Source organism: Rhipicephalus sanguineus, chromosome 4 (assembly GCF_013339695.2).
Source record: "Rhipicephalus sanguineus isolate Rsan-2018 chromosome 4, BIME_Rsan_1.4, whole genome shotgun sequence".
NCBI classification, from domain to species: Eukaryota; Metazoa; Arthropoda; class Arachnida; order Ixodida; family Ixodidae; genus Rhipicephalus; species Rhipicephalus sanguineus.
The window spans coordinates 106,691,110-106,762,569 of record NC_051179.1 but is presented as its reverse complement, the minus strand read 5'-3'; the positions used below and the strand labels follow the sequence as shown (position 1 = coordinate 106,762,569).

At 46.9% G+C, this 71,460-nt stretch overlaps 3 protein-coding genes across 3 annotated transcripts; 1 reads left to right on the top strand and 2 right to left on the bottom strand.

Moving 5' to 3' along the window:
- Positions 1-13,681: 13,681 nt before the first annotated feature.
- Positions 13,682-18,172, top strand: LOC119391482 (putative nuclease HARBI1). Its single transcript, XM_037659160.1, has 3 exons — positions 13,682-13,771; positions 15,401-15,542; positions 17,760-18,172. The coding sequence occupies exons 1-3, from the start codon at positions 13,682-13,684 to the stop codon at positions 18,170-18,172; spliced, it is 645 nt and encodes a 214-aa protein (XP_037515088.1).
- Positions 18,173-32,700: 14,528 nt separating this feature from the next.
- LOC125758089 (N-acetylated-alpha-linked acidic dipeptidase 2-like) lies at positions 32,701-46,931 on the bottom strand. The gene is made up of 7 exons (XM_049414854.1): positions 46,872-46,931; positions 41,668-41,732; positions 41,485-41,573; positions 38,680-38,770; positions 36,114-36,369; positions 34,605-34,686; positions 32,701-33,051 (listed from the first exon to the last, which is right to left on the bottom strand). The coding sequence occupies exons 3-7, from the start codon at positions 41,511-41,513 to the stop codon at positions 32,760-32,762; spliced, it is 750 nt and encodes a 249-aa protein (XP_049270811.1). The 5' UTR covers positions 41,514-41,573; positions 41,668-41,732; positions 46,872-46,931; the 3' UTR covers positions 32,701-32,759.
- A 1,868-nt stretch (positions 46,932-48,799) lies between these two features.
- LOC119390527 (aminopeptidase NAALADL1) lies at positions 48,800-69,567 on the bottom strand. Its single transcript, XM_049415297.1, has 11 exons — positions 69,479-69,567; positions 67,861-68,208; positions 64,045-64,204; positions 61,330-61,458; positions 60,534-60,628; positions 56,352-56,572; positions 55,104-55,194; positions 53,392-53,475; positions 53,235-53,320; positions 52,367-52,569; positions 48,800-48,898 (listed from the first exon to the last, which is right to left on the bottom strand). Exons 1-11 carry the CDS (start codon positions 69,508-69,510, stop codon positions 48,800-48,802), a joined length of 1,548 nt encoding a protein of 515 aa, XP_049271254.1. The 5' UTR covers positions 69,511-69,567.
- Positions 69,568-71,460: the final 1,893 nt, after the last annotated feature.

Sequence of the window (71,460 nt, the reverse complement as noted above, 5' to 3'; positions counted from 1 at the left end):
AAAAACCTGAAAAACCTTCGCGGAACTGGAAATTCCTGGGCTAACACACCACAGAGCCGCGCAAAACATGTGTGCCCCGATTTAGCCATCTTCGTCTAATACTCGGTTGCCCTCCTCGACGTGGCTCCCTGCGGCTTCCGTTCGCTGCACGCCCCATCAGGTGTCTGATCTTTCCCGTATTCATACTTCGTACGACAACCGAGCGAGATAACCGAGCGCGATCCAACTTGTGATATCGCTGAGCGAGTGGCAAGGGTGAGCGGAGGCAAGCTCTACGAACACGAGTCAAGCAGTTCCCGCGTTTTGTCCGATTTAAAATTCACAAAATAAGAAATAAAAAAGACAAATAAACAAATAAAGAGCTCTTGCAGTTCAGTCAAATTTCTTTATTTGAAAAAGTTCGTGAAAGACAATAAATGCGAACATCCACATCAACCTCACTTCGTTGAACCAGATCTTAGTATACCCGGCAACCGCTACGAGCGGGTATGTTCCTTGAAACCGAAACTGGCGCTCAGTTTCCGGGGCCTGGTTTATTTTTGCACCGGTGTTCTCGTTGCTCCAATCTCGCCGGATACTCTTTCTTTGTTGCTTCCTGCGATGCCGGCAGCTCTGGTTACAGCAGCACGTATGGCTATAAACAGCGGCCAGATAGAGTGCCCCACAGAAGCATTCGCTACTGGCGGACGCTGAAGGATCACATCGTGACACGCAGCGATCAGAAGAAAACTGTGTTTCGGTGCTAGACCGCAGCGTATCTAGAGCTGGAGACGAAGGTTGCACAGTTTAACTGGGAGCCGCGCTCATGTCGTGATTGCTACCGGGGACCTCAAAGTGCATCCAAATTAATGCTGTCAAGACGGTTGTGACGTTTTACGAAGATAATACTTGAGCCCATCTCTTGGCTTTCTGCCATGTGGAACTTACGTGTAAATACATGCGTAAATAAATGGCATTTTCGCTGTGCACCATTTGAAATTGCACCCCTAGCCACGTTTCCTTTCCACCTACTCTGCCCAAAGCCCAGAGGTGCTCTGAACACGTCTGTTTCACTTTAACCCATTTGGCGCCGCGGTGAATTAGCATTCCTACACCCCCACCTTTCCTTTCTGATATGATCCTGTTACACCCTTCCCAAACATAATTTTCAATATGTCGTGGCTCTTCCAACTCTCTAAGGTGTGTTTCTGTAACCGCATAAACGCCTATCTGTTCTTTGTTTAACTGCTTCTCAATCTCTAACGATTTTGCCTTTTTTTCTGCCACCCTGCATGTTTATATAATTAATTGCAACAAGCGCCTTCTCCCTTTTTATTTTACCTTTTTTCTGGTTTTTCGCAATACTACCTGTCAAAGCGTCCTCTTGATTGTTTTCCCTGTTACTAGCTACCCCGGACTCTGAAGGGGCCGTGTGCCCCCCAAAAAAGCTACTGCGCGTCCTGCCAGTCGCCAGCCCACCTCATGACCAAGCCTCTTATCGAAGTGAATTCTGTCTCCTTGGAAACCACCCCACCTGTACACCTCCCTGTTTCTAGTGCAGGTCAGTATTCCCTCCTAAGTTCTAACAGAACTTTTCAGCAGAAAGAGCGAGCGCCTCCTTTTGGACGTGCAGGGGAGCACAAAGGCTGATGCCCAATTGCCTCGGCGGTGCGTTTTTGGAGGGTCATGCATACCTAATACAACACCGCGTAATAGAATATTATAGCACATGGCAGCGCACGTTAAAGAACACCAGATGGTCAAAATTTCCGGAGCCTTCCGCAACGGCGTCTCTCATATATCGTGGTTTTGGGACGTAAAACTTCAGATATTATTATTATTATTATTATTATTATTATTATTATTATTATTATTATTATTATTATTATTATTATTAAGATATTCGCAGGGAGCCTTTTCTGAAAATAGTTGTCATCGCGGTGCTCATGCATGTGCGTGCGGTTTTGTGTGCTCACGTAGCCAGCTATGTTTACATGATAATCATTATAGGTCCTGCCTTTCTCGGCGCCTCTGAAACCAAAACTTCGTCTCGGTACTATAAAAACGTCTTCAAATAATTAATGGTCGTGCGCTCAAGCACACGAGGTTTTCCAGGCGTGACAAGTTGATCGTATAGCTACTTATTACGGAAAACAAAAACAAGGTTTAAAATATTTGCGTAAGTAAATCTTTGCTATCAGTACTACTTTAAGAAAACTAATCTCGAATGTATATCAGAAATATATATACAGAAGGAATTCAATACAGTTGAAACTCAATTTACCAAAATGATGACGTACGACGCTTATTTTGTAAAAGCGGGTAGTTCGTGAAATTGAGAAGGAAAATAATTTCTTTCGGTCCTTTGAAATCTAAAATTTTAGCGGAATTGTAACACCTAACTCAAATCGTTGGTAGAAAAATAGCCATGGTTCTCAGATGTTGCGTTTTATTTATCTAAGACGAAAACTGCGCATATTTGCAACGTAATATATATATATAACTATAATTGCGTACTTTATAATTGCGTACTTTATAATCACATCGTGGTTCTGGCGCGTAAAACCTGGGATATTATTATTATCATGTGGTTTTTCTCGCAAGAAGCACACACAAATTTTTAAACTTCCCTTCTCAATTTAAGGAACTCCTGGCTCTGGTTGAATGAGACACATTGTGACAATTCAGGTAGTGTAGCAGCAGGTACAGTATATTTTACATAATGTTGCTGTGAATTAAAGGAAACACAGAGAATTCGCCATGTCCTGCTGGTATCCTGAAGCATTTGCTTGCAATGTGGCTTAGCTTCCAAGAGCTTCTTTCTGGCTCCAGTGATGAAACTTTGGAGATACCAAGAACGCTAGAAGGGGCTGGGTATTTGGTGAAATCCACTTTTTTAGTATAAGCGTGGCCGGTCACCATGCATGTGCGGCCATCCAAAGCAAGGACAAAAGTTTCTGCTAGAATTACTGTTCCGTCCACGAGAACACAAGAGTCAGCGACGCGCGTCTTCAGGACACCGCCTTCAATTTGCGCAACTGAGTACTGCGTGCCTGCGCAGTCACGTGGGAGCGGTACGCCTTTGTGTGGGTGACTGATCAGTCTGATGTCAGTTTCATGGGTGATCTCGCCCGACTGGCTCATACTCTTGGCTGCAATCTTCTTATGCACCCGCCTGTGAAGTTGCTGGAGCTGGTGCTTTCCTAGCCGGATGAGCCTTCTGATTTGGCCCATGAAGTTTTCAGCACGAAAGGCTCTGAAGTTGTTCAAAGGCCCGAAGAGACGCACATCCTTCGCGAGGTGAACAAGGCCATGTACATTGTAGGTGACGTGTTCTTGTCCATAAAGATCGGTGAAGACAGTAATAAAAAATACTAGCAACTTGTGCGCATACTCATTCATGCTAACGCACAGCTGCTTGTGCGCCAAGATTGTTATGGCTGTATGTAAAACCAATAAGTTCCCATACCTCTTCGTGTCCAAATACTAGCAGTACCGGACCGGTGTACAACAGAAACTGGTGGTACTCGGTGGCTTTCCACGCGCCCAGGTCGTGAAGTGGTTGAGGTCTGCGAGCGAATTCCTCACATACGTACAGGCTGGCTACAGTCAACAGATCTGTTGACAAGCTCGAAATCTGGTCCAGTCGTAGTTTGAACTTGGATCGACAGTCTCCTTTCCAGAGTTGTATTAACTTCCAGAGTTCTATTAATATTCTCATAAGAAACTTGGGATACCAAATCTATGGGCAGGGTAGATAAAGCTGTGTCACTAACATGGTGCTCTGGGTATCTCCTTGCAGCGAAGTCCTCGTCGGTGCGCTCTTGCGCGTCTGTCTCAAGAAAAAAGTCAGTTTTGCCGCAAGGGCGAAGCAATGAATGCAATAGCAAGAAATCAAAATCTCACACGAAGAACCAGAAGCAGCTCGATACTTGCAGCGTGCCGCTGAAGCACAAAGAAGGACGCCCGAAAAGAACGCACAGGCATACACAGGGCAAGTGTGAACTAACAACTGTCACAGTTGTTACGACCATGTGCTTGAGCAACACGCTGCAAGTGTCGACAATGGAGAATCAGACGCTTGCTTGCTTGCTTTCTTGCTTGCTTGCTTGACCATTAATTCTTGGCTCTTACCCACTACGGGGGATTGGCCATGAAACCGGCGGTTAATATAAGTGGGGAAATTTAGAATTAAGGCGCTCTTAGATAGTTCTTCTTCTTTTAAACTGTGGCGCGTGGAGTGACCCTCTGCGTCTCCTACCACAGGGGGCGTCTGATGCAAGGTGCGCCCGGTGTTCTTTGTCTTTTTTTTTCCTTCCACGTCCCGAGTGGGTACAGAAAATGGCCACATTGTCGTGCGCGTCTCAAGGGCAGTATTCGAAATGAAAGAAATTTAGGAGGGCTGCGTCTGCAAGTGTCGACAATGGAGAATCAGACGCTCTTAGATATTTCTTTTTCTTTTAAACTGTGGCGCGTGAAGCTACTCCCTGCGTCTCCAGCCACACGGGGGCGTCTGATGCAAGGTGTTCCCGGTTGGTTGGTTGGTTGGTTGACAAAATTTCCACAGTATATCCACGGGGTGAATGATGATGAATGGGGCGAAGCTCTCGTACGGCAGGATCTTGGCGGCGGCGTCGCGCAGCTTCACGCCCAGTACATCATCAACGACGTGAGATCGGGCCGGTTTATACTAAAGGGTCGATGAGAGTCATGGCGACTTGCAGCTCACTTTAATTTTACATGTACGATGTGAATTTTTATTGTTTAATCACGCGCAGGAGAAATCTCACCAGGCACTACCTTGGAGGTAAACAATGGCTGCTAATGGGGAATGAGAGACAGAACAAGTCGGCTTTTAGCTAACACTTAAAACTTCTACTTCTACTAACGTCTCCTACTGGAACATGCCAATGGCTGCTAATGGGGAATGAGACAGAAGAAGTCTACTTTTAGTTAACGCGCACGCTGCGAATTTTTTATTGTTCAACAACGCACAGGAGAAATCTCCCACCGGCACCCAAGATCTGGTACTAGCGTTAAGACTGGTTACACACTACGATGGGACGACCGGGCGCTGCTATAAGGAGCTTCGCCCCTAAAACTTTATTTGGGTCCTGCAAGGCGCGCGTCAGCGCGCAGCGGGCGACTCCCACGTCGGGACTCTCAGGCCGAGCCTGCCGGCCGCTCCGCAGGCCTGCTGGACGGCCCAGAGTTGGTCAGCCAGGAGGGAGCGGCGGAGAGCCGCCTCCCACCTGGCCGAAGCAGTATCGGGGTTAGTGTGCGTTGCCTTGCACTCCCAGAGCATATGTGCCAGCACGTTCTTTCTTTTGTCCTTCCACATCACGAGTGGGTACAGAAAAGGGCCACTTTGTCGTGCGCGACTGAAGCGCAGTTTTCAAATTGAAAGAAAATTAGGAGCGTTGCGTGATAGAGAACACGCTCACGCTCCTCTGAGATTTGCTTACCACCAGCGGTACATGGTGCATGTAAATAGCTCGCCGTTGTTTCGCTGGCTTATACATGGCGTGTGGCTGAGTTGTTTAACGCAGCGCGATGGGGAGCGAGGGTTTGCTGGTTCGAATCCGCGGTCGGGTACTTCAGAATTAATTTTCTTTTGCTTTATTTTTCTTTGTGCCTTTTTTATATATACATACATACATATACATATCCGGGACATGACGGCGTCGACAGACGGTGTAGGGCCGTGCATGATTTATGTCGCAGAGCGTCATTGCCTTGGTGCCGGGAATGGCTGGCGCGGACGAGAAGTGGCGTTCTCCTGGGAGCCGTCTCGACCGCCCGGAACTCGTCTCCGGTAACTGAGGCCTTCCTTTGCCCCAATACTAATAAATCGCGCAGTCGGCTGCGCCCCCCCCCCCCCCCGCCCTTCTAAATAACAGCGCGCGTGAGAACCTGCCGCTGTTTACAGGAATGTGAGAGCCACGGTCTGGCAGACTCGCGTTGGAACACGGGCGGAGGGCGGGTGTAGGGGCAGTTGGGGAGCTGCGCAAGCAGCGAGGAGGGGCTCAGCGCCATCCATGCCGGGCCATACTGTTCTCTCCTTCCCCCATTTTTGTTTTTCGATTCTAAACACCGCACCACGGAGCGCGGAGAGGCAGTCTGGGCTGTAACCACGCTATGGTAGGATGGCGAGGCTCTTTACTGGCGCATTTCCTCGCAGTGCCCTGGGCTCTAACACCAAACGAAGTGTAGAAGAGTGAGGGCCTGCTCATTACACCCTCTGTCAAGTGGAAATTAGTTTTCCTATTTGTAACTGCAATAGCCCTGTACAATTCTAATACAGTTTGTTAGTAATTGTGCTACGCCTCCTGTCAAATGTTTCACCCCCGCCGAGCTACATCACCAGGATCCTTGTCCGTCCACTTCACGGGAGGAAGGGAACCTTTACTGGCGCAGTCCACACAGGATTCGGCATCTACCACTTGTGGGCGAAAATCACCAAGCCACCAAGTGACGGGTCACGAGATTCCCGCAAGAACTGGGACCAGAAGAGCCGCGGTAGAGCCCAACGGGAGCAGTTCATCGAGGGCGCCTGCGGCAAACGTCTCTCGTGAACACTACAACAACAGTTCGACGGGTCGCAGCAGGCATCGACGACGGCACTGGTGAGCGGGATTTCTTGCGCTTCGTTGAGGTGGCGGTGGCTCAAGTGCTAGAGTGGTGGAAGTATAAAATAGGAGCGTAATGGCGAGCGGTGGGGCAGAGGAAGGTGGCGTAGGCGACAATATTGAGCAAAGTGCCGGAGCGCCAGAACCGGCAGAAGTGGCAATACGACGCCTAGAGCTGCAGTTTGAATTGCAGAAGATGCAACTCCATCTGCAAGTTATGCAGCTCGAGTCGCAGGAACGCATTACCCTTAGGCGCGCCGAGTTGGAGATGGCGGATGGCAGGCGGACTTCTTCGAGCTTAGGCTCGGAAGAACGCGGGCGCTCAGGCCTAGACCATATCGCTCAATGCAGCAAGGTTCTCAAAGGCCTCAAGCTTCCGTGCGATGCGGACGTACCTCTATGGTTTGATGAGGTGGAAATAGTGTTCAGTGCGTACAATGTACCATTGGAAAGCCGCGTTCACTTAGTGATGCCAGCGCTTACGGAGCGGGTGAGGTACTTGCTTCGAGGACTCAGCGAGGACGAGTGCAGTGATTACGACGCGGTTAAGGCGGCCGTGCTCAATGAACTCAAGCTTACTCCTTCTGAGTATCTCGATCGGTTCGAGACGGCCGCAAAACGAAAAGATGAAACATGGGCGCTGTTTGCTTCACGTACGTGTCGGGACGTATTTTGACTATTACCTGCACTCAAGAGAGGCGAAAACAAAAGAGGAGGTCATACAGCTAGTTGTCGCCGACCGTATAAAAGCTAGCTTAAGTTCGGAAGGTTTAGAGTACGTACGCCTACGCTAGGGCGAGAGCTGGCTGAGGCCAGCTGAAATATCACGCGTTCTACAAAATATCGAGCAGGCGAAAGGCAAGGGCAGGGCGACAAGGCAACAAACGGCTGCTACGCAGCACGACAGGGTCCCGTCACGACAAGGGAGCGGTAGCGGCAAAAAGCAGAACTGTTACGTATGCCGAGGAGAAGATCACCAAGCGAGAGATTGCCCCCGAACAGTACAAAATGCCGCGCACGAGCCAGAGAAACGGGCACGCGCACAGAAGGTGCAAGTGGTAGAGCTGGAAACAGACGATAGCCTCGTAGAGGACAAGGAAAGCAAAGCCTTCGTAGCTCGCCTAAACTCGCCGTTGTCGTCTGGAGACGTACGAAGGTCTAAGCTGCAGGAGATCGAGCTAGAGTGTGCCGGCAAGCCCATAGTCGCTATCCTTGATACCGCAAGCGAGGTCACTATTGTTAGAGAGAGTCTCGTGCCGGACGCAGTTAGGAAACATCGGGCAAAATTAAGCTCGTTTCGGCTTTCGGCGATACCGTCGAGGCAAAGCTGGTGGCCCTCTCATTCAGCCTCAGGCGTACAGCATTCGTGAGTGCCCCCGAAGTCGTGCAGATCGTTTGCGCAATAACAGACAAGCTTACTGACGCTGACTATCTGATTTCTAAAGAAGACTGGGAGCTGCTTGCAGAGATGAGAAAATACGCGGAGCCGGCATGGGGCGCGGTGGGCGTAAACAAACACCTGGAAGGCGCTTCGGTAACCACACCAAAACCGAGTGAACCATACGTTAGAGGTTAAGCGCCAGGTGAGAGTTACGCGCGCGTGAACGAGACTCGCCCGGACGAAGAAACCGCAGGCGAAATGCCCACACCAGATGGGGAGGCAACAGAAGCCGACAACGGCGCAGGCACCGACGGGGTCCCGAGCCAGCGAACCAAACATCGAGCCACCCAGCTGGCGGACGCAGGTTTGAATAAAGCGTGGGCAGGCGCACTGTCACGTGTCCCCAATGTAATATGGGGCGACAGCCGCCAAAAGGCTTGAGCCACGGCCGCACCAGCGAACGCGAAGGTTCCCGCTCATCTGCAAAGGAGTGCACGAACTAACCGCCTGGCGAAGCCGGATGTTGCGTTGCCTCCACGCACGGTGTCAGAGGAACCTTCTATCGTGCCTCACGTTCCTGGTGTATCCCCCTGGTGCCGTTGTACTACGTGCTGTTTTCCTCATATCGCCAAACATGTGGTACCTGTGCAATTGACATTTGAATAATTCCACGAACTTGCACGCGAGTGACTTGCATCGTTACGGCGGTAGCACGCTACAACTAGCACCGTTCACATTGAGACTGTTGGCATGCTGTTTCGTATTCTGGACTCGATGTTACCTTTGTGCATGTTTTCTTTTTTATTGTACTTTACCTCTTTGTCTGTTTGTTTGGCCATGAGACTGTATACACTGGGCTTGGATGCCAACAAAAACGCCTTGCGATTCAGCTGTACGGAGGCAGGCTTTCCCTGTGCCATATCCCGGCCTCTTATGTTTAGACTAACTGAACGGACTCAAAGCTCAGTTATCCTCTTAGGGGGAACGTGTAGGGCCGGGCATGAGTTATGTCGCAGAGCGTCATTGCCTTGGTGCCGGGAATGGCTGGCGCGGACGAGAAGTGGCGTTCTCCTGGAAGCCGTCTCGACCGCCCGGAACTCGTCTCCGGTAACTGAGGCCTTCCTTTGCCCCAATAATAACATCGCACAGTCGGCTGCACCCCCCCCCCGCCGTTCTAAATAACAGCGCGCGTGAGAGCCTGCCGTTGTTTACAGGAATGCGAGAGCCACGATCTGGCAGACTCGCCTTGGAACACGAGCCACGGGCGGAGGGCGGGGGTAGGGGCAGTTGGGGAGCTGCGTAAGCAGCGAGGAGGGGCTCAGCGCCATCCATGCCGGGCCATACTGTTCTCTCCTTCCCCCATTTTTGTTTTTCGATTCTAAACACCGCACCACGGAGCGCGGAGAGGCAGTCTGGGCTGTAACCACGCTATGGTAGGATGGCGAGGCTCTTTACTGGCGCATTTCCTCGCAGTGCCCTGAGCTCTAACACCAAACGAAGTGTAGAAGAGTGAGGGCCTGCTCATCACACCCTCTGTCAAGTGGAAATTAGTTTTCCCATTTGTAACTGCAATAGCCCTGTACGATTCTAATACAGTTTGTTAGTAATTGTGCTACGCCTCCTGTCAAATATTTCACCCCCGCCGAGCTACATCACCAGGATCCTTGTCCGTAAACCTCACGGGAGGAAGGGAACCTTTACTGACGGCGACGGCAAAAATCACCCGAGAGTGTCCATATAATTGCTATCGCAATAAAACTACTTTGCTTATGCAGTAGTATCCTTTCTGCTGGCATTTACTGCAGCCGTGGTAACCACCATGGTATTTCCTAAAATAAATGCCCTTGCTGGCGCATCACAAATAAATCCCTTTAAAGAAACGGGAAAATTATGGCTGCCAGAAATGATGCCTGTGCGAATGACTGCGTTGAGTTCTTCTACAAAATGTGACAAGTAGATACATGCAGATTGTGGTTTGCCCTTTCCTTGGTAGCAGCCCACTCAGTGATTCCACTCCTGCGCCAACTGCGCCAAAGTGCGCCAAATTGTATTTACTGCGCCATCCTGATAATATCGACGAAAATTGCGCCAAACTGCGCCAAAGTCTGAGGTTTGGGGGCGTCTATCACCGGAAATCGCACGGCCGGCGCGTCAGAACATATGCAGCTTGATCTTGGGCTGCCAAAGTCGCAACCATGGACCAAGAATTATTCCGCTGAATAAATAGCGCTCGCGCGTGCGTCCCGCATAAGCCACGATGCCAAGCACGGTGCCGACGCAGCTTCTGTTCTGCAAGTCGGCTCGACAGCAAAACGTGCTCAGAGGCTCGTGACGTCTAGGCCTCTCGGTAGCGAGAAAGTGCGACGGCGATTCATTGGCGGACGTCGTCTGTTCTAGAAACGCTGCTGATAGCTCGTTTCAAGCGTCGCACGGCACGTAAGGAAAGCAATGTTCAGTAATAACTACATGTGTGGTGCTAAAATGTCTGTCACTTCTGTTTCCGGACATCGCGGAATGAAATCTGGGATCGCTAGCAGTATATATATGGAACAATATCGAATTTTCCTTGTTTGTTTATGGAAGAGCACGCGAACGGTGGAAACACGTTCACACTTTTCCTAGGATATACTTTATCCATGGATCTTCATTAGGAAGAGCTTTTTCGTAATTGCTTATACGAGCACGTCCGAGTTTAATCACTCTGCGGTGAATACCCCCTAAAAGGCCCTGCCCTTTCGAGCTCACGTGCTAGGGTTCCAATTCGAATTTATTGCTTGCTTCTTAAAAATGTCATCTCATTAATAAAAGCATATATCCTGGTCGGAGAAGCCGCAAATACGCAGCTATCAGTAGCGGGCCCGTCACTGACGGCCCACAGTGAAGCGGCTACCCCATGTTACACGTCCGCCCCTCGCTTTCGGGGGTCTATAGCTGACGGGTAAAAAACTCAGTTTCGCTTAAGGGCGAAACAATGAATGCGATACCAACAAATTGTATTGTTAAACGAACTAAGGCTAGCAGCTAACTCTCTTGGATTCGATCTCGCGTAACTCAACAAAACACTAGTTTAAGGGAATATGGCCGCTCCAGGAACCGAAGCGTTTTCTTGCTCTGAGTTCTCTAAACACGAAGTAAGCGTTGAGAGCACAGCAAGTTTACGAGCCCTCTCCTGGTGCCTCGAGATGGCGCGCACGCAAGCGACTGCGCCCGTTGAACGATGCGGTCCCCCCCCCCCCTCCCCGCGCGCTCCTCTGGCGTCCTTTCATGCTCCTTACGAAAGACGGGCGGGGCGTTTCCTCTCTGTTTGATGAGCAATCGACGGCAGGCCCGCACGCGGGAAGATGTTATCTCATGCGCTGTCCGTGCGACGGAGACAGACGGCCGGCTAGCTTAATCTCCGCTTCAGCCGCGTTCGTCGCCAGCGCTCGCGAGCTTTTACCCGCGGCTAGAATGCGCGCGGTGATGTTATTAATTTGGTCTTTATACAGAAAATTACGGCAATGGCGACGACAAAAATCCGCGGAGAGCGTCCATATAATTGTTATCACAATAAACATTTTAAAAAAGTTGAGCCATTTCACTAAGTGAAGTGGATGATAAGCGAAGCTGTTTCGCGCATGGCAAGGAGGTGACATGGTGGAGGACAGTTTGGTATGTAAGGCCAGGTTGTTAACGTTCAATACGCAATGTTAATGCGAAAGCATCAGATGCTTTATCAAACACGAAAGTTGACCGTCGGCGGCGTCAATCGATCGATGCAAAAAATAATCATGTGATGACGCCATCACGACGTCATAGAGCGTCAAAACTTGTGACGTCATAATGGCGTCATATATCGTGATGTCACGTGATGACGCCATCACGACATCGCCGCTTTACACTGCTTCCGTAATCGGTGCGCCGATCATGGAGCTAGCGCAAAACCAGGTGAGGTGCAGAAAGCTTGCAGAGAAGGAGGGGGAGGATCAACCCGTCGATCGAGCAGAAAAAGAACCTGGCTTTCGCCTTGGAGTTTTTTTAGGGAAATGCATTAGGGACAGTGTGGCTCTTTGGCATTGAGGCACTGCTGTACGTCACGGCGTTTGCCTACAATGTCTGCTGATAACCACATATATGTATTTAGAGTGTTATTTCTTGAAGTGCAATTTTATTGATCTGGTATTCTGCTTATTTGCTAGTGTCGAAAATAATCGCCGAAGAGGTTAATTCAGAGCACTCAACTGCATGAGCCCTTATTTTTTCATTAGTGAGTGAAGTATGGTGTTCTCCTGAGATGATTTTTTCCATGAGGTTTGCAATGAATCGAAATATTTCTAGCCTTCATAAGAGCCCCATAGTAATATTCCGGTGCTTGAATTTATTGCAATATGCTTCTGTAGTGCACTCCAGGATGTAAAATTTGCTGCTCCAGAGTGCTCCCAGATGCAAAATTATCTGCTCCAAAGTGCTCCAAGATGAAAATTTTGCTGCTCCAAAGTGCTCCAAAACGGAAATTTTGCTGCTCCAAAAATTGCTCCAAATCAGAAGTCCTCGGTAGCATCACTGAGCCCACTGCAAACACAACATTTGGGTCTATCAGGGGACATTCTGGACATTGTCGAATTCCGCCATGTTGCTGATTTGATTGGTCACGCGAGGTCGTTCGCGTTGTGACGCTGCAATAGCGTTACGACACAGGAATCTGCGATGACGTAACGTGATAAAAGATAGTTAATTTTTTCCGAACTAAGGCTCCGCCGTACTCTATCACGTAGAAATAAAGGTTTGGATGGAAGAATGAAACCGAAATATGGTACTAAGTTATGCGTACGGTCAATTTGCGGTTTATCGAAACTACTGCTCGCTTGACGAAGAGCCACCTTGTCTGCAACACGATTAGACATTGCACTGATGGTGCCCATTGCGTCACAGGACCTCACTCTTTGTAGCGTCAATATGAGGTTGCGTGACGTTGCATCCTGCCAAATTTGCTGCTTAAAATGTGAGAACGATGAAGTACCCAAAATTGGCCGCCATATTGTTGTAAATTGAGTTGCTCGTACAATGTGTCGCCTCCAATGCGTACGAGTGGATGTCATTCCGTAAATTACTTTGCTAGCATGTTTCGGTTAATATCACAAAGTAGTGTATGTAAAGTTTGCTTGTAAAAGTGAAAGCTTGTTACTGAATTTGACTTGTTCGAAGTTGTGGCAGTTGTGGTTCTCGCCGCAAGAGAAAGCTGGAAGAAAAAATGGCGCTGTCGTTCATCGTGCAGTGGCTGCAGCTGCAGACAGAAAGAGAATTGCGCGAACACCGGGTTGCTTTCTCGATGCCCAAGGAGATGTTCCGCCTGCGGTACCGCTTGACGAAGGGCATGGCGCGATGGCTGTGCGAAGAGCTTCGCCAGGATCTGGAGAGGCGGCGTACTGGCACGCGAACCGCCGCGACCGTCGAGCAGCAAGTGCTTTGCGCCCTTCGTTTCTTTGCTACGGGCAGCTACCAGGGCACGACCGCAAGCGACGAGGAATTGGCGACGAGCCAGTCAAGTGTAAGTCACACGATTCACGCTGTCGTCGAAGCGATTGTCGAGCGCCTCGTTGATGAGTGGATCGCCTTCCCCGCCAGCGCCCAGGAACTGGCCGCGGCGAAAGAAGGCTTTGTCAACATGGACGCAAGGTTCGCAGGCTGAATCGGGGCGGTCGACGGCACATTCATGTGTATTCGGGCGCCGTACGACAGGGACGACAACAACAAAGCTGCGTACTTTTGCCGCAAGGGTTATTACGCCTTCAACGCCATGGTGGTGAGGACAAATTGAATGTTATGCATTCTTGTGCATGCTGTTAATCGATTGCTGAAAAAAGGAATGTTAAAGACTAATTTTGGCAATTTCTCCATTTTTAAAGGCATCTTGCGCGGCTCGAACTGCAGCGATTGAAAACAACGCAGCAGTCGCGATAAACGAAGTTTCCGCCGCTATTTAGTTTCGTCAAGGGTGATGACACGATTAAAGGGAGGTACATCGAGCTTAATATCTGATCGTAGTAACTCTCTTGTATTGAAGAAAACAAAATGCAGGAATGAACATCACATATGTAGTGACTGCACCACAATTTCATAGACATTAATATGCAGAGATGCGGCGACAGCCATAATAAAACGTAAGGCGATCAAAACGGCGCTTGGCAATCACCATGAGACAAATACGGGTGTTGAATCACAGAGTTACAGTTGTACTGCATGTAGCTGGTTGTATTGCTGTTGCTGGCTTCCTTCCAACCCACACAAAAATTGGGGGATCCTTAAGCTTCGCCTTTAAGAGTTGAACACGATAGCGAAATCCGGCCCCTAGTGCGCACTTCAACCACTAAGTGCACACTTACTAATGTGTGTTCTTACACACACACGCACGCGCGCAGACACGCGCGCGCGACGTGGTCAGGCCAGGAAAGCGGAGGTCAGACACCAACAACGCCATGAAGATGCTTTGCTGAGAGCCAGGGAAGCTGAAATGAAGTGTCGTCGTCGTGATGTCGATCACAGGCGTCAACGACGCCAAAATGACGCAGAACATCGAGCTCGAGAAGCGGAGGCCAAGCGTCGGCGTCGCCAAGACAACCCTGACATGAGAGCGACTACTTGACAATGAATGTCCCGCCGGCACTCATCGATTAGCAAGGTCTCTGCTGTAGTCGCATGGCCTCCGAGTTGGCGGGCGCACGGCGCGTTTGCCATCTCAGAGGCTATAATGTTTGCTCTTTGTTTGATATGTTTTCCGCTAGATGGACATAGTTGTCCATTTTGGAGCTGTTTGTAATTTTGTGTGTGTGTGTGTGTGTGTGTCTTTAGCATGAACGTAGTTTGATGGCCTCGCCAATGCGCCTAGAAATCGCCGAATGGGCTAATTTTCGTCGTGACACCTGCCGAACAAAATAAAGAAGCATCCCTCATGGCTGTGCTTAGTTTGCAAGGCACACGGCAAGAAGTCCGAGAGCCGATGTGAGTGCAAAAGATGTGAAGTTTGTGTTCACATGCCTGTGTACTTCAAAGTTTTTCACACACGAAAATCGCACTGAAACAGTTGATGCAGTTAAGCATCGCCTTGCGCGATTGTGCGATTCTGCCATGCAACATTAAATGCGTTAAGGAGACTCCTTCCACTACATGGCATTTATGTAGTGTTTTTTTCCGAAGCAGTGGCAAGTAACATTGTGGCTTTGTGGTAGGACACCTGCTTGCCGCGCGAACGGCCCGGGTTTGATCCTCAATGGGACCGAAGATTTTTATTGTTTATTTTATTTGCTTCTTTCTCGATTTTTCGGTCACAGATGATTTTTCGCTCACAACCAACGAACCGTCACCGTCGCCCGACGCCGACACCGGAATTTCTGCGACACGAGCTCTCTAACGCTATCGCGTTAAAACTCTGCAGGTGTGTGACGCAACCCTTCGCATCACTGCCCTGGAGCCCACATACCCAGGCTTGGTGCATGACGCTTTTGTGTGGAGGGCATCCACCTTGAGCCGGGAGTTCAGCGCTGGCAGCCGTGGCCAGGGTGGCGAATTCCTGCTTGGTATCCAAGTTGAGTACTGCTTGTGTGGTGTGTTAGTGTAGCAAATACATCAGTCATGGTTATTTGATTAATTTTGTAGCTGCCTCTTGTATTTTATCTGAGAAGGGTGTTACGGAGAGGCACTGGTTAAAGAAAATGAAAAAAAAATTATTGTGACAAGACATAATTGCGAAAAGCCGAGTGAAACCTAGAGTGATGTCGCATATGGTTGTGCAGAAGCTTTTGCTGTCCTCATGCTCATCAACAGCGCTGGGAACATACTTTGATTCGTGAGAAGTTCAGGGAATGACAAAAATGGTTACGGTTTGTACCAAGGCATCGAAAGATTGATCTCTTCAAAGCAAGTTGAAGCAACTGTTCATGCAACGAAAAATGTACTAAAGTTTTTGCTCATACTTATAGGAAAGAACAGATTTCAACATGCCTAAGCGATGACCAAGGTGGTGCATGACAATTTAAAATAAGAACCAGCAATGCTAGCTATTTGGCTAGCATCGTTGTCATCAGCGCATTTTGTGTCCACTACGTGACGATGGCCTTTCGAAATAATATATCTGCACCAGCTGTTTTCCACTTTATGCCTGCATATTTCTTGATTTGTTTCCCAGTGTAATGCTCTGTTATCCTCGGCTACATTTCTAATATCTCAGTACCCATTTCGCCGCTCTCACAGATGAGCGGTTATCTGCCAAATGCATTAAAAACTCACCCAAGTTCACCTCTCCTTCCCACTCACTTAAGATCACCAACCTCTCTTTGTTGTCTGATTCATTCTGCTGTCTTCCTTTGTCATAATGTTGTCTGTCACTTTCCATTCCATCACGGGCTGCGTGGCTCCTAACTTCTCGGGTTCCTTTGTTGTTCTCCGTATGTCAGTACTAGAAGGGCACTCTGGTTGTAAATTATCTTTAGTGGCACCAAAGTTCCCCTAAATGAGGTGCACATTTGACAATACAAGTCACACTGCTCCTGTAATGCTGAGGCCCAAGCACACAATACTTTAACTCACTGTCGGTGTTTAATAGCAACGTGTTTCTGTGTGGGCATGGGAAAGACTGTTACTGCAACAGGAAGGCAGAAGAAAATTCTATGGAGACGTAGTATGATCCTTTATTGTAAATTGGTTAAAAAATCAATGTAAATGATATGCTACACTTTGAGGCTAGGTTAATCAAAGAGAATACATGAGATGGAGCTTACATTCATGGAAAACAGATTGTTCGCAGAAATGACAACTGGCATGAAAAAAAAAGAAATACAAATAAGCACACACAACCAGGCGCCACGTAGAAATAAATATGTACGGCTTGATTTGAGCTGTTACTAAAGAAAAGTGCTTTCATCCCACATTAATATTTTGAAAGAGGAAACAGCGCGGTGAACACGAGGACGAAGCAAGGAACGAGCAACACACCACACTAAGCTCTGGCTATCAACTGAAATTTATTCTGGTGAAAAAACGTACATAAATACATACGTAGGAACACCTCGCCACAAACAAAATACAGAGAAACCAAGAAAAAATACATAGAAACAAAATTGGTAATGGGATGATGATCATCACATGATGCTGCGTGTGCATGGCGTAAGCGGTACAATCATGCCAAGTTAGCCAAGAGATATGAAATGTCTTTGTCAGATGATAAAATCGATGGTGTGGTAACACAATTTTTTTTAACAGGGAAATATTATGCGCCTCGATGGTTTCCCTGGTCAATTGATTATGCTAAACCAACTAGCCGGCAAGATCACCCTCATTTATAGATCTAGCACAACAAAACCGAATAAAGTCAATCGTTCAGTGTACTGCCCGTTTGTGTCCCCCCGCATCAGCTCCATGTAAGCAAAGGCAAGCGCAACATCCTCACCGCCAGACACACCTTCTGCCGCTCGTCCCACCCGGTCTGCGAAGAAAGTTAAAGGTTGCACTTCAGCATCTTCGTTGTCATTCGTCCTTACAAAGGAGTCTAGTCGATGCCAAACCGTCCGAAAATAAACGCTTTTTTTTGTTTTCGCTCGAGCCTTTCGAAAACTGCAATTAGCTAACCTAACCAGGCAAGCAATTCTGTCAATATGTTCAGCTGCAGAAGAAAAGGGAAGCAGTTCATTTCACTCACACGGAACCCCCAAATGAGTTAATACATACAAGTAAGAAAATAATGTTAAATATTCATATTCCTGTTTATATTATGCTAATTGGAACGCTTTTTTGCGCAGGTGACAGTAAATACCCACTGCAGCCTTGGCTGCTCAACCCCATCCCCGGAGCACATCAAGCGGGATCCCCTGCGGCCCAATTCAATCGCGCCCACTCCTCTCTGCGGTGTGTCGTGGAACGGTGCTTTCGAGTACTCAAGGCCCGCTTTCGGTGCCTGCAAAGGTACAGGGCACTGTACTATGGCCCACTCTTCACGTCGAAGATCGTTGCGGCTTGCGTAGTGCTTTACAACCTTTGTGTCCGGCAGCACCTGCCAGAGCCAGACGACATCCCTGGAACTGAGGAACGTGAAGATCCAGACCTTTACAACGATGGTGACGACGATGTGGCAGCAGTTGGCATGTACCAGGCGGGTGCGCAAAGGCGGGATCACCTTCTGCGGTGTTTTACTGCTTCCCAGGACAGCACATGATGGGTGTTGCATCCCTGTGAGATGTGCACAGAAATGAGAAATAAGCAGTGTTTTTTTTTTTCTTCTCATGGCAAAGTAGCCACTTGCACTGTGTTCGATCATAAGGCTATCACATACACTTATGTTCTTACAGGATTTGTATTCTGATGAAACATTCGTTTTAGTTCATTGGTAATAATAATAGCTTAGGTTTAACACTCTAAAACCATGATATTAATATGAGGGATGCTGTAGTGGAGGGCTGCGGAAAAGTTTCTACCACCGGGGGTTCTTTAACGTGCACCCAAATCTGAATACGCGGGCATCAAACATATTCGCCTCTATAAAAAATGCAGCCGCCGCAGCACGGATGCAATCCCGCCTGCCTATTCATTGACTGACAGCATGCTTATTGTATCAGGCAGTTATGCAAAGGCGTGCACAGTTACCGCAGTGATTCATACTAACGCTAGTTCGAGACGACTGTAACTCTCTGGAAACAGTCCTTTTTATTATGCAGCAGTGTATGCAACCTTAAACAGCACTGCAGAGCATCGTTTTAGGCACTATTCACACCGGGAACAGAGTAGACGACATTTCACAGCATGTACTGACTGTACGTGCTGTTCTCAGGAATAGCTGCTACTGGACTTTGTCCCCTTTTGCTGTGTCTTTTTATGAGCAGCGCCAGCCATGTCCATTAGTGCATTATTTAAATTAACATAGAGAGAAAATGAAAACTGCTCAAAATTCATTTTCCTTAGGAGTCGTCTTGCGTCCGCCGCGGCTGCTGCCCACCTTCAAATGCATCCCGGAGGACCGTTGCGATGTCTGCTAGGGCGTCTGCCTGCCGGCGCTGTGCAGCTTCAATCTGAAAAGATTAACAGAATTTTGTGAAGTGCCTTGATGTAGAGTTACTTATGAACATAGGTCGGCAAAAAATGTGGAGCTCACTCAGACTCACTCACGAAACATATCTTACCCTTAGGGCTCACTCGGACTCAAACTCACCAAACTTTTCCTCATCCGGACTCACTCGGACTCAGACTCACTATAATTTTTCTCAACCGGACTCACTCGGACTCAGACTCACCAAAATATATTTCACCCGGACTCACTCAGACTCAGACTCACGGCTCGGTCTGAGTCTGAGTGAGTCGGAGTGAGTCGACTCATGAGTCCGCTAGCCTATAATTAGCCTTTTTCGACCATAATGTTAATGCTCTTTAACGCCAATATCTCGCATAATCGGTGCGCTACTTAGCGCATTTTGATCTCGTACCTTCAAAGACGAGTTATCTGAGTTTGCAGTTCATTAAGGACCTTTTTATTGAAAGAGATGACTCACACGTGATATTTTGATCAGTAACTTCCCGTGAAAAAGTTTGCGGGGGGGGAGGTCAAGGCACCTCCTCCCCTTCTCCCTCCTCAACTCATGCCTCTGATCAATAAATATTGAGCTGACGTATGAACGGTAGCGCGTTGAATTATGTGGGAGAATATGTGAATATAAACGTGAGCCGACATAAGGCTGATAGTGATGCTGAACTTTAGTAGATAAGACCATAGGTCGGCAGAAAATGTGGAGCTCACTCAAACTCACTCATGCAATATATTATGCCCTTAGGGCTCACTCGGACTCACACTCACCAGAATTTTCCTCAACCGGACTCACCCGGACTCAGACTCACCAAAATTTTTCCCAACCGAACTCACTCGGACTCAGACTCACAAAAACTTTACTCACCAGGACTCACTCAAACTCAGACTCACGTCTCGATATGAGTCTGAGTGAGTCTGAGTGAGTCGACTCATGAGTGAGTTCGCCGACCTATGCTTATGAATGCACCCCACCACTGGCTTGTGTAACCAACTAGCAGGCATCACAGTGCCCATGGTCTTCCCAAGTCGCATGAATGTGAAAGACAAAAGCCTTGCTCTTCTTTTCTGCACGTTGTTGCAAAAGGTGTTCGCTTAGTTAACTTATAATGAGTAAGCTCTAGTGCACCCCGTGATTTACCATTTTAAACTTAAGGAGCTTCTTTGATTCCATGGCCACCATAGCCCCGTCTTAAGTTTTTTCAATTGCCACCATTGCGATTTACGCTGCTTCAACTGGACGTGCACGCATATCTAGATCAACAAAATTTTCAGTGACATTCGGGCGGTTGCTGCGATGGTGTTACACTAAGGTTCGTTTTGAAACTGTGCTGTTCGACAGGCTAGGACCTGAAAATGCACATCTTTCAGCATCTTCCATGGACTGCTTGAATTTCCTAGTAGTACACGACCTTTTGCGCATTAAACGGCGAAATATCTAGTTAATTTATTACCGCAGAGAGATGCTGTTGGATTGCCTCCCATTGATGGGCGTTTTGCAGGAGCATATGCTCCTGAAGTGCCAGCAGGCGCCTCTGGTCTTCCGCCAGTTCCGCAGCAGCCACGTGCATTTGGCGAACTGGCGTTTGGCGGCCCGGGTGCAGTGGTGGTGGGTTCCTTATTTGCCTTGGTCGTATGGCTGCATACAATAAATGATGCCTTCAGAATGAGAAATCCGATGCCTGACACATTCAGTCCAACATATCAGAGTACTTACTGTTTGTTGTTACAGTTTGCATTAATTATGTTCTCTCTTGCAGGTATTAAGCAAGACCTGCTTTAATGGTGGGCGACCTGGACACTCTCAACAAGGACGTACCGCTCGGCAACTTCATAATTTCTTTTAGCTTTCGCATTCATTTGAATCAACGCCTGACAATATGCTGTTGGTTAATTACTGTTCATTTTAAATGCAGCTTTTTTGTTGACAAAACCTTGATTTTGTGACACTTTGGCATGCTGAGTAACAATGTAATTTTTTCCTGAACTGTTATGAATTCATGACAAAGCAGAAAAGGCACGAAACAGTGACATCACCCAAATTTCTTGTTGCACGGCTAGCCTGGGTCTTTGCTGTGAGTGATCAGTGCCCTTGAAGACTGATGTAGTGCATTGCTTAAAGGGCCCCTTAACCACCAACAGACGCTCGCGTGCTCCTCTCCGTGCCTTTTCTATATTGACAAGAGCTGTCATGACGTCACCTGTATGATTAGGTGACGTCGTGAGCAGGAGACGCTGTGACTGGGCATTGAAGAGCCTGTTTTCTGCGAGTAGATGCGCGCGCTTCGTGCGTTTCCACCTCGGACGCTGAGGAAGGGCATTCGGATAGGTGGACAGACGAGCCGAGGAACGCGGCCTAGCGAAGGAAAGAGCGAAACGAGAAAACGCGTGCAACTCCGCCAGCGTTCGCTATAGAATCGTGCACAACTGCAACGCCACAACTAAATTTCCACCTGTGGGTGGTTTAGGCATGTTCTTAAGCATGTTGTCTCATATATTATGCAAATGTCATCATTAGCACTATCACTGAAATTTATGTAAGAGAGTAATGTCACCACCCGATAGCAATAACGTGTTTCTTACCCGAGGTTTGCCTCAGTAGTTGTAATGTTTTTCTTAATAATGTAAATGTGCTGTATTCTATGTTAGGCTTTTTTGGCATAGCACTGTAACATTCTGCTGCAGGCTTTATTGTTTCATATCAGAGAATGTTTGTTCACTTAATGTTTATTGACTTGTACGTACAATGCAAACAAGTATGTAGAAGAACATGTGTTAACTAAGGGTTGTGATGTTTACAGACTTCAAAGAGCACCGTACATTAGCATAAACAGCAAATGAAAATTTTGGCTTACACTGCAAGGTTTCTTGAGTTGAAATTCAAGCACAAGTTTGGATTTGCGTAATTGTGAGTCGCATCTCTCCTGGCTAATTATTGCTAGTAAACAGAAGCCGTGCTGTAAACAGTAATGCGTAGCAGGGTGCGAAATTTGTCTGAACACCAACCAAACTCAAGGATAGCATGATTGATACAATTTGTTGTGATGCAAAGTTCACAAATCATGCAGTAAGGGGGAAAGTAAACTGTACTGAATGCTTGCTGCTGCTGTTCACTGCACGGTCACCTTATGTTGATAAATGTTCACATGCCCCAGTCTTCTGTATTTAATGTGCATGTGCTTTTCTTGAATCTTCTGTCAAAACATCCAACACTGCTTATTCCAATGGCGATAGATGAAGTGCATGTAATGTTTTCTTTCATCTATCATTGCCCCTGCGTCGACATACTGAAGAAACGCAAAATGCAGAGGAATTGAGCACTGCTTGAAACATGCATAACTTTCAAACAGTGGTTAGGTACACAGAGAAAAAAACGCAAGAGCAAATGCTGTGGCTGTTTTCTCTTGTCTAATTTCAGTGCAGTGTTTTTGTGCTGTTATACGCGCTAAGGTTTCCTGTGTGCTTGTGACAGTGTTGCTTATTGTCGAGCATCACAAACCTGGTTGTGGTGGCCCAAGACAATCGTGGTCGACCAGATAGCTTGGGGGTTCCTCCACACAGTCTTCAGGCTCTTCCTCTTCCTGTGGCTCGGCACTCCGAGGTAGCGGGGCGCTCTGACAGGAGACACTGCAAATGACAACAAACATATGTGCGTTGGATGCTTGGGTAAAATGTCCATGTAATGCAACTTTTGGCACATCATTAGTGAGCGGCGTGCACGAAGGGCATTGCCAAACTTCTAGCCTTTGCAGTGCTTAAGGAATGGTACCAATCTCACATGTCTCGCACGCAAGGCCTGTTCATGTAGTAATCACATTTACGCTCAAGTGCATAACCTTGGCCATGTTCGTAATGCATGTGAGCTTTTATATTGTACAAAAGGAAATAGTTCAGAAAAGGGTGACACGGGCCCTGCGCTGCGTCCATGTTACCTCTTTCTGTCCCGGTTGCGTTTGTGGGCTATAAAATTTTACGGGCAACAGTAACGTGTGACATCTCAGAATGTACTACGAGCCGATTCATCATATATAATGCTCTTCAGAGTGTTTTTAGAAATTGTCGTTTCTTTTGAACAACTGCATTATGTTAAGGTTCACCTCTGTGGTAATAAAAAAGTTGCCAAGCTGTCCCATAATTTTGAATAATGCCTCATTATCGATTGCTTCCAGCAACAACAACAAATGCCACTAATTCTGGGCCAGCCATTTTTTAAACACAGTCATCAAGAAAAATACATCTCTTTGCATGATGTTTCCGCATTTCTTATCCATATACTTTAGGCAATGTAGAAGTTCCTTCCATCATCACTATCTTCGGGGCTGCATCACTTCTGTGGATCTAGATTATCCTTGACCACATTTTTAATATTTATTTGATAATAATATCTGGGGTTTAACGTCTCAAAACCACGATATGATTATAGGAGACGCCGTAGTGGAGGGCTTTGAATATTACGACCACCGGGGGTTCTTAAACGGGCACCCAAATTTAAGTACACGGACCTCAAATATTTTCGCTTTCATCGAAAATGGAGCCGCCGCGGCCGGGATTAATATTTAATTGATCGGTCACTGCATGACCTCCTAAAACGTAACTCATATTGCATGTGCTTCTCCATATTTACATGAAGTGCAACTTTCATTTACTTCTTCATCTGTGACAGTAGTATCTGCGCATCCCCACCAAAACAGAGCACCATTTTAAGATCGCGGCAGTTCAATGAGACGTTTTTGGGCATTGGAGGTGTTGTGAATTGCAGACCTCATTGTTGGCCTACTTGGTGCGTTACTTAATCCTTTGTAGGTCGACCTATATTTCTGACACGATGATATAAAGCCCGGCTGTGGTATATTCATATATACTACAAAGAAATAGTTTGAACCAAATTTCATCAAAATGAAACCACTAGTTTACTGAAAAAAGAAACTGGCACATATATGTCCCACTGACTCGTGAGAGTGTTTTCAAAAAGTGGGAAAACGCCGTCCCGTCTCATGAAGGCACCATCTCGCGATTCCTTCAACGGGTATTTGGACTGAAACGGCCGAATCAAGTGGCACAGAGTATCACTTCTCAATATGTGAAGAGAAAGTTGTGCGGACCTCATTTCATCAGAACACCACCACTTGCAGTTGCGCCTCTTATGAGCCTTCAAAGCGCCGTAGTCTGTTCCTGTAAAGCTTACTTCACCGCATGCATCAACCATTTCTTTTTTTCAACATCTGGCTGTCCTTTCTTTTGCTGTCGAAATTGTTGAGTACAGATGTTGTTCCTGAACATGTGACTACTTTTCAAGAGGTATACGATATCAAGAAAAATATTTCCACGCATCACTATCTGCAATTGTGCTAAGGGATGAGCGGGATAATTTCGCAAGGAATTGTTCCGATGCATTTATCGGTCGAGATATCGCGCAAATTTCCAAAAACACGTGATGACTAGAAACTAAAGTCACCTCTGTGAAAATCCAGAAAAAGAGGAAATTATCCGGAATTTTGAGTGGTAAGTTCTATCAATCTGAAGAAGAGGAAATATCAAAAGCTATCATAAAAATTCGACAGAAATTCAACGCCATTGTAACATTACAGCCGCCCTTAGAAAGCATAGTAAAATAATTTTCCTTGAGATTACGAAGGCTTAGGTAACATATGAGTGACTTAACGTTGCGCTAATTGCAACGGATGATGTGGGAGAAAATGTTTCCTGCAGATGGAGAAGAGGGACATCCCACTGTCGTACAAAGGGTTAAGATTACCTCTCCATTATGACCAGCAGCAGGAGCGGTCTGGAACGCCGGGGGCCTTGGAAATGAAAGGCCGCCGCAACCCACCACCGAGTCCACGCCCACAATTGAAATTATGCGGGCGTCGTCATCGGATAAGTGTCCCCCTCCAGTCATAGGGCCCTCCGCCTGTTCGCCTGCAATAAGCATGTTAATAGCTAAAGCGTCAACACCATTCGTGTTAAGCGGATGCTTACCTGTGCTGCGCTGCCGCCTCCGCGCCTCGGGCTCGCGCTGCCGCCACTTTCGACTGCCACAGCCTCCGCCAGTCCTGCGAGGCCTGATGCTTGGACCCATGCGGTTGAATTGCTCCGACAACGCTGCCCAGAGCTCGCGCCGAACTTTGGGCCGCATTTCAGAGGCTGCTCTCCCCATCTGAGGGTGTTCCGTAATAAAATCGAGCATCGCAGCCCACTGCTCGGCGCTCTGCCGCGGGGCATAGCGTTGTCGGCGCTGGCTTGTACGACTCGCCTGTTCGTCGTCCATTTTGAATTTGGCGCTCATTGCAGACGACATCGTCTGCTTTACGACTTGAAGAACTACACGTCGCTCCATATCCATTTTACTTTTTTATTCTTTCACTTATATTTAGAAAAAGAAATCGTTACTTCACTGCACGTGTCTTAATTGCAAAATTACTGACTAGAACAACTACTATGGCGTCGCCGCTCACCTTAAAAAATGGCGCTGAATTGCAGACAAAACCGTCTGTATCACAACTTTGAAACTAAACGCTTCGCATTCGTTTAATTTTTTTTGTTGCATTTACAATTAAATACAAAATGTTACTTAATTGCACGTTTCTTCGTACTTTATGCCCTGTTTACTTCACGTTGCGCAAGCAATTGATGTGTTTGCATCACCATTGTGTACACGTCACGACCACGTCAAATTCGACAGAAAATGGCGGAAGTCCAGAATAGCACCCCTGGTCACATGTTGCAAGGATGGGCCAGAACTGTTCTGTTGAACTGTTGTCAACTCGCATTCCGTCCACATAGAACAAAAACTCCAGGTTTATCCTTGGTGTCAGCTTTCTCGCGACGACTAGGCTCTCGAGAGTTTCTCTAATTGAAAAATGTGCCTACTGTCCAGGCGGAACACTTCGCATAGCAGTGGAACGTGGGGTGCTAAGCAGACTTCTCGCATCAAGTGGCAGATCTAAGTTATATTGGCATTTAAGTTCTACCAGCAGTTCCGAAACAGCCTTTAAAGGAATGGAGTGTCGAGTGGTCCAACCTGTAAGCCATTGTTTGAAATCCTGACGCGTCCTCTGAACACCAGGTCCAGCTACTTTGGTGCTTGTTCCGATTCACTTCGCTTCGCAAGGACCAATGGTAGCGTGCCTTCTGTCTCCGACACTTCTTCACCTATTTCATTGCCATGATGTGATACTTCCTCTTCCTCAGATAACGCAGTTTCACTGTCGAACTCATCAACGCTATGGTCATCGCCTAATTCATAATCACCATCTGAAGAAGAAGCCGCAACGCTGTTACTGACGAACGCTCACTTCCGTACTAATACAATCTTCGTCGCCACACTTGTGACACGCGTTAGTCTCCGTAGTCGCCCGAAGTTCTTCCGCTATTCTTCGCCTCTTCTGACGAAATGACAATAGCGTAAACGGCTTCTTTTTTCTTACTGGATCCATTTTCAACAAGAGCACGCTCGCCACACATTAAAGCAACACGTTATCGTCTGCCCTCTTGGCGAGAAAGACAATTTTCCCGCCAAAAGAAACGTCTTAAAAATGCGTTTTAGAGGTTATGAAAAACGGATATAATACGGATTTTCTGTGACGTTTTTAAAACGTCGAAATTGGTTTAGAATCGAACAACCGTCTTCAACTATACGTTGCAGACCAAAATGGTCTTTAAAAATACGTTATCTAGACGTTATCAAAAAGGGATATAATACGGATTTTCTGTGACGTTTTTAAAACGTCGGCATTGGTTTAGAATCGAACAAACGTCTTCAACTATACGTTGCAAACCAAAATGGCCTTAAAAAATACGTTTTCTAGACGTTATCAAAAACTGATACAATACGGATTTTCTGTGACGTTTTTAAAACGTCGAAATCGGTTTAGAATCCGTTTTATCCCTAAAAAAACGTTTTCCAGACCATGTGTGCTACCTGGGATGGAGTTACGTCACTACACTTTCATACGTCAATGAGGAACCTGCCCAGCAACCGATTTATTTGGGTCGTGACTGCGCTATCGCAAAGCCATACACAGTAAGGAGTCCATAGGAGCATCGTGAACGTCACGGCACAATGTTGCAATTGGCCTTGCTAGTTGTCAGTCATTTCAGGTAATGCAATGCATAATCGTTCAAGGCTACGTCATAATGGTCTATCGGGTCAGTTGAGTTAGTACAGACTCTAGAGCAAAAACTGAGCCGAAAGAGCGCCGACCACAAGAACAACGCCATAACATTACCATTGTCACAGAACGGCTAAAATTCGCTATAAAACGCCACTGATATTGGGAATATAAATCAAAGGCGGGCGTTATTACGCATGAGAGACGTGCGAACCCTGTTTGCACGTCTCTCGTGCGTAATAACGGCCGTCTTTGACGTTTATTTGGAATATCCTGAGAAAAGATTTCAGGCTAAATAAGGTAGTCTACTGCGCGCAGGACTCGTGGCGCAGGACACGGCCACCTGGATCGTCGGCGCACGGCGGTCCAGGTGGCGGTGCGCAGGAAGGAGTATTTGCACATGCTTTTGCTAGATGTCGCCGCTATAGGCCTCGTGCGCTCAGTTGATGGCGCCACCGCTCTCCGAGTGCGCAGCGCCAATGCGGCCACTTAACGCATTTTGTCCCTGTTCCCTTCCCGGCGCTAGAGTGTACTAGAACAGGGGAGTGCTCGGAACGAGCTTCGAAAAGTGAAGCCCATACAGGGTCCATCCGCTTGCAGCGCTGCGATCTGTAGTCTGCAATGTGTTGTCGTATAAGAATTGCGCGCAGCTCCGCCGAAGTGGTGCAGGGGTAGAATGCGCGCTCCCCACTCAAAAGGCCCGGGTTCGAATCGCAGCTGTAGATGGTGGGTTTTTATTCTTAGTGTCACCTTCTTCAGTTGCTACGTGTTGGTTCAAAAAGTAGCACAATATATGAAATAAAATAGAAGAAATTTGACAGTGAACTAGTGCAGTTATTGGCAGCGTCACCGGCCGCGATTGAACAAATACGTACCTCCGAGATTTTCGCGAACACTAGACTCGAAACAAGATTTCACATTTTACGTTACTTTTTCCAGCAATACGTAGCAACAGAGGCTAGTTTTAAGAAACAAAGGAAAGCCAACAGAGCTATAAAAGGTGACACTAAGAATGAAAACCCACCATCTACAGCTGCGATTCGAACCCGGGCCTTTTGAGTGGGAAGCGGGCATTCTACCCCTGCACCACTTTGGCGGAGCCGCGCGCAACTCTTAAACGACGACACATTGCAGACTACCGATCGCAGGGCCGCAGGTGGATTGACCCTGTTTGGGCTTCACTTTCTGTACATTGGTGCTCCGGCCGTTCCGAGCACTCCCCTGTTCTAGTACACTCTACCTGCGCGTAGCTCGAAGCTGTGTGCGGTGAACGTCGATGCCTGAAAATGGTAACACAAAACGAGCCCCGCTTGCTTTTTTGCGGCTACGGACGAATAGCAAACGTTCAGCAATACTTCACACGATGTAGTTCGCTTCGGCGTGGCGACTTGCACGCCGCTAATCACGTTTACTGCGTGAGATAAGAACTGCACAGTGCCGTCGGTCCGTCGGAAATATTCGGAAAATGCGTCGCACAAATAAATCGCGTGGAGTACGACGTGCATTTATAAGCGAGTACACCTTCTTCTTTGAATACGATAGAAAATACTTTTTATCGGCAGCCTCGCGCGTCGCTTGTCCTAGGACCGCGCGGCGCGGGTCATAGGACAAGCCAGCTGGGATAGTTGAAAGACGTATTAGCAACGATAAAAATATACAGACCGCATGAAGTGCCCGTCTCTTAGTTCTCTAGCGCTGTTAGTACGTCGAACAATTTGCTAAATTATATTTTTGAACATGTGCAACTGTGTTTTTCGTCTAGGTCCTCCGATCAAGAGGCCCCTCAGCCCGACAGTCGTGCACAGCCGACAAAGTGGGCACTGCAGAGGACTGTTTTGCCTCGCAATGGTTACCACGAACCTCCGTTCGGGCTAACAGTAATAAAAGGAACAAAGGAACCAACATTGTGTCTATATTACTTGGAGCAGTAGCTCAACCACAATTCTTTTTTCGGTGGGGGTTCAACCATACTTTATGTATGCTCGTTCGTGTACGTATATAAGCGTGTACGTATATAAGCTGGTCTGTCATGCACAATAAACAGTTGGTAGTAAGCGCTGTGTGTGGTGTGTATGTCTTGAGTGTGTGCATGTGCGATTCTGTGAGTACTTTGCGGAAATTATAAATTGCGCTAAGTTTCTTCCTTACAATATGACGAGTTACCAACTAGCCCAACAACAAGTTTTAATAAGCTATATTTATAGTAGAATGGGCCCTTCTTTTTACGCGCCTAACTTCGATGCAATGACTGACTTGTGTGCTACATCACCGAAGCCTCCTGCAGAGCAAGGATTTACGCCTTCTGCATCCGGAAAGCCATCACACCAGAAGAAGTAAGTGCCCTGTTCGGATGTGTCAAACCTTCATGGGGACATGTCAAGAGAGTACTCAAAATTCTAAAAGCTGAATTGTGGCGCCAAGTGAGACTGTTCTACGACTGGCTACGTGTGATCCACCTGTGTGAATTCCAGGACCACCTTGCCACACATAAACTTCGAAATGTCAAGCGGCTTGTATGTCGAAATGTCAAGCGGCTTCAGCGAACTGAATCGAGGTGGAGGGGTGTGTTGACACCGCTACTAAGGATGCAAGAAAAACGAAGAACGGAAAAAAGCCAGGAAACCGTTGTTCTCGGGGGAGCAGAGTTACCTAAACACATTGAAAAGATACTGTGAAAGGGTCCAAAGTATGCGGTACCACCTAGTGTTCCCGGCCAGGACCAAGATAGATGCCTGCTAGATGGTGTGGACTGCATCTCCAGATGTGTAGCCCAAGTCCCGGACAATAGCTGTAGTAGAAGACTGACCAGTGTGGTGTCGTTTTTTAAGAAGAACAACTTAATGCTAGTGCAAGCGGACAAGGAGGGGTGTTTGGTTGTTTTGCCTGAGGGTTTATTCAATGAGAAGGCACTCAGTGCTGTGAACAAAAATTTCCTGCCTGTTAAAAAGAGTGCAGTGCGTGTCAAATCGAAGTTCACAGCGTTCTGCAGTGAAGTAGGCCTCCCTAAGCTAGCTACAGCTATAGTAAATAGCAAAAGCTATAACCTGAATGTATTTTTCTCGGCAAAAACCCACAAAGTGGACATACCATTCAGGACAATTGTAAGTGAAGGTGGTTCTTGGCAAGTGAACGTAAGCAGGTTCCTATTAAGCAAGCTGAAAACGCTTTCAGTGTATGATCCTTTTCACACCAAGAGCCCTTGTGATGTTGCTGAATTCATCCGAAATTACCAACAAATTTCCTATGCTTTCTCGGTAGATGTAGAAGACTTGTTTTATTCGGTCCCTCATGATAAGCTTTTGGCGTCGGTTAGAATGTGCATAGAGGATAATAGTGACGTTTCTCTTATCAACAACGCGGGCGTGTTGATACAACTTTTTAGCGCTCTTACAATTTTATCTTAATGTCACTTTTATTACTTTTGACGACAAGCCCTACTGCAGCGACAAGGAATTTTTATAGGTTCCTGTGTCGCCCCAGTGTTGTATGATATTTTTTTAGCTGATGTAGATAGAACCTTGGATAATATTTTAACCGGGGGAAAGGTTTTAAAGATTTTTAGATATGGTTGATGATTTTTTAGTTCTATTAGACAAACGGGTGCCCTCTACACACCCCAGTCTTAGTTTAGATTGTCAACAGGGTGGTTTTACTTCGATAAGAGCATCTGTTAATGTCACTAATTTTACCAATTGAGAGGTCGAGCGCTCTGGGTGTGATGCTGTTTTTAGTATTTTTAAACAACATGGACGTGGACTACGATTCACAGCTGAGGTACCAACAGAGAACTGTCTACAGTTCTTAGACCTCCAGCTACAGTGGAACTCTGATCACTTCTGTTCGTTTTACCAACCTCGTGTTATGAAGGGAATCTTACCATTTGATTCGGCGCACTCTAAGATTGTGAAAAGAAGGATCGCTTCGCTTTGCTTAGAATCTGCGCTGTCAAAGTCGTGCCCACACCACATGCGCACTAGTTTTAATGATCAGATCAGCGGATTGCAGGCGGCGGGCTTCCCTTCGTCGGTCATAACCACGGTCGCCGAGTCACTTCTGCAGAAGCTGAAAAGTGGAACACAAAGGGATGGAGTTGCTTGGGATACTTCGGGTTCCAAGCTTCATGTGATGCCGTACGTGCATAAGCTCTCCCACAACCATAAAAAGGTGGCTGCAAGACATGGTGTCTCGCTAGTATTTTCGGCGCCGGAAAAGCTCGCCAACCTGTGCCCGCGCATTTGCAATGGCAAGAGACGCGGTTGCCAAAAGAAACATCAGAAGGCATTCGTTAAGTGCTCCACGGGGGTTGTACACTCAATTCATTTATCATGCGAAAAAGTGTACATCGGCCAAACCGAAAGATGCCTTAATGACCGGCTAAGGGAGCATGCTCAAAAAATTAAGAAAAAAGAGGATAAGTACGCCCATCTTGTGCCACATGCTGCCGCATGTGGTTGTGAACCATCGTTTACAGACACGCAGGTTCTGGGAAGAAGTGTCAAATTATCCGCACGTGTATCTTTGGAAGCATATTTGATAGAAAAGAATAATGATCGTTGCGTTAGCGAGCCGTCTGTGGTTTTGCATCAAAAGGAAATATCTTTCTCGAGACAAGCTGTTGCTGCTAGCGGGTTATCTGCTTTCAGTTTTTCGTTTTTAAGAGTTTAACTTCTACGTTGATGGGTGGTGGCTCGTTCCTGCATCGTTTTTGTTTTCTCGCTCATGCGCATCTTTGTTGGCCATTGCTTTCGCGCTTCAACGTGTACGTATATAAGCTGGTCTGTCATGCACAATAAACAGTTGGTAGTAAGCGCTGTGTGTGGTGTGTATATCTTGAGTGTGTGCGTGTGTGATTCTGTGAGTACTTTGTGGAAATTATAAATTGCGCTAACCTTCTTTCTTACAATATGATGAGTTCACTCAGACTCACTCAAGAAATATATTTTGCGCTTAGGGCTCACTCGGACTCAGACTCACTAAAACTTCGCTCTACCGAACTCAGTCGGACTCAGACTCACTAAAATGTATCTGATCCGGACTCACTCGGACTCAAGCTCACCAAAATATTACTCACCCGGACTCACTCAGAGTCAGGCTCACGGCTCGATCCTAGTCTGAGTGAGTCGACTCATGAGTTTGCGGACTTATGGTTACTACGAATAAACCCATGTGTGTGTAACAGCAAAAGTGATTTTTTTGTCACTTTAAGGTCACGCAAAAAGATTAGACAATCTTTTTCTGAAACAGAATCGTCTGAACAATTTATTCGAGCTATAAAAAATTGCAAATTTTTGGACTGCATTTCGCGCAAAAGTTCGACCCTCAAAGGGTTAACTTTCGCACCGATAAAAACTGAATAGTACTGTGAAGTCTAGCAAGCGTCTCAGGAGCTGGTAACGTTCGCAGGGTAGTGTAATTGCGGCAATGGCGGCACCCTTGTGGTCGGAGATTCTAATGCATGGGCCCTATGGGGAGCTTTTCCTCCAGAGCATGCACTAACTCTATAGGTAATACCATCGCTTCGCAGACCAAACACCTTCATAGGGTCGATTGGAGCCCATATTTTTCTACGGGAACGATTATTTTTATTGTAAGAAGACAGTGGACGGCCAAGAGCTGCTTCACGGAGAAGTCACTCGAAGAGCAGCGGCAGATGCCCTTAGTGCCACAAGTACATCGGCCAGGTAGAATCGCACGTTTTTCCAGCCGTGGTCGCGCGTCTCCGGAGGCAACTGGGAGATGTAGAACAGGAGGTCGGCAAAGACCGGAAATCCAGTGACGCGGCGCCGGTCAAACTCGGACGGTGCCCACAGCAAGTGCCGGGTCAGAGGACGTCCGGGAAGCCCAGTCGGCTTCACCAGTGCCTGTTCCGCCGCAGACATTCTATCGTTGAGGGCACGGAGCTCACCTGCACTGCGCACGCGCCGAATCGGACAAAGAGGAAGCTTAGGCAAAGAGAATTAAAACTGCGGAAAGCGAGTGGCGGCGCTGTGAAAGCATAAAAGCGATAAAATGCATGAGTTCCACTCCCGTGGGGTAAGAGCAAACCAACGGAGCATTGTTTTGAGCGACACCGGACAGAAGGATGCGTTCAGCTAAGGGACGTAGCCAGAAAAATTTTCCAGATGAAGGGGGTGCTCTGATTACCTTTTATGTATGTTCGTGCGTGTGGTTGTATGCGTGCGTGTATATATCTATCTGCAAAATTTAAAAACCCACGGATAGGGGTTTAAACGCCCGTAGCTACGCCAATGGTTCGCATCTACGCCAGGCAGCCACGCGGAGTACTGTGTACGTGCCACTGCGCCTTCACAGACGTCTATTTACACGTGTCTTCCGCTCGCGGTCCTCAGTTATGTAGAAGTGTACTATCACCTTTTTTGCTTGGTAAGTGATCTTGTACTAGTGCTACTGCACAAAATTCGTTGACACTGCTCGCGTACATAGCTTGCTAGAATGGTTGCTAGAGTCATGGTTTGCTAGAATTCCTGGAACGTCGCTCTAACAGCAGCGACTTGTCGGCGAGCACATTTGAATATACGCCATAAAGTTGTCTCTTCAACCCACGCATGCCCACTGCGTCTTCTGTTTGACGCCACGCTCGGAAACGTTAAAGCTCGTAGTAAATTGTAAATGTAATGGTGTACTCGATTTCGAACAATCGGGAAAAGTTGAGGCAACGGAGAGATTCGGCCGCCTGGACCACAGACTACGTGAAGCATCGCTGTCGCGACTTAGGACATCTTAGTGGTTGTGCAAGTGAGCATTTTTCACAAGTATCATATAAACAACACATGCGTCTGTCCGTCAGGATCTCATCGCGGAAACGGGAGAAGAACGCGCCCGCCCTTTTCCGAGACATGCAGCGCTCCAGCGCTGACGATTTGATGGCATTGAGCCGATTCATTCACGATAGTTTCATTTAAACCGAGAGGCGTCATCTCACTTAGAGGCCTAACCGTGTATTGCACAATCCGTGCATGCGTTCGCTGTGAAACGAAATTGCTTGAACAGAATTCCCCACTCAGAGATAGCGGGAGTTGGAGTTAGTTAAGTGAACGCTCCTGCTCGCTCTGTCAATCCAGCCTTAAACCGAGCTATTAATGCGTTTCCTTGACTTGCACTGGTTGACGGATGCGTGATTTGAGGCATCCACACAAACCAACAAGATGAATACATGTCTGAATGAAATGCTCTAACTTCTCGAAAAAAAAATATTATTGCTATTTAACTTGCGGCAGTGCCAAGTCATTCAAGCTCGTAATCTTGTTTCATGTAGCTGCGTTTACAAAGCTTATAGTTTCGGTAAAAGAAAAACAGAGGGTAGAACCCCGGGGAGGTAAGATTTTGTCGTGCTCTCTATGAAAAATACTAGCCATATGCCATTCCATCCAGTGGTACACCCTTATCTTTACAAACTGTGTTTAGCTTTACCAATCTTGGAGTGAATCTCATTTATTACTAACCTCGCGCCGTCCAGGTGGGCGAGGTGTTCTGTCCACTCGTCAGCGGCCCTTTGGAAGTGATCGATGGCCAAACGCAAAGCATCTGCGGATTGAACATTTAAGTTGTGGCATACCTGATCGCGGGAGCAAGCAGTGCACTCACTGAAAAATATTTGAGTAAAAAATGTCTAATTAGTAATTTTCTTCAGCAAGTACAGGATAGCTTCTTTCTATTTCGTGGCATTCGAAAACAAGCGGTAACAACATAATTTTCACTTACGATGATTACTTGCAAGATACTAACCTTGGTGGTGAGACATTTCGTACTCACGTTTAATACGACTACGACTGTCCATCGGCATACTGGTTCCTGCGTTTCTGTCATGCAGCACGTCATTTGAAAGCTGTATCAGAAAAACTGCATGCGCTGTAATTTAACCACCTGACCACGTGTGCCTGCAATAGCTTTCATTTCTTCGATTGGGCTGTAAATTGAAATATCCGTGATTTGTTGAAATCATGGGTATTTGGACGTATTTATTTGCAATTTATTGAAATTGCTGATATTCGCATTAAAACATGCGGCATTCAATGAACATAACGTTATAAGTTATGTATGCAGTTATGTCTAACTGTATTTTCTTTCTGACAGCAGAGTACTTTGTGCTGTGAAGGCAGTCAACTCAATAGAGCTACCAACAGTGTTTTATGCTAAAATCAAGGAACTTTTCTGCTGCTAACTGAAAGCCACATTTCCAAGTGCTGTTAAACACACGGCAGCTTTTCTAATCGGTTTATTTTGTGTCTTCTTGTGGTGCTGTTTTGGTGTCTTTCTGTTTGCTGTTTTCAAGAAGCAATCTGGTGCACTCATGTTGACTCCTCGTCTACTTGTATTGATATTCGCTCTGTTTTCTTTTCATTGCATTTTAGCAGTGTGGGTTTATATAGTTATGATTTATAATGTAATGCCACTAGGCCTTTAGGGTATATTGAATATAAATAAATCTGAGAACTGGCTAACCTCCATGTCCTTCCGTTTTTCTTTTCCTCCTCCTCCTCAATAAATAAAACACTAAAGCACGGCTCTAATACCAAATCAGCATTTTATTTATTGTTGTTAATACTTAAATTTTAATACCAGCATTTTTTCAGTTTGTTTTATATCTGGAGCAATAACAGCTTTTTTCCAGCTTTCCTTGTCTTAACAACATGCTACAATTGTCAAGGAAGGTGCTACGAATTACCATTTTTTGGTGCTAGAAAATGTGTTCCAAAATGCTCTTGGTCATTGCCATCACTGCAATGCTATACCACATCACTCACATTTGCTGTTTAATGGCCACCGAAGTTTTGTATGCACGCATGCGACATCAAAATATCTAATTATTCCCACACATGACACACTTAATGAAACCACAGGGTAACTGCTGGTGAAAATGGTTGCGGCTTCTGCCATTCCTGTGTTACGTTAATCTGCTGGAAGTCATGAAGCTTCTTACGCAACACTTTAATCACTTTTTTTTTACCGACCGAGAGAAACGCCATTCAGCTCCAGCTGCAGGGCGAAGGGTGACTTGCGAAGCTCCTCCAGCGACTCTTTCAGGCGAAGCGCGGACGCTGAGAAATTCACCGGGATGAGCGGTGAATCAGCAGCAAGCCAGAGTGCAGCGCCGTGAAGCCGAGCACACAGAGGCGCTAGGCGAGAATCAGTCCAGTTGTAGAGGTGGAGAGTGTCGTAAGCCGTGTGGTAGGCAGCGTACGTCACTTCGCCACTCTTCTTGCCGTTCTATTCAGAAGAGAAAATCAGAAATTATTTCTTGAAACCGAATGGCCCTAAAGCACACCTACGTTGTGGAATAAATGTATAAGCACGACGCATTCCGCCAGCACAAGGAAGACGGAATTTGGGCAATAACAATAGCGGTGCAAAATGGTTAAAAAATGGGGGAATGAGCGATGTAACTGTAAAAGAAATTTTCGAATAGGCAGCGCACAAAAAGGCAACGAATACGTACACATAAAAAGACGCAAAAACAAGCGCTGTGTTTGCGTCTTTTTATGTGTACGTATTCGTTGCCCTTTTGTGCGCTGCCTGTTCGAAAATCATGGCTCACCAACTATCACATCAGTACATTGTAAAGCAAAGGCGCGCGAAAACATTATAATGCGGATCTGCGAGCAAATGCGTACGGCTGACATTACAATTGCGGCCCCGCCACGGTGGTCTAGTGGTTATGGCGCTCGACTGCTGACCCGAAGGTCGCGGGATCGAATCCCGGCCGCGGCGGCTGCATTTTCGATAGAGGAGAAAGATGTTTGAGGCCCGTGTACTTAGATTTAGGTGCAGGTTAAAGAACCCCAGGTAGCAGAAATTTCCGGAGCCCTCCACTACGGCGTCTCTCATAATCGTATCGTGGTTCTGGGACGTTAAAGGGGTCATGAACCACTTTTCCAAGTAATGATCTAATGGCCTCAGTATCGGAGTGTACTGCCTCCCGAATCGATTGCCGCAAAAATTTCTCGAATCCGTCAAGAATCAGCGGAGTTACGGGGGTTTGGCGCACGCTCCCAGCGCTTTCTCTCTTTTCTCGTGCCGGCGAGCGCACTGGAAGCTAGACAGGGAGGGATGGCACGGGGGAAAGAAGTTACGCCAGCGCGCGTCATGAAACGCGATCGCTCTCCCGCTGTGATTCGCTTGCGCGAGTGCGGCTACCGTGTACTGAGGAGTGCGGCGCCGGCAAGTGGCGGCACGCCGCGGCAAGAAGCGCAACTGATCCGAACGCCGCTCTCGATTTACGTCGGCTATCGGCCAATAAGCATGCTAGGTCTCTTGCGACGTACAGCGGACAGACGCCCCGCCCACCGACGAGAGTGAGAACCGGCCTCTGTTTGAAAAGAGGGTGCCTGGGGAAACGGCAACTTCGCGCTCCGCTTGTGGCCATTACGCGGCGCGCACGACTGTAATATTTGGCAGAGCAGTTCATAGCCGTGTCAGCTTTCCGCAGGATGTGTTTTTTCAATCAGCCCAAGGGGTGCTTCATGACCCCTTTAAACCCCAGATATTTTTATTATATTACAGTTGCGGCAGTCATGGTGTAGAAATGTTGGTAGTGCGAATGGCATAACAAAGTTCGGTGGAGCAAGGGCAGGGTCGGCTTGATGATGTGATCAAGAGGATATAATAGGCTAGTTGGTGCATTTCATTGTTTATCTTCTCCTTCTTTTGTATGTCTTAATTTTCGTGCAGGGAGAATGTTTAGCAGATTATTCGATAGCGTGACACGATTAAAATGTTTCGGGCGTCGAACTGAATTGAATGAGTTAGCGAATGTTTCCCTTAAGTTTGCTAAGGGAGGTTTTCGCCCTGCACTAGACAAATATTGTATGATGAATTTGGCGCAGTTACGTGTGCATATTCCGCTATTCTCTGACGCACTTTTCTGGCTGCAAGATCGTGCAATTACTCGTAACGACGTAAGCTTCATTAAGACCTATTTGAATGATATTGTATTTAACTGACATTTCGGTCTAACAATATAACGTGGTTCCGGTTCCCAATGTGTTTAATATCAATCACTGAGTGGTTAATTTCAGTTTACCTTTGCCGATACCACTTAATGAATGTCCTGTCAGAACTTTGGGCGCTCCCTTTGGGTTTGCTTAGTTTAATGATGCCCTACGTCATCACAACAAGGTAGTGAATACTGCAGTGCAGTTCTGAGGAGGAGAAAAGTTTGCAGCGCTGAAGCGACTGGTTACCGAAACTGCCATACTGATCCGCTATAAACAATAATCCAAGTGTACATGATATCCGCAGTCACTTAAATACGCTCTATCAGGCAGTTCTAAGCTTTTATAAGTTTCACGAAATACACTACTAAATAATCAGCTTCTTAATGCAAAAAGCGCACGTGACGTGCAACCACGTCAGCATTCGGCACAAGGTAGTTCACGCGCACAGACTTCGCATCCTCTGTCGTTGCCTGCTCGCACTGCTCAAATCAGTAGTGAAAGTAGAGCTATCAAACTTATTTTTGCCACCTCGCCATCGTAGCCCAGTTCTACAGGAGCAAGCGAAAATACCGCGGGAACGTACCTTCTCTGGCTTCAAAAGAAAACTGATGGAAGGCACGCCAGCGTAAAGGCTGAAAGGTACATTGTCGGACGTGGCGTCCATTACCTCAGGACTGTAAACAAAAAAAAAGGAAGCATCGTGTCAGCAGATCGTCTAACCGAAACTCAAGGCCTTTCCATTTAAAGAATTCAGGAGCCGAATTCACAAACTTCGCCATTGTAAATGCGTTTTTCCATTCGTCATCCGCATCATTACTGATTGAAATATTTGCGTGAAATATTTTTTGCGTATAAGGCACCAGTAATTGGCTAAGTTCTACAATGCTAAATTTTATTTTACCTTAACTAAGGTGCTGCAATGTGCTTCGAAAAGTTCAGAGTAATGGGTGCCATAACCGCAATCTGATTTTGACGCTGTGCCTACAGCGCAAGAAGCAGACAAAAAAAATGAACAGGACCCCCATTCGCAAAAACGTCCTACGGTAAAATTTTCGTTAGATAATCTTTCAGTCGATAACGATGAGGGGCATATTAGCGAAGCCGGATGCCCAATCGAAAAACGCACTTACGAAAAAAGAATTTTGTGAATTCGGCCCCAGAGCTATGTCAGGGGAAAGACGAATACAAGCGCTGACTTTCACTTGCAATTTATCTAACATGCAATACATGCACAAAAATAGACGAGTGAAGCACGGATATGGAGAATCGCAAAAAGAAGCTAAGAAACCTCAAAAACCCGTTTCGACTCGTGAAGAGATGTGTCAAGGCGCAAAAACACACCGCATTTTGAAGATATATTTTTTTAGAAACAGAAATTGAGGTCTTAACGACGCACTAGGCTTCTGAGATGGCGACAGGTGTCATGATGATTCGTGGCTCGACATTAAAAGGTTAGGCCACAAGCATGATTCTGTCACTCTGTGCGGTACAATTGAATCTCTACAACGAATGACCAGGAAGCCTTCATTCCCCCTCCGCGCCCTTCCGTAATGTTCTTTCTTACGGCACCTTTAAGCGCCAACCTGTTTAAGCGACGTATTTTTTTGCCACGGCTGAGCGGAATATCACAGGGAACGCCTGGAACACATTTTACAAATAAGTCCCTGTGCCTGACTTGGGACTTACGTGAATCATTTGGAACCCAAGTTCTGGCACTCAGTCTAAAAAGCTTCTTCTTGGCGCTAGAAAACCAAGGAAACACCAGCCCGCTCTCCGGCTTTGCTCAGCCGATGGGAAACGCTACAATATTTCGTTCCTTGTGTTGCGTGTTGGAACGTCGTCGCCATTTTTTTTTAGCTTTCGCCACAGTGCCTCCGACACAGAAATGAGTAGGTGATGTCGGTAGCCAGACACCTCCAGACGAGAAATCTGCATTATAAAGACCTCGCTGGCCTCGTGTGAGCTGGACTAGTACATGTTACCCAAACTGAAATACGATATTCTTCTTTGGCAGCCTAATTCATAGTTGACAGGCTGTAGACTGTCAATTGTTAGTTACCACCAACTAGCCCAAGTTTTCCCTGTTATGCTACTCTACGTGCGCCGAGTCGAAAGGCAATGAAGATATTGTGGCTCATATCCCCAACATGCATGGTTAGTAGTAGTTAATAAGGAAAAACGTTAGCGAACCTAAGAGATCCATTCTCCGCGGCTTGTGCGTGAGGAGACTACCAATTACGATTTCTTGACACCTAGTTGGCGCATTAACGGTTGTTAACTGCGCAAAACTAGGAAAAAAAACAACACAAAGGAAGATATAAAGCAGAACAGGCACATGCGCTCGATTTAATTTGTGTCTTCGTCTGTGTTGTCATTTCTCCTAATTTTGCGCTGTTAACGGTCGTTTACAGGACTTCCTAAACAAGGTGCGATTCTGCCGTGTTATGAGTTATAACAGACTGCAAGGCATCCTCCTCACAGTTAACCGGAACTAAGAAATCCTCACCGTATCCGAACACCGAGCCGTGTTAGTGTTGGTGCAATGAACTTCAAGCTCGTTGTCAATATATTAGAGAAATTAGTCACCTAGAAGAAGGCCTATACACGAGCCCATGCAAACACCATTCTCCCGAACAAACACAGCTCCATGCTACACTCAATGCAGGTCAACGTAAGATGAACCTATATCAGTTCTCTAAAGCCGGCGAAAAAGATGCCACTTTTGGAAGGTGATGGCTGCGAAATGGAACTTTGTTTGCGAAGGTGTTTTCTTAAATATACAATTTCAAGCTCAGGTAATGCGTGATGCGAGCGCTTAATGTTTCTCTTCCGCCGCCTTAACCGAGAGCAACGCCGGAAAGCACAGGCAAAAGCTTGACTTACTGTCGGAAAAACAGAAGGTGAAATTTTCCTTTTCTTCGCGCAACGCACAATCGCGGCATTGGTCAGTCGGTGTGACGTGACAGATTTCAAGACAACCCCTCTAATTTGCGCCGTTTTCCTGCAGTAAAAGTGCTCAGAACTGCATAGTTTAAACGTGCGGATCCTTCGAAAAGGTGTACGTTGTTTTTCATCGTTAAGCACTCCACAATTTATAGTACTAGTAAGCCATAAGACGCGGGTTCGATTCCCAGGCGCGGAGGCGGCATTCAATGGGGACGCAACGCGACAACACCTCCGTACTTAGATTTAGGGACACGCTAAGAAACCCCAGGTGGTCCAAAATACTCCGGAGTTCCCCGCTACCGCGTGCGCCTCATGTAACACGGTTTTGGCGCGTAAACACCAGCAATTACAAATGGGTGCCTGGTTAATCTCATATCGTCCCTGCAATAGCTCTCGATACAGGGCTTATTTCTTAAGTTAGGTTACATCAGGTCCTACTAACCGCACAGATAAATTAGTTTTGTTTGCCATCTTGATCTGTCCTCGCCAGACGTCGTACAGGGTCCTGTTGGTGTTCGCGGGGTCCCGCACCTGGAAAGCACGCGCCAATACTGCCTGTAAATATGTCAACAGAGCGAGCAAAATGCACAGGACCTGCGAAACTCTCATGCGAGCATTTATTCACCCGTGAAGCTGCTTCCACAGCAAGATTCTCCAGCGACGGGCATGCCTTTGGCACCAGACGATCACCTGCGAGAAATCGGCTCTGTCTGATTCCATTTAATCCCCCCCCCCTTAGGGTGTGGTTTTGCCGCCAGAGCGACGACATAATCTCTCCGAGCTAAGTCCAACTATTCTTACTAAATGTATATAATTTTTCTCGTTTTTCCGCCAACCTTACTAACTGTACCAAAAACCCTCTTAACGACAGCTAACGGTACAGTCGTCATCGTAGAAACCTCTAATGAAACGGATCAGTATACACCAGAAAAGAAGGTATCCTCCTAGGGTAATAAATGAGCGAAAGGAAGGCACTGTTGCTAAGGCTACTTGCAGATGGATGCAACCAAGATAACTGGATAAGAAATGTGCGGCACGTCCTGGTGATCGCAATCCACTGAAAGCCCTGGTAACCTAACCTTTCTGGCGGGTAGAGCTCCGTCTCGGCGAAGACCACGTACAGAAGATGGCGGTGGAAACGTAGGGTTTGAGGCGAGGTGCGTGTATTATGACGCGAGGTAGCTAGGCAGATGTTGGAGAATATACCGGTGGCACGCGCTCAAAGTTTACGTCGTCAGGTCGCCGTGAAATCATCTAGGGCCTTTGGTAACGAGATTGAAAGTTTTCTGGCGGTCCTACACGCCGACATGGTTCAGAGAAAGACCCTGGAGAACAGGCAAGTGTCGGTATGTGCGGTATTGGGCCTCGAGGAGTTACGGAGTCGCCCTCTATCGGACGCGCCTCGATTGCGTGCTAGGCAGGATACCGCCGGCGCGCTCCCCATAGGTTTTGCTATCGGCGCTTTACAAAAACACCTCGCGGAAGCCCTCCAGGGCATTTATGTAAGTACTTTCGAAATGAATTGTGTTCTTTACTGTCACAATAATCATTTTCGACGAACTGAAAGCACAAGATAGTCTACAGTCGCTGTCTCTTTGCAGAAAACCGAGCACCCGCTTCACGCTGTCACCGCGTTGGAGACCCCTGAACCGGCTTCTTGCGTGAAAGGTAGTCACTCGCTGAGTGCAAACTATGTGAAATATCTCGTTAGAGTAGACTGCCTGTATAACCAAACGGAGCATAACAGAAAGAAGCCTCAGGCCAGCGATCGCACGGGTTCGCGACGACTGACGGTGCCTCTGCATGTATGAGCGTCTGCATGTATGTTCGTACTGATGGTTTCGCTTTTGCTACGAGCGCGTTTTGGCACCGCGCTGCGAACTTTAGGCCGCAAAATATGACAATTTGTGAGTAAACAAACTACTGTTGCGCGGACGCTATCAGAGCAGTTCAAGAACAATTTCCTTACAACTGCGGCTTCGGTGCGAATGGCAACTTTGTGATCTGCCGTCCCGACGATTCAGTGTTTTTTTTTTTCTTTTTCGGTCTAAATTCGGGTACGTTTCAATGTCATTTGACAAGTTTTCTCGCACTGCGTATTGATCGGTCTTCTCAGCGGGCAAATGCCGCTGCTTCTGTTTCTTTATTCAGCGCATTCGTTTAGCTTGGTGCTCACACAAAACTTGAGCAAATGCGACGCCTTTTTTTAATGCTCCTTAATTATCGTTCCGTTTGCATTCCAGTGAACTTGCCGCTCTCTGTCATCAACAAATTCATAGACCAAAGCTTCACCAGTTCGAGATTGCTGGTGGAAGGAGAACCAGTCTACGAGACCGAGCATGTAGTAGCATGCGACGCCTAGGAAAAGAAAGGAAATACAGTAACGTTTGCCGGACTTGTTCTGCAAACGTCGACTGTGAACTAGGACCCACATGAACTTGAAATAGCGGGGAATAAAATAGAAGGTATTGCAGCAACCAGCAGCCGCAAAACAGGATATTAATTATTTGGCGTGTACCCCAGCAATTTTGGCAGCAGTGTCGTGTTTAACGCCAACAGGTGGCAACTTTCCCACGTAAATAAATGAGGCTCCAAGAAAATACATGGGGTTGGCCGGTGGGACGATCACGGAGGCAATGCAAAATTTATGTAGCCTATGAAGCAATGCATGCCTCATCAAATGGGAAGGTTGCCCGTCGGCGTCCCGCGTCGGCGGCGTCAACACAAGTGTTGCAAAAAATAATCGTCACGTGATGGTGTCACCATATGACGTCATCATGACGTCACAGATCGCCAAAATATGTAGCGTCATTATGACGTCACATAATGTGACGTCACATGATGACGTATTCACACGTCATGGTCGCTTTGCATTGCCTCCGTGATCGGTCACAGAGGCCGTGCAAAACCGCGTTAGGTGCAGAACGCTTTTGGAGGGGGGCGCGGGAGAATCAATACATCGACTGACAAGAAGATGGCCTTCACCTTCTAGTTATCTTTAGCGAATGCATAAGGAACCCTGTGCGTTTTTTAATTCAACGTATCTAAACAATGACTTGAGCATCTGCAGCCGATTTTGTGGACACTGAGCACGGGGCCGACGATCAAGAGGTCGCATTGGATGGTTCTGAGATGGCATCGCACGTGATAAAAGGTAGCGCTTTTACCATCCTGTGGCAGATAAGCATCATTTGCCGGCGGGAAGCGCGCGCGAGCCGTCTCAGTGCGCGCTGTCTGCTACTCACCGAACATCGCACGCCCGACGCAGTAACAAAAGTCTTCGTCGCGGAAGTGCTTGTTGCACACAAGACTCGTAGTGGATGGCTACTTGCCGGTTCTTAGCTTTACAACCCATGCTTCACACTGTTTCTTGTCCCGCTGTTACCAGTGCAGGCTGACACTGGGCCTCTTTGCGTAAGCGCGGCACTGCGGCACCGAGCGGTAGAGCCCCATGTTCGTCGCCTTCGGAGGCAGCCACTCTATTACAATGGTTTCAATTGAGTAGAAAATGAGAGAAAACTTCCGAATTTGAACAGACCGCAGCGCATGTGGGACTTGAAACTCGTTTTCAAAGCACGCGGCAGTGAGCCACAAGCAGCCGACGCGGCCGCTGAGACCACGTGATCCTGCCAAGCACGTCACGCCGACGGTGGCGCCGGCGTTTCCAGTGGTGGGCCTCGAGGCCAATATGCTTCCGAGATGACTGCGAAGCAGCCCAGTTGTGCATGAGCGGTCTGACGTGCTGAACGCACTCGAACGGCCACATCTCGATCAAGATCTGCTGCGTCTCTGAAGCGCACTGCGTTTCGCCACCTTAAGTACAAAAAAAAAACAAAAAACACAGGGAGAGAGAAACCGCTTGCCTTGGAAAGAACGATATGCGATGCGAGTGCGGCATCGGGCTCGCGAGTGTCAAGTGTCGTCTTTGTGCTGCTACGCGACGAAGTTATTATAATTAACCAAATCTGCATGTTATCAATTAGCCGCACTTTGAGCTTTGCCTCATTATTACAGCTTCCAATTACAAGAGATGCAAGCTCCGGCTCGGCTTCTCACAATATTAGGTAGCTCGACTGCAATGCTCCTAGTGATTTCAACTGAAGATGCCCGGCTTACCCGGATGATGCCCCCAGCGCTGTTTTTAGTGATGCCTCCAACGCACCCTCATACTTATCGTCCTGATCGTAAAGATAACACTATAAGCGAGTTTTGCATTCTTTGCTTTGTTAATGACCCCCAGTTGCGAGACTGGTACGTTCACCGACGTAACAGGGATTAGAGGTGTGCACGGGCTCCGGGTAGCCCGAAAGCCCGAGCCCGACCCGGCCCGCGGGCCGGGCTCGGGCGGGCCGACGTACTTTCACCTCGGGCCCGGGTCGGGCTCGGGCTACTTGGAGCTTTATCGGGCCGGGCTCGGGCCCGGCGCAAAGCCCGACTCAAGCCCGAAATATAGAGAATGAGTGGGAATTGTTTTCCAGCACGCATACAGCGCCTTTTCCGCGACCACCCTTTACCGCTTTCCTTTCCATTCGCCACTTTAAACAAAAGGGGAGCAGGTAAAGCACCGCCACTGTTGCACTCCGACAAACAGAGAAGTAGCACCACCTGAGCTAGTGACGGCGCCACGCGACTGTTGCGCGTTAGATTTAAGGCCAAATCCCATATGAGTGAATATGCACGCGACAGCGACGAGCGACCCGACGTAGATCGCCTTCGTGCAAGCTCACGCTTGCATTGGCATACCTCATACACGTGACGGCTTTGGCGAGCGAACTCCATTGTTGCTGGCATGAGGCCGTCTACTTGTATAGCAAAAGTGCCGCGAACAGTCTCTATTAGAGACTGTTCGTCGTGTGTCGTTTGATCATATTCGATATGCTCATTAAAATGCCAAATTACCGGAAAACGATGTTTTGTTTTCGCAGCGAACCTTCAAAAAGCCGTGTCGGGCCGGGCCGGGCCGGTCCCGGGATTGTGTTTTCGTACGTCGGGCCGGGCCGGGCGGGCTCGCAGCCCTTTGCTGTCGGGCTCGGGCGGGCCTTCGACAAAGTCAGCGGGCCCGGGCCGGGCTCGGGCTCGGAAATACGGCCCGTGCACAGCTCTAACAGGGATATATGCTTGCGACGACGTCACTGCAGCGATACTTTCCAACCTACGCAAGGTTTCCCACTGCTTTAGGAAAACGTTAAGGCTCGCAGGCAGCGTTGACGGACGTTCTTGCAACCGGGACACTTTATGGCAACCGTTGACATCTGGCCCACCTGTCAGCATTGCGTGTGCTAGCTGTGCAATACGTCGTCCAGCGTCGTGGCTGCCATTAGTGGTTATACTTCAAAAACCGGCTGACCAACCGATCCAGCGCCGTTTTTCATGCCAGCTGTGCTAATTAGGAAACAAACCAAGTATTTCAATAAACAAGAAATTGTATACCCTGTAAATATGGGGCAGTGGCGCCACCAGGGACATAAATTTCTCTTTCATAAATAAAACCTACAAAGCTTTTCTCAGTTCCTTGTTACAGACATAAAAATGAGTAGCTAGAGGAGGTTAAGCGTAGACCAAGTTTATCCTATCAATTTCTCAGTAATTTACATGATTCCGATTTAAATGAAACCACTGTCAAGTACAACGAATTGCACTCAACAGTGGTTTATATGCGCTGAAACCGCTGTTAAGTAGAATGAACTGCTCTTCATAATGGTTTCAGCGCATACAAATATTTCTCACTGGCTCTTCCACAATTTAAATTTCCCTTGAGGGCCTCGTAGTAACCATAACGAGTGACAGCCCGGGAAAGATAACGTAGTGAAAATTACAATAATACTTTACCGGATGCACACTCGCTGATATCTATATAGGCGATGGCACGTGAATGCAGCTCGAAGAGATGTTGCTGTGGAAGAAAAAAAATATCGTTGTATGATCAGTGCACACAGAAGGAAAAAGAAAAACTCTTAAGTTTTTGCAACTTTTCCATAAATCTGACCGAGTAATATTAGGTAGACTCGTCAAGTTTAAAACGGTGTGAAGATTCAAATATAATGAAAGTGCAGCAGACAAATTATTATCCCAGTCATTTATGCTTGTCTGCGTGTACCAAGGTACACGAGAACAGACCAAAAAACACATAGCTGATGAGACTTGCCACGATACAATCAACGCATTCGTTGAGACAGAGCTCATTATGTTTCCAAAGGTCGCAATATGATCGTTTGTCACACGGGTAGTTCGAGATCAGCATATTGTTCACGAAAATATTTGGCCTATAATTAAAGGAACCTTGCCGTAATTGAGATACCCAGACCCCACCATAGTTTGTTCTCTATTAAAGGTCAGTTCTAGTTTCTTAGTGCCCGCAACAATCGCCTACATAATGTATCGATCGTTCTTATATATTTGCCGTAATGCCGTATACATTTCTATCGGCGATAGTTTCTTGGAAATGTGGTAGTTTGTGTTGACTTCGTTATCTTCTAGGGCCAGTAAAGTGACTTTTGTGTTTCTGACTTTTGCTTCGCGAAGAATTACCAGCAGGTTAACGAGTGTCCATCCTTTCTACCGTAACTCTTTCAGGCCGCCGGCTTGGCCCTTCCAAGAGAACTGGTTGTTTGAAGAAACTGCTTCTTCTGTGCTATCAACTGAGATGCCATCGGCGCTATATGGGTAGAAAATCCGTGATTTTTCCAAGAATTGGTGCGTGCGACAAAATAACTCTGGATACCGAAGCAAGGTGCCCACAACACCAAAAACTGGTTCTGTAGCAGCCTTTCTTGATTATTGTTGCATGAATAAGAATCCAGATGGTAATAATAGTTGAATCTAGAGTAGTTGTCCAAAGCTTGGTCAGAAGAGGATGCTAACAGTTTCTTGACCACGGGTACATAATCGTCTGCCATCGTTAGACGGAAGAACTGTGGGAGGTAAATACTCCTCATAGATATTCCGTTAAAACAAAACACTCTACTAACTTCCATGACATCAAACCGAACAATCTCCCTTCTAACTTGACTTGGCCCTCCTTTCGCTTGAGGCCAATGATTTAGTGGTTAGGTGCAGTCGACCGTCGTTACCCTCCTTGAGAAACTGACGCACTTTGGTCGGTTGTTTTTTTTTTCAATACTGTATGGAGCACTCTCTCTCTTTGAGGAGACTGGTTCACCTGGATTTGTCCGTAAGCGACTAACAAACTCTGACGTACTCATGGAATGACTTTTGTCAGCATGCCACAGGCTTGGCTCTATGGAGTCGGAAACTTCATAGCATTGAATCAACGGCAATAGGTGCCATTTGTATCCAAAGTTCTCAATTTCAGTTTTTGGTGGCCATGTATTGTTCCTGACATGCTCATCAAACGGATGAGACATTGAAAGCTGAGCCTAATCCGGGAATATTTTTTTACGACCAAATTAGAGTGAGAACCTTGTATGCAAAATCACTTGCAGGGAGCTGGGCATAGGACTCGTAAATTTCCTTGACGTCGTTAATCTTTAGACCCGCCAAATAATCAATAAAGCAATGCCCCTGATGACAAAAGGACCTGTAGAAAAGCAAGGCCGTTTCTGTCTTCTTTTGTTAGGATACGACCTAAAAGCTTTGCAGCCTCTATACCGTCATCATCCTGCAGTTGCTTGATGGCTACGGATACACGGATACAACGGTGGCAAACTCGTGAGAAGTTGTAAGGCGTAGTCTGGCACTTTTACTGAGTTGAATTATGTGCAAGTTCGAACAAGAACGGATATTGTCAACCGTGAGATTCACCTAGCAAAGAGGTGATCGGCCTCAATGCCGCCTTCTATGTCTGCGAATTTCTCAGTGCCGACGGAAATCACGCTAGAGTGAGGCGGAATGGTGACCTGGCATACGAGCACATTCAAGGCTCTGTTTCCTCACGTCGTGTTGTGCAATAACGCCCGTTCACCGGATAGCGTTATCCACTAGAATCTCAGGTCGATGGTAGCATCACGCTGGCTTAAGAAGTCCATACCGAGAATTGCCTCTCGCGAGCATTCTTTGAAGATGACGAATGTCGCAGGGTACATTCAGTCATGAATAGTGACTCCTGCCGTGCACGATCCTGTCGGTGTCGTCAAGTGTTCTCCAGCCGATAGAATTTGGGGGCCTTCCCATGCAGTCCTAACGTTCATCTTGGCGGCGAAGAATCCGCTCGTGACGGAGTAGTCGACTCCGGCGTCGACTAAAGTGACAAAAGGGCGTGAAAGCAGCTGTGCTGTCTCGAATGCAGCGACAATTTATTGCCGCGTGCGCATTTCTAGCGTCTTGTTGATCGTTGCCGCATCAGAGATAAAATCGTGGGCTGTCTGGGGTGGGTTCCGCATCAGCCCAGCGAATAGCTCTTGGTTTACTCCTCGCATGAGGAAACGGACATTATACTCGTCGGGCATGTCAGGGTCGGCGTGGCGGAACAGTCGGGTCGTTTCTTCCGCGAAGACGATAACGTTTTAGTTCTATAGCTGCACCCATGTCTCCAGCAACGCCGCGGCCCTTTCCTTGCTGACGACCATCGTGGATAATCCCATCGTGGATTTGGGACATTAAACCCCAGATATTATTATTATTATTATTATTATTATTATTATTATTATTATTATTATTATTATTATTATTATTATTATTATTATTATAGCACCGTTTAACGTGGATGCACCCACTTCGATGATTGGTGGTACATCTCCATCCCGACGACTAACGTCCATGTTAAATGACTAACCCTTGTGGTAGGTGTAGTAGGTAACAGTAAAAGCGTAATCAGAGAACGAGGTGTGATAGCCAGAAGAGCGTCGCATATTGGACGCTGAACTTGGTCGCCATCCCGCGGCATGTTAAAATGTGACTGAACACCACGGCCGGACTAGAGGGAAACGCAAAGCGCGTCCTGCCGCCCCGGTAGCGATTTTTCTCGGGGCGAGCGCGTCAGCGGGGAACGCGGTGTTACAGCCAGGTGAGGCAGGCGCGCGTCGCAGAGCTATTTTTGGTTTGGATTAGCGTGATGCTATGAGCGAGCCGGCGCTTTTACAACGCTTGGTATAAGATCGCCACCTCGCAGTGTGTTAAGGCACTGACAAAGTTGCACTTCTATTGAAAACGCGCCGAATGGGACGAACGTGTAACGCGTTGCAGGTGCTAATCGCGGAGGCCACAGTAATGCCGAATTACGTTAAAGCTCCCAGAGGGCAACACCACCCCGCCGACCGGGAGCGTGGTAGATATAACAGGCGCATTTGTAAAGCCTCTAGAGTCTGTGGCCGTGGCGCAGTGGATAGCGTGCCCGGCATCTGTTGTTGCGGACCGAGCGGTCGTGGGTTCGATGCCCGGTGACGGAACTTTTTTCTTTTACATCTGATCGTGTAAATTTTTTCTACGTCATTTTCGTGACGGAAATACGTCACTGAAGTCTTGGTGGACCCCGGTATAAAACACTTTCGTGTTAAAAAGAGCTGTTTGTTATCAGGATAACGGCTCACTAGTTGTGAAAAATAACAGTATTATCTCCCATGTGTATTACTTACGAGGAAACACCGCATGCTGTAAAAAAATGCGCGGCACAATACTTCAAAAAATTTAGTCCCAATGGACGCTATATTTTTCATACAGAACTAATTTGCGACTATGAAGGAACTCGGGCAATTTCTTTTTGTACAATCCAAGCTCAACGTCAAGGACCCTCCGCCATCTTACATTTGCAAGCTTTAAAAAAATCGGCCAGATGTTATCGCTCATTTACTGACTTTGCATGGCAGTATAGAACCAAAACGTAAAATGTGCTCCCAAGCACAAACCCTCGGGAATCCCTGCCACACCATGCATGTATACCACAGCATAAGCCGAGTGCCAGTGGGTGTACATGTACAACACTTGTAATGTTCTAGGGGTCACATCTCTCGATATAAATTGATGGCCACTACTACTACTACTACTACTACTACTACTACTACTACTACTACTACTACTACTAGAGGAGCTTTATTGACAAAAAAAAGGAGTGCAGCCTCCGCGGTGTGGGGTACTGTAGTTGTGTCGGAGCTTGCACTAGCTTGTAAACCATTGCATGTTAGGGTTATATGGTGCAATGAATAAATGACAGGACAAAGCAGGCAGGTAAAAGATGAGCGCTCGTACCATTCTACATTGTGCTGTCGTTCGTCTTTTCTTTTTGTCGTCCTGTCGCCTTACGTACATTGCTTATTGTGTTTGTACAGATGGTGCGGCAACCAAGTATTTATCCAGATAAGAAACATTGGCTCAGCTACGCACTACTGGTGCGAAGACTGTGGAAACAGCGGAGCTTGTGGTATTCCCTCCTCCTCACATTCACACCTCCTTCCCGCTCCCTTGCTATACTGTGGCATACACGGCTGTGCTGAAGAGGAGGGGGAGACGACCCTGTCTCCTCCTCTTCTCCGTACTGCTCGCCCTCACTTCCCTTTATCAGCTCCTTGCCATACATAGTACATTATACATGGCTATGCTATGCTTTCTTTCTCGTTTTATTTCTGTATCTTCGTTTATCTCTCTTTCTTTCTTTCTCTCTATCTTTTTCTTGTTCTCTCGCCTATAGCAAAGCAATCATATGATCCCCATAAACGCTTGTTCTGGTAGCGTGCCTGGATAGCCGAGTGGCTGCGACGCTCGCCATCGGACCTTGGGTACCCGAGTTCGAATCCCGCCTCGCCAATAAATTTTATTTTTTTATTTTTTTCCTCTCTTCTCTTCTCTTCCACACTTTCCTTCCTCCAATGCGTTGCTACGCGGCCCACTCGGCGAAGCCAGGCGCAGCTGTGCCAAGTAGTTGCTAGATAACGCGAGTTTCTGCGAGCGATCCGGCGCCGAACCTGGAGCTTAAGCAGCTCCGCTCTTAATAAAGGAAAGAAGCGTTAATTTTAAGGGCTCGTTTTTCTTATGTACATTTATGTACATAAGAAATGTACATAAGAAATGTACATTTATGTACATTTTCTTATGTACATTTAAACGTGGGAGCGTCAGTCAGCGCCGCCAGTATCCATGACGGCGAGCGTGGAACACTCTTTTTTCTGCCTGTTGGCGCCACGTAGCACGTGAACTTATTACGAGCTCGCAGCTGACCAATAATCCATCGCATACTACCTGAAAGCATCATGTCTGCCAGAACGAGACCCTCGCTATTAATGAAGGAAAGAAGTGTTAATTTTAAGGGCTCGTTTTTCTTCGCTTTGCACAATAATAATCAACACTAACAGACAATAATGCCAAGGAAAGTATAGGGGATGTTATTAATAAGACGCTTTTAACTTCATGCTATACAGTGGTCTGTGCGCGCTTGCCTCGACCCACTCGGTGGAGCCCACTTGACCGTACTCGCCGGCCGCCCAGCTGCACAGGAGCACGCTACGCCGAGGCCTCACACCCCGTTTCTTGAGGCTGCCCAGAGCTTGGCCTAGGGCGAGCAACGACGCCGTGTTGGGTGCCGAATGCAGCGCGCCAAAGCCAAACGAGTCTCGCTGGGCGCCCACCACCACGTATCGGTCTGTCGGACAAAAATGTATAGTAATCAGAAAAAATAAAGTTTGAGCTTATGTAGATATCGATCGCATTTTTGAATCTGTGAAGCTAACTTCGGCTGAAGCGGCGAATTAAATCGCATGCGACTGCTCACTTTTTTGCTCCTGTCTTTGCAAAGAGCGATTGCGCGGCTGCCTAACAAACCGGCAAGGCGCGTAAACCCCTCACTACGCAGTTTGCACGCTCATCGTTATAATCGCAAAGAGGCTGGCCGACCATATATGGTGCACAATTCAGACGTTGTCATCATTAATAATACTTGTCACTTTGAGAGTTAATGCCTATTCTCTCTAAAGCTGATACGTTAATCTATTCTGGCCGAACTGAGGACTATCGCTTATTCTTTGTAGATAAGATCTTGGTGACCTCACGAAACCCTGAGGACCAGCGCCGGCGTCGGCAGCAAGCTATGGCTAATTGGACTAAGAAAGTCACGCACCTTTGGGCTGAAGAAACGCGCGCACGGTTTCAAAATAGTGTAATTCCCTCGTTCTCTATAACATAAGAGAACGAAAGTCAGGAATGTTTTCTAAGGGATCCTAAACATGCAAATATAAGAGTTCTCATTAGCGTGCTCGCGATCTCTCACGCGTTTCACTTATACGTACTCGACAAACCCTTCCCTCTCACCTGGTTCGACTGAACCACGCAGCGTTGCGATGACGTTGTTTATCTGGGCGAGCGTGAACATATTGTTCACCCGCAGCCGGACCAGCCTACGCAGAACAAGAAAGCGGCGCCATGTTCACAGTGAACGGAATCGCAGCTTCGGAACGCTGCGTCGCACCTGTCTGAAGATGCGTCTCCCAGCCTGTAGGTAACATTTTCCGTTAGGCGAAAGTGTTCAGGAGCCTCCGGACCTTCGAGTGACCTAGACAGCAGAGTGTAAACGTAGGACAATTACCCGCATTATTAGACACGCAGCGGTGACTTAAGCGCAAGAGCAGAAAAGCACAGCCGAGCGTTCTTCAAACTTCCTCGTAGTCCCGTCGTCGCAACGAAGCGACAATTATTGCTCACAGTCAGCCAACGCAACTAATTGCTCACAGCCAGCCAACCCAACTAGCCCAATATAACTGCATAGCTCAGTCGACGAGGTAAGGTCGGTTTGAATCGCTTGACCCAATTTGCAGAACTTTAAACATACCCACTGGGAAAAGCCACAGGAAGACTATTAGCACTACTAGGCGAAAAATCGAACCTGTACAGTAATTCTTTCTACCGCCGTGCCTTGTGCCATGCGCTTTCACGTGTTGTGTACGATAGTTCTGCACTTCGCTTACAACTTGAGTGAGCTCCACTGCTAAAAGGAACTCATGAGTGCAAGGAAAGCGAGCTTTTCTCTGTGGCAAGCGTACGATCGCCAGGCTACACAGTAGATAACCCGAGGTGGGTCACGAGCAATTTGCATATGCATGTGGCATATCGTCAAGGAATGAACAGCTGCACATAACAGCGCTCTCTTTAACCGTGTACTGCATGCACTGCTCGTTCACGTTATCTTAAGCAACAGCAACGCGGTGGGGAACATTGGAACGGCGTCGATGAATTAGAGCGCATGCAGGTTTCCGCATTCTGAGCGCTTTGTTATGCTTCGAACACATAGGCTGCCCTACTTCGTTATCTTCTTGCAAAGCATCCCAGTTCCTATTTTGCCAACATCGCTATAGCGTGCCGATCCTGCATTCCGTGGATAAGTTTCTGCATGTATTTGTGCAGAAGTATCGGCATATAATGTCTGTGACTTCAATGCACACCTTGTTCATTCCCAATCCGACTCTCGTGTGCTGCCGTCTGCGTTTTGCTAAGATTTTGGTAGGGGCTGGGACAACCGGTATTGCCAGAAGCAAGGCCTCCGAGATGGAGGGACGTTTCGCGACTTTCCCCCTAGGGGAAAGGCGCATGCGCCCGGGCATCGTGAAAAATAAGGACTCCATACTTTTTATAACTGAGAGTGAAGTGCCGATGCACTCATCTTGTGAAAGCACATAGTGCGTGGCCGCTCACGCTGGTTTGGCTGTAATGTTTCGCTGGGCTAGTGCGCATCTACCTGCGCCTACTTTCCCAAGACGGTAAGAGGCCAAAGTTCCGATTTCTGTCATCCGGCTAGCACGTCAAGGGACTCAAGAAATTATGAGATCATATATACTTCGTCAACGTGCAGCACTGCAAACATCACGCGAGCGCACAGACACTCGGATGTGTTCAAGTGCACGTATTTGCTCTCGTGGACGCTTTTTTTTTCTTCCTAACGCACGTTCTGTTTCACCATAGTTATATCGCTCACGACGAACCGTGTGCGCCTTCTAAAATAGTATAACTCGTGTTCCGCGACACGACAATCGCGATATAATGCTTTTTTTTTTCCTGCACGAAACGGGAAAGCGGCGGGACACGTTCTGTGTGCGCATGTTCTTCTCACTGTTCACTGATGGCATTTCTTGTATTGCTAAACTCGAGCAGGTCGAGTGGAAATGGCTCCACATCAGGAGCACGTACCTTAGGAGCAGTTGTGCGTCTCGATAGCTGATTGGTTGGCTGGGTATCGGTGGTAATCCGGCGAATGCGGGATCCATCCTCTCGGCTGACGCTGAAGCATGGGCGCCAAAGAATTTTCTTTTCGGCGCATGGTACAGAAAGACACAAATTTTCACACACACAAAAAAATATTTTTGCGCCGTTTTACTGTTTGATGGTGGATTGGTAGCTTGGTAGCAGGCGGCACAGAGGTGTCACAGAGGTGTCACAGAAGTTAGCGTATGCTCCTTGGAAGCACTTCCAGCTCGATTTGAGTGGGCCAGAAATGGATCGCGCAGGTTATTTAATTATTTATTTGCACATTTTCTCAGTAATTCATTTGTTAGTTTACTTACTTACCCAGCTTTTCTGTGTTCATTTTTAGTGGACCATTGGTGAGTAGTGGGGTTTGTCCAATTTCTCTAGTACCTTTTGTTTCAGAATCATGGCTTGGGTTTCTCGTGGCGAAGCTCAGCGAATAGTATGTCATTTAATAACTACTAAAAACCTGACCCGACGCACTTTCAGTGCGTTCTTGCCATGTCCTGTATAAATGAAATGTGATGGATATATGTGCATTAATTACGGCCAGTTTAAAACCTTTTCCTGCTACTCATAGAGAAAACTTGGCGCCAAGGACGTCATCCACCTTATTATCGTCGCTCTTTCTTCATTGTGCATCGCAAACGGAAGTGGGAACCTAAATTAATTAAAATTCTCTAGCTCCAGCAAAGGAAAATTATGACAAACTGAAGTTACGTGAAGGTTTTCACGAAATGCCAACGCATAGATGAGTGGAGAGAGCTAATTGAGCATGAAAAGCAGCTCTAACAATAAAAACAAACGCTTCTCTCTACAAACTTCATCGTTCTTTTTTTCTTGCCATGTTACCGAAAGTCAAAGGTATATCAGTAGTAGTTCCGCCCCTTTTAACGTACCCATATCGAGAAAAAGTGAACATCATTTTTTTCTATTTTGCCTTCAGTATCAAGTGCTATTCACCACTACAAGACTTGACTTCCGACAGCCGGGCTATCAGTATTCATTTCAAATAATGAGGCTAAGGAGAAGCTGAGCTCTCTTAAATGGAGCGATATTACTTATTGACCGCAAAGAGCATTCTTCCCCCTGCTTTGGTACCAACCTTTCCGCCACCATGAAATGGTCAACCGCTAAGCTAATCTCGATTAAAAATAAATGCCAGGGGAAGTGTCGGTGGTTACTGCTCACGTATTGCAGGTACGCCCGGGGTGAGCGGGTCGCCAACTTGCATCATGGTGTCCCTCCGAAGCACGGTCTCGGGCATCTCTGGACCAGATGGAAACATCTCGAGGGTCGATGTGGACTTTGTTCCATCGGACTCTCCATTAGAATCGGGGAACACGAGGAGGCCCACAGCTCCTTTGCGAGCGCACGTGTACGCTTTAGAGGCCAGCGTGGTCCCTCCGTATCTAGAAAAAAAAATGACCACGCGAGGGTCGAACTTCCACATCAAAGCATAAGTGTACCGACGTCTACCGCTATGATCAAATCGCCTGTGTACGTGTCGCTGAACAAGCACGAAAAGAAAATGTGCCATGCAAGCCCAGAAACACATTGTCACGCTCTGCAGAATACAACAGGCCGAGCAGGAAATGTGGCATGAAGAAGCACTTTTGTCGCAATGGTGCGCAGAGATGAAAAAAATTCACAGCATATCCACGTGGTGAATGATGATGAGTGGGGCGAACCTCCGGAGGAAATCATCGGTAAACCGTGAATCTTCTGTGTAACGCCCCATCAATCATCATATAAAGAGTGAGAAACACTGTGTGTACATTACAAACATCAAACTTTTATTTTCCTTAACTAGATGATGCTTGGCTTGCGTTGTCCCTTCATTATCACGGCTTTATGGTCCGTGAAATGAAGGGATAGCGGTTCCTGTACGGGTTGCAACTGGAAATTTGAAAATACCAGGTCTACATGTCCCTCGGATGGTCGTTGGTTTCATATGATCAAAGCACGTGCACGTGAGAGCATATTTGGCTGCCATATATTGTATTAACCACTCACTGTTCTTTTCGGTAATATCGACATTCAGGTCACCAACTAACACAAATGGTCTATTCTTGTATAATTACACAATGCCGTGTCAATGAATGTCTTGATATTCCCACTCGACAAATTGGGTGCAAGGTACATGGTCATGATGATGCATCCATCAAAATCGATGGCAGCATATTCACCGTTGTGGCTCTGTGTCGTTCTTAGTACTTTCATATCTTGTACCTTTTCTGTTTGTTTGACGTATACGGCCACACCACCTGCAGGACGCTCTACATAATCGATGCACACGGCTAGAACGTATCCTTTGATATACGGTCTTTTGGCGTTCCACGTCTCGGTAAGACAGAGAACGTCCACCGCAGTAAGTATGGGGTCCCGTTCCACATCGTCTACGTGGGCATGCAAAGATCGAACGTTGAGCAGGGCAATGGTAAACTCGTTGGTACAGTCAACGTCTTCTTGCAGAGCTCGGAGGTACCGCTGCGTCAACGTGGGTAGTCGATGTTGGTCTAGACGTTGAAATTCGTTCAGCATTGCCCTATCCTCGTTCTTGTCTTTATGGTATAACCTGTGGCCGCCTGATGCTCATAAACGCCTGATGCTCATGAACGGTAACCGATGAGCGATCAGGCGTTCTTCGACCGGGTTGAGCGGGGGCAAGTGCTCGGGTTTTGCCTGGTATCTGTAGCCATACGTGACGCTCATCGGAGGCACCTTCCCCGCCACCAAGGAATCCTTGCAGCTGAAGCAGATCTTGTACTCAGTGTGATCGCTGATGGCGGGGAACTCGCGCTGCAGCACGGCGATGGCATTGGCGCGAGCCTGGTCCTTCTTGATGGAAGATATTGTGACTAGATTGTTTGAGAACCACAATCTGTCGCAGACTCCACAACTATGGCCGAAACTGTTGTCAAGGAAGTCCCGCTGGAAGCGCACGTCGGCGCCTTCGGGCAGAGCCCGCCTGATGCGTTTTGCAGCCACTTCACGTGCTCGCACAGCGTCGGGCTCTGTCGGTACGCGCGCTTTCTCGCCGCTTCACGGTCTTTCACATTTTAAAGATCCGATTCGCGCCGCAGCCGTGCAGCTTCGGCCTCGCGGGCTCGAACGGCGGGGTCTTTTCGCCGCAGCCGTGCAGCTTGTAGAGCAGCTTCGGCCTCGCGGGCTCGAACGGCGGAATCTGCTTCGCGGCGTCGACGTGCAGCTTCGGCCTCGCGGGCTCTCACCTCAGGATTCTGTCTGCGAGCGCGCGATGCCGCCACCTTCCGTGCCCTCCGTTCCGTAGCCTTGTCTTCCATCCGGCGACTCCGAGCGAAAGAGAAAGCGCGCCAAGAGGGAGCCGCATGGCGCGTTACTTCTGAAATGTTGTCTTCGGGCGTCGTTAAAAACACGAGACGTAGTAAAGAAGAAAGAACGCCACACAGGCGAACACGCACGAGAGTCTCACTCGTCAACGTCGTCTTCTTCTACTGCATACCAGAACGCGCGCTTCTCACGAACTATAGCTGGCTACTACAAGCAAAGAAATGGAGGATAGACAGACCAATTCTGGAGTGGAAGCTCTTGCAACGCCTTGCCAGCGCAACTGAAGCCAGTTTTTGCCCACCAAAGAGCTCGGAAACATGCTGTTTTCTGGTGGTGCCTACTAAGAGATCAAATGGCTTTGATCTGTTAGTATAAATACTACGTTAATTATAAAATAAAAGATAGTTGTTGCCGACAAAAGTAACCCGTCGAGTGGAGTATTGGCGATTGATCTCCAATAAAACTCGCCACAACTTTGATGCTTACTGATGAAAACTAGTAACACAAAGACACGCTTGGAGCAGTATCTGACCCGTAAAAGTTGCCATAATAAAGTCGTCTGGCGTGCGTGGAAAACGCTCGCTTTCCTTCGCCAAACGCCGATGATTTATATTGCCCCTACTAAGATGGCGGCCGCAGCCGCCATCTTTTGGTGGGCACGGCTTCACTCTTGCGCAATAATCGCCACTCCAGCAATTTTTTTTAACCTCCTTGAGACAGACCCACGGCATAAGGAGGTTCGCCCCTAAAAAGATGGCTGGCTCTCCCGTAATCGAGAATATATGTAAGCATGAAATATCTACCGGCAAAGAAGATTGGTTGGAGATTATACTATCTACAGTCTCGTGCATGTTTGCAAGGGCACACCCCACCAAACTACACCACACTATACTGTGCAGTCGTCCTCCATATGGACGCCATTGTATGAGGGCACAGTACGTGATAAATCTTCAGCTTTCCCTGGCGTATGCGGCCACTACGCGACAGCGTGGCGTGCTTCTTCCTCGTCTTTCTACGTTGTTTTCTGTGCACTTCCTCTTTTTTTCTGTGTTGTTTTCTGCAAATAGTGAATAAGGTATGGAAGGAAAAAATGGTTGCGCGCAAAACTAGACAAGGACGCAGAAGCCTCGGAGGAACGCAAACTTTCTACTAACTTTATTTTTCGTCGTAGTCAATGTATAAGCACATTCACTCACGTGGTAACAACGGCAATCACATTGTCACGCTCTGCAGATTACAACAGGCCGCGCAGGAACCTGATTTCACAATCCATTAAAAAAATGGACCTTTGGCTAATACAGACATCCCTGCTTGACCAGATATTAAAGGCTTCCATCAGTTCCTGGGCGGTGCTATCGTTGCTTTTGCCCGAAATCTTGATGCCTCGGAAATTCGGAGCACGCGTGCAATGCCGGACGTACCCAGGCAAATGCGCATTCTCTTTATTGGTAATCAATAATTCATGTTCTTTTGCACGAACGTTGATGCACCTTCTAGTTTGCCCGACATATAAGACTTTCCACATGAAAGCGGAATTTCATAAACAACGCTAAGCGCGCAGGTTACATAAGGCAGCTCGTGTTTTTTGCCGCACCTTCCATGTTTCTTCTTAGCAGAAGATATTTTCGGGTATCATAAGGTATGACTCGCCTGCTTCGCCAATGTGAAAATCCAGTGCATGAGGACGATAGTGACTGTCGATACCAGGGTTCAACTTCGTTAGCCGTTACAATAATCTGCATAAATCTCAGTTTAAATTTACCGAAATGGCGCTATTTGTTTTTTATTTCTGTCAAGTTCATTGACTCAATCAGATGACTTTTGAAACTGTAATGAGGACAATGAAATATTGAAGGTAAGTTCCGCAGAGGGTGCTCAGAGTACAAGACAGTGCGATTTGATGCAGAACAAGCTTCAAGATAAGATAATTATACAGTCAGGCACGTGCGGTATGAGAGCTGTGCTTGCATTGATCAGATGACTGGCAGTAACGCTGATGCAGTGGCCGCGAACCCCTCAGAATTTAAGCACTTAAAAAAAAACTTACATGTAATTCCTTACCTAGCAAGGCATAGGCATCCAGACACGCTCACGTTGAGTGCTTCAACATCGTCCAGATCTTCGTGGGTAGCTCGGTTAACATACACGAGGCACCCCTGCGTACGTTCAACGCTATACAGTCATGCAACACTCTCTCACGCATATGATTATTTACAGCCTATCACCTTGTAGGTTCGTAGTTAAAGATGGAACATAATGACAACTGTATCATTCGCCTAACTGTGGCCTCCTGTTCATGTAAGGGAAACATCACGGACTGTATTCCCACACCACTGGCGTGCTGCGCTGTAGATATTCATAACAGAGCTGAGTTTGTTAGGCAAGCTATTTGCATAGATGTTCATAAGACAAGCATCTTGCTGTTGATCAATGGCATAACGAACATCACAGTGTGCAAAGAAATAGCAGACAGTCAGTGCAGTTTTTGGTCGTGCTCCAGCGCCTTGTGTGTTTACCACAGAGAATGTACGAAAGAACGGGAATCGCTGGTGGTCTCGTTTTTCTTTGTTATACACAACTAATGAAACCAAGAGAATAACAGAATTGTGGTTTCATTAGTTGTGTCTACCATAGAGGAGTAACACTGAAACCGGGGGCACAGTATTTGGCCGCAATGCATTTTCTTTTCTCAGTTGATGCATGTCCTGCATTGAGTACCTGAGGTATGTTCCCAAACTCAACATGCCCAACTAATTGCCACGTGAAAGACAGACAGAGGCCGGAATATTTTGTAGTGAGTGCTGACCGCACACCGCCGCATGCAGTGTTCGTCCTTCCAGCACTTCATAATACGTACAAGAACATCCCCTGGCGGCGAGTATGCGAGAAAAGCAGGTCCAATGTCAGTGTCGACCCCATCAACTGTGTTTTCCTGGAAAGCCGCGTCCAGAAGAACTTCGCCTGTTGTAGCGTTGAGGAGCTGCACCTGCGTAACAAAGGTACGATAAGATAGCTCTTTTATATTTTCTACACAACGAACATGAAAAGAACTCACAGTTAGGCATGTTTGTACCACTGCGCGCACGCGATATCTTCCAGGGAAATCGGAATGAGGTAGAAATGCCGCAACCGCTAATCAACAGGGTTATGTATTCTTGGGTACAGCGCAAAGAACGCAGGACGCGGACGAGCAAACGAACGATTCCTGTCCCGTTTACTTATGGCAGATTTTAGCAGCGCGAAAAGACAGAGCACCTAGGGAGACACACACACACACACAGCGCTGAACTCGCAACTGATTTATTACTTTGAACGCAAGGCATTTTTATGGCGCGCATCAAAGCTACGAAAAGATTATTAGATGAAATGAAGCGATGAAAAACCGTGACGTCAAGTTGCCGAAAATGGCGACAGTGTAGTCAAAAATCTGAAAACATCTAGCACGCCCCCGATATACAAAACGAAAGTAAAAAAAATATTAATAGGCCTAAAGCCGACTGATAAACACGATAAAAGCAAACAAGCCATAAAACACGATGACAAAGATAAGAAACCGCGGTAAAAGAAACCGTGGCAACTTGTTCTCACGGGCTTTTTTCATCGCTTCATTTCATCTAATAATGTTTCCGTTGCTTTGATGCGCGCCATAAAAAGGCCTTGCGTTCAAAGTAATAAATGAGGTGTGAGTTCCGCGCTGTGCGTGTGTGTCTCCCTAGGTGTTCTGTGTTTTTGCGCTGTTAAAATCTGTCATAAAAAAATGGACCATCTCGCCCAAGCAGCATTTCCAGCCGTTTACTTGTCTGAGTCATGTGTTCTTAGTGCTGTACCCAGGAATGAACCACGAGCTAGCCGAAGCTTATACTTTAGGGATACATATGTCGGGACAGCGAAAAACCGTGCCAGTTTCATGTTATAGGAATCCGCACAAAGCGTCACACTGATAGCGCGTGCTGCGTATGATTGCACGGCGTTCCTTCTGAACAGCCTAATGAAAATTTACGTAAACGAAACACTTCATATCGGCAGCGAAACGTGATCTTAAGCAGTTGAGCGCAGAAATCAGAAATGCATACATGCTTTCCTAGTTAGGCTTCGCGGTCATGATAAAGTCGAACAGCGCGAATGGTCAATGAACATGAAAACAAAACGACCAATTAGCAACTGAACAAAATGGACTTCTTTAAATGTTAATGATTCGCTTCCCACGAGACGCTCGCAATTATTCGCGCGAATTCCTCTTTTGTATTTTAAGTGGGTATAGTTGTTGATATATGCTTGAATGGGCATCGTTTTACTGTTGTCCCCCTAGCGCAGCGTCAGAGGATCTCCTGTAGCAGCGAAAATGAGAGTACGTGCTATAGAGAAAGAGATATCCGAGTCTTGACCGTCGCTGCAGGTCAACCTTGGCCATGCTTATTTGACCCATTGTCATGAGAGAGAGAGAAGAGAAGGAGAGAAAGGAAAGGCAGGGATGTTAACCAGTCTAGAAGGACCGGTATGCTACCCTACACTGGGGAAAGGGATGGGGGACATATAAAGATAGAGAGAGAGAGGAGAGCACGCACGCACAAAAAGTCACACACATTTCACGGTCATCATAACGACGTTAGTCTATAACCGACGGTGCAGGTCTGATGCCTTCAAGAAGTTTAGCACTGCCTTCGTCGCCTTCACCCGCGATGACCTATCAGGACGACATTCCAGAATGGTTCCTGCCGTCATCGGTCTGGGATCTATGCGACCAAGAGCGACGGCGAGGGATTTTCTCTGCGCATTGTAGCGAGGACAGTCGCAGAAGATGTGCTGTAGTGTCTCCTCGCTACCACAGTTGTCACAAAACGGGTTGTCAGCCATTTGGATTCGAAAGGAGAATGACTTTGTGAAAGCCACTCTTAGCCATAAACGGCAAAGCAGAGTAGCATCACTTCGGCGTAGTCCCGTAGGTGTCTGAAGACGCAGATTGGTCGGGCAGAGGCGGTGGTGGTTGTGCAGTCTGCTTGCTGTGTTATAAGTGGAGGAAGTCATTTCTTGTGCAGCCACTCGAAGTTGGCTAGCAGCATCGGTCCTTGATAGGGGTATCGTCTCGATCCTGTCACCTTGAAGAGCTGATCGAGCAGCATTATCGGCGTGTTCATTGCCTATCAGGCCGCAGTGACTTGGCAGCCACTGAAATGTCACGTGGTGTCCTTTCTTTAACGAAGTATGGAGGAGATATCTAACCTCGAAGACCAACTGCTCGTATGGTCCGTGTCGCAGGGCTGATAGCAAAGATTGTAGGGCTGCCTTCGAATCGCAGAAGACTGACCATCGTTGGGGCTGTTCACGGTTGACTACACAAAGTGCAGCGCGAAGAGCGGCAAGTTCTGCTGCTCATGAATAGTACCATGCTCATGAATATGTACCAAACGCAATGGGCTGAATCGTAGCAGCACTAAAGGCGGCCAAAAACTAATGAGCAAGCTAATCGCGTTGCTGAAATTCTCTCTGCAGCGTCGAGAACCGAACCAGTCTTGCAACAACAAATACAGTCTAGCAACAAACTAACGCACACAAATTTCAGTCACGCACGCACCGTGTTTGGGTCCGAGGCGTTGGGGTAGGAGAGGAGGACGTGGTAAGGCTGGAACTGGACTTCGTCGAACCCGTACTCAGTGAGCCGGTCAGCAACGTATTGCGCCAACACCTGCTCTTCTCGCGGACTGCCAGATACGTGAGGTTCCTTGGCAAGAAACCTGCATCCGTAAATAAAGCGCGATGTTAATCATAACCTTCATTCTGTTGCCTCACATCTCAAACTCATATCTGAATCGGCAAACCTTCCAGTGTGAAGATCTCTCATGTGTTAGAATTTTCTATACCTGAACAAAATTGCGTTATGCTCTGTATCAAATACCACATATATAGAGCTCCGTGCTTTCGGATAACTCCGAAAAAGCCCGATAGACACTCGCCGGCAAAATTTTTGACAATTCGGATTTATCGGATAAGCTCCGATTTTAAAAGGGCGTTTTCAACGTACAGAGGGCATTTTCAAAGCTGACAATCATCACTCGAAAGGAGCGCACATCGATCAGCGGCAACAACCTCGTAAAGTATGCTTCCGTCTATTACAACAAGCTTTACGGCTGTAGCCGAAGTACTGACGCATTTGTGCCTGTATGTATATTGCCACGTGCGTTTCTTTATCGCATTTGCTGTATTCGGTTTTCGGCCACAAAGGCTGCCAGCAACGCTCAGCGCGAACCGCGCCTCATTGTTCGAGAACCTTCGCGATCATTGTAGATCGTTTTGTTAAGATTGAGCGCAAGACGCGCACACTCGAGCTTATTCTAGAATTTGCACGACAGCCAGCGATAACGCTGGAATATTCGACGGCGCATGTTTAAATGCCGACGCGCTTCACTGCTTGTCAGTTGATCGACGGTCGACGCTCTGTTCGCCGCTATCAGTGCATACAGTGTGTATTGCTGTAAATTGTGTTTGCGCGTTGTGTTTGTAAATTGTGTTGGCGCGTTTACTATTATTATACTAATAATAGTAATAGGTCCCTCATTTTTCATCAAGAAGATGAGGGAAGCAAGGACAAAAAGCTGAGAAGCAGCTTGCCTAGCTCGTGCTCCCGCAAAAGTACACTTCGGTGAGTGCACGTCAGTGCACATCAACAGCCTCATTAACAGGGTAAATGAAAAGGAAGTGAGGAAAATGAAATGATGGAAAAACAGAATTACCAGCAACAATGCAATGCATTTTCATTGAAAATAAAATTAATATGAGGACGCAGCAAAAACTTATAATGCAAAATTAAACACCGTGATTAAACATAATGATTTACGAGAAATGAACTCTAACAAGCGCCGAATTTCCTTTAAAAAATAAGCTGTGGAAAACACTTCCCGAATTTCAAGAAAACTAAACTCCTAGAACACGGAGCCCTACACATATGTGAACTTCTTGGTGTAGATTGTCGATAGTCGGAATAGCAGGAGAAATCAAAGTAACCACTTAAATTTACGAAGTTGTACTCGTCAAATAGCTAAAAAGGTGCTGTGTTCAGGTGCTTCGCATTAATTTCGGCGTTATCCGTTCCAAAAAAATTGTGACGTAATTTCTTATTGTTTGATGGTTATAATTTGCTTGAAGGTGCTTTGAAGAACGTGTAGAAGAAATAACGGCGCATTCAGCCTCACCTTTACTGATTGATTCATGGAGCTTTGACAGGTTATAACAGCATTGTAACCGTGAGCGAAGTTGAGGGCTGTCAATTAGTTTAAGGAACCGCGGTTCTTTAATAATGTGAAGCCAAATCGAATTGTTACCGATGACTTTGCATCTATCTTAACCTTGCATCTATCTTAAAGCTTAACCAGGCATCGAACGGGCGGCATCGCGCCAAGCAGTAGATGACAGCAGCAACTTCCGGAATTTAGGAGCGAGCTGGCGTCAAAGCTGGTGGCCTTGTAAGCCCCATTTGCATGAGCGTGCCTAAAAAGCTCATCGGCGCGTGCTTCGGAATTGGAAATGTGTGCCCTTTCTGCGGATGGAATGAATTATCGATGAGTGCTCCTGACAGTGGAATGGCGGATCCGTTTATAAAAGCATAAGAATATTTAGCCCTTGCATTTTTTTTTTAATGTTCGCGGTCCGTTCATCCTGTTCTACGATTTTTTTCTATGTTCTTTCCTGCTCGGTCTGATGACAACTCGCAGTATCGATATAGTCAGGTATGTCCTTAATTATAGTTAAAACGAAAAGGCGTGTCCTAACCTAAATGCGTGTTTGTTGCCGTTATGAATCGATATGCAAAATTGCAGGGCAAAATGTGCCACTGAATATTCTAAGAAGATGACTATTGAGCGCTCGGTTTTTCTTTGTTAAACATAATATTAATGAGAAGTAACAGGCAATAATGCTACGGAAAGTATACGGGATGTTATTTGTAGTAATTAGGATATAAATGTGAAGAAAGTGGACGAAAAGATAACTTGCCGCCGGCAGCTAGGGACCGAACTAACAGGCATTATTGTCTGTTAGTTCTCATTAATATTGTATTTAACAAAGAAAAGCGAGCCCTAAAAAGTCATCTTCTTTCCTCCATTTATAGCGAGGGTCTCGTTCTGGCCGACGATGTCTTCAGGTAGCATGCGAGGGATTATTGGTCAGCTGCCAGCTCGTAAAAAGATCCCGTGCTACGTGACGCCAAAAGGCAGAAAAAGAGTGTTCCACACTCGTCGCCATGGCTGCGATCGGCGCTGACTAACACTCCCAGATTTAAATTCGCATATATACCCCATAAAATGGAAGGGAGTGTGACCGCCGCCGTGGTAGAGCATCGCCGCCGTGGGAGTGGTAGAGCATCGCACGCGTTATTCGAAGGTCGCAGGTTCGGCCCGTGCCGGCGGCAAGTTACCTTTTCGTCCACTTTACTTTCTTCACATTTATATCCTAATTACTACAAATAAGATCCCCAATACTTTCCTTGGTATTATTAGACAGTTATAGTTTAGCGGGTTTAACGGAATAGCGGGCTTACCGGAATAGCGGGATCGAAGTGCGCATGCGCCGTACCGTCAACGACCCGTTGCGTTTACCGTACGCACACTATTTTTCAGATTTAGCGTTAGCGTGCTTGCGTGGTTGACGTAGTGTACGTAAAACATGGCGGCGGTTTTCGACGCCCGCTTCGAACTGAATTTAGCGTTGATGTGGACGGATCCACTTCTTTCGTGGCAAACGACTGTGCGAAATGGCTTCGCTTGCCTTCAGGTAACTTCGACGACACTGTATTACGAATAACTTAGCGTAGTTTTTGAGATCGCTTCCCATTTCGAACGTCCCTAGGCCTATCTAGAAGATCGGTGTAAACAAGTCTGCAACATGAAAATTTTCGCTTTTGGGGCTTAGTTCGTATTTATTTACTTTTATTTTCATTAAAAAAAGGAGTGATATTGCTGCGTGCGGGGATACAGGCGAGCATTCTCGGTTTTGTTCTTTTCACTTTTTTTAACGCATTCACCCTTCGCTAGGTGGCGCCACCGTCCCGGCTTGCGCACGTAAACGCTATCCCGCTAAACTAAAACACGCTTTCCGCAACCAACGTTTGCGGCACGGTAACGCTATTCCCTTAACCCCCGCTATCACGCTAACGCTAAACTATAACTGTCTATTCCCTTAACCCCCCCTATCACGGTAACGCTAAACTATAACTGTCTATTGTCTGTTAGTTCTCATTCATATTGAATATTCTAAGACGTTTTAGACTCTTTAGCACGCATTAAGCTGTTGGCACTTAAAAAAAAAATGACAGGTGACTAATATTTCAGAATGGGGCCCGCTTCTCGCGAAAGTAATGTAGTTCGTTGAAAAGCAAGGTGTATCAAAGCTTTCTTACCGCACGTGTTCCTCCAACGCCTGGTCCACTATGGCTTCAACGAGCAAGTCGGTGTCGACCACTCGATGGACGCTCTCAAGTCGGACAAATCCGTCGTGGCCGTGGCTGCTGTTCACACATGCGACAGAGGAGTCTGTCGTCGTCGGCTTCAACGTCCGCTGCTCGCCGCTTCCGTCCACAGAGCCATCTGGAAGCGGTGCAGCGGCGGCGGAGCGCTGTGCCGCGCATCCACTTTCACCGTTCGACGGAACCACGTAGCGTCCGACCAGCAGGAAAGCTGCGGCCGTCGCCAGTACAGCCAAGGTACCCCCTGCGCACGCTTTCCTGCCACTGTGCGCGTGTGCGGATCTGCGTTCCGCAACCGTCTAAGTCAGGTTGATGCTGGGGCCGCCTGTCATTACGCATTCGACAGAAACAACACGAGAAGCCGCTTCCTTGACATAATACAATTAGGCAAAACGTCACTAGCCTGAAACTCGTAAAATAATAATTAAAAAACAACAAGTGTGACAAGTGACAACATCCTAACAACCGTGGAATATAACGAACGACAAATGATAGGCTTATCGTTGGGTACAGGACGACGACTACGCTATGCATTGCCGCCTACGTTTAGTAAAATCCAAAAGGTACAGAGACGACTGTAGTACAAATGGAAAGCGCGTACACCATTCCTTTATAATTGAGTTATCGCTGTCTCTGTGCGTCTCCAAAAGCAACGTGCTTGGACCAGCATTTGGGATTGGACAGTAAGGAAGCGTACAAGTGCGGGGTAATCTTAAATGCGTATTATGACCCTCTGGATGCTTACAAGCACGTCCCATTGGACATGAACGCGGCAGAGTTGTGTCATTGTTTTTTAAGGATCCATTCGTGCTCAGTGAACGCCCTATCACCACTACCCGCACCTCCATCATTAATATTGCGGGTATGTTTCCATTAGGTACGAGGCGTAGCGTCAAAGCACTATGGCCAGAGCGATACCACGGATCAGCTCAAGCTGTTCGCCTAGCAGCGTCTTTTTGTCCGCAGCGCACACACTCCTACGTGACATTATATTGCGAAAAATTTGCGGCAAATTGTGCTCCTCTTTTTAAGCGCTCCTTTACGTAGTTCTGTCCTAAGTGCTCTTTTTACGTAGTTCTGTCAAAGCACAGCTCGCGCGCTCGTGTCAGAAGCTGTAAGCTGAAGCGCTAGAACGACAGCGTGGACAACCCATTACATGCCATTTTACCGTACCGCGCTACTCTTCTTTTCCGATTACTCGCTGTTTCATGACATACCAATCGAGATACTCTTGCGCACACTGTACAGGTTGCGTAGTTCCATTTCACGCTGTAGGAGCGCGTTCGCTGCGTTTGAATAGCAACGCAGTTTCATACTTAGGAAGTACAAAGCTAAAGGTTATACGAACCATATCGGCACTTCGCAACCACGGCTTTTTACTTTTGCGTGCCGCTTTCATTGTGAGATATCAAGCTGTGCAGCCGCTGGGCGGGGGGCAGGGGGAACGAGTGTAATTATGCCTAACATTGAAAACCTACTGAGGTTTACCAATTTACCAACACATAAAACTCACGGACCTATTTCACGAGCACACTTCACAGAGAAATCTTACTTGTCGGCAACCGACTTCCCAGCCTCAGTCATGATTCGTTAATCCGACCTCCGGCTTCCTTGCCTGTAGTCCCCCTTGTGCAGATCTGTACGGAGGCGAATGACATCAATTTCGACGTGACAGTCAGTAAATGACGTGACCATAGTGTGTCTTGAACTAAGTGTAAAATCAATCAGTCGGGGTTGTTTTGTCTGTTTTCGAAACAGACACAGGTTACGCGAATAATTAAGAGCTATCTTTCGACAGCTTGGCGAGCCTGCTGCCCCAATTGCCGGGGTCTACGGCAGCGCATACATTATTAGAGATTACTACCAATCCATGAAATAATAAATAAGAATAAAGAAATACATCATTTTGAACTAGTAAATAGATATAAGACTGTCGGTAAAGGAACCAGGTGGGAAATATAATCAGTGCACAAAGTATCAGTAAGTCAGTCTACAAATGTCACCAATGTCGCGTTTACAAATGTCGCCGGGCTTCACCCTGTGCTTTGACCTTGTTCTTTCTTCGCAATAGCAGCTGCGCTACGTACGCCATTCTTGACTAATAAACTTTTCTTGGAAAAAGGGCGAGCTCTGGCCAACTAGCTCATGCGATTGGTTATTAATAAGCAATGGTGCATGAGCTTTGAACGTAGTAGGACATGTGAAAATACCTGAATTAGTTTCTGTCTAAACACTTTTACATGTGTATTCACTTACTTGGAAGAATGATAAGATTTTATTTATTAAGTATAGATCATTATTATACATGTCTTATTTTCACTGAAGAAGTGACACTGGCCGATGGAACGCGGTGTGAATACCAAATGTACATTGCGAACCATGTAGGCAATTGTGGCAGTTGGCGAGTAGCGCGGATGCCTCACCCATTTCAAGGCAAGGACAAGGAGCCAAACCAACGGGCAGGATTATTACAGGAGTACTTACTCCTGTAATAAACGATGCACAGTCATCACCAATGCATAGGTATGTATGTACCCAAGCAACGCGCTTAGGCACATACATACATACATACATACATACATACATACATACATACATACATACATACATACATACATACATACATAGAATTTCTGTATAGTTTTGTAGAGTTGGCTTTTCGATATTAAGTTGGTGAAGCGCGTTCCGTACTGGTATTTTTTCTGATTGTTTGGGGGATAAAATAGAAATGTTTTGTTATGGCAGAAATATTCCGCATACACTAAGCCATGCTTTTAGGGAACATGACCCTTTTAATTTACAACAACGACGTCTATAAGGCATTTGTTTTGAACATACCATTGAATAGTTAAATAAAATGATAATAAAAGCTACAATTCGGTTGCTGCCAGCATAACTAATCTGCCTAGCACAACTCCTGAGCAGGCCTCAGCAATACAGTATCACGTTCGAGGAAAATCACTTAGCTGCATGGAGCACTGACTTCACAAGCTTCGTCGCAACCAACCGGCTCGCTGTCGTTTTTTGGCGATGCAAGGGCCCGGTCAGCTGTTCATCTTGGCGCTCGTTCTCATCACAACGTGTTAACCGAGAGGCTCGCTTCAAGTCCAGCAGATGACGCCCTGCACTGCCGCCGCCGACTAAATCGACGATAATTGACGCCTTGTAAAAAAAAAAAAAAACATCGCGAGATAGATAACGACGGGTTGTTCAGATAAGACGACGGCAATTTGCACCTAGCTTGGACCCTACGAGCGACGGTAAGAGATGTCTCAGCGCTGACGCACATGTCAGACCGGAAGCGGATAGTACGCTCTAAGAAAATGAATACTTGATAATACGCTCGTATGATGTTGTAGATGCAATAAAGAGGCAGATGAGTTCATTTAAAAAACCTTCCTTTATAATGTTGGCTTGCCATATTAAGCGAAGAAAATTCCGTCCCCACGCCTGCATCAGGAATGTGTATAAACTTTAGGAGCACTTTAGGGGCCCGGGCTGTCGTATGCTGTAGTCGTCTCAAGTAGCTTGCGT

Bases quoted from the DNA above. Each gene is read 5' to 3' on its own strand.
- LOC119391482 (XM_037659160.1), top strand. From the start codon at position 13,682: ATGTGTATTCGGGCGCCGTACGACAGGGACGACAACAACAAAGCTGCG. The intron at 13,772-15,400 runs GTGAGGACAAAT...AAAACTCTGCAG, and splicing joins ACGCCTTCAACGCCATGGTG to GTGTGTGACGCAACCCTTCG. The intron at 15,543-17,759 runs GTATCCAAGTTG...TTTTTTGCGCAG, and splicing joins GGGTGGCGAATTCCTGCTTG to GTGACAGTAAATACCCACTG.
- LOC125758089 (XM_049414854.1), bottom strand. From the start codon at position 41,513: ATGGCAAACAAAACTAATTTATCTGTGCG. The intron at 36,370-38,679 runs GTACGTTCCCGC...TCTTCTGAATAG, and splicing joins TTCTTTTGAAGCCAGAGAAG to AACGGCAAGAAGAGTGGCGA. The intron at 34,687-36,113 runs GTCGGTAAAAAA...TTCAATCCGCAG, and splicing joins GCTGAATGGCGTTTCTCTCG to ATGCTTTGCGTTTGGCCATC.
- LOC119390527 (XM_049415297.1), bottom strand. From the start codon at position 69,510: ATGACTGAGGCTGGGAAGTCGGTTGCCGACAA. The intron at 56,573-60,533 runs GTAAGGAATTAC...TTTTTTTTCTAG, and splicing joins GGATGCCTATGCCTTGCTAG to ATACGGAGGGACCACGCTGG. The intron at 55,195-56,351 runs GTGAGCAGTAAC...CCCATGCTTCAG, and splicing joins CCCGGGCGTACCTGCAATAC to CGTCAGCCGAGAGGATGGAT.